The sequence below is a fragment of the Bos indicus genome, chromosome 23, assembly GCF_029378745.1.
Source record: "Bos indicus isolate NIAB-ARS_2022 breed Sahiwal x Tharparkar chromosome 23, NIAB-ARS_B.indTharparkar_mat_pri_1.0, whole genome shotgun sequence".
In the NCBI taxonomy this organism is placed as follows: domain Eukaryota; kingdom Metazoa; phylum Chordata; class Mammalia; order Artiodactyla; family Bovidae; genus Bos; species Bos indicus.
Window position 1 is genome coordinate 23,011,815 of NC_091782.1, and position 72,089 is coordinate 23,083,903.

The following is a 72,089-nucleotide window of genomic DNA, read 5'->3' on the forward strand; positions in this document are numbered from 1 at the left end:
CCACTGAGATTTGGTAGTTTGTTTTTTGAATTTCCAATGAGGCTTCTAAGTATGCCATTGGTTTATTGCCAGTTTCATACTGCCTGAAGTCCAAAAGCACATTTTTTGTTGCAGTGCTCACCATAGTTTTTCTTCTCTTGCATCCTGGAGGGGGTCTTCCCTGCTTACTCAACAACTGAGGATGTACTCTAAACTCTCTGCAATCATACCTTCTCCAGGGAGGTCCAAATCCAGGCGGTGAAATTTATCCCTTTGAGTACTTTCCCTTGAGTTCCAGAGTAGGTGTTATTTAGCACATTTTTCACTTCTTTAGAGAACATCCTCGGTTAGAGTTAAAAATGTTTTATATTAAACATTCCGACCCAGAGGGATGGTATGGGGAGGGAGGAGGGAGGAGGGTTCAGGATGGGGAACACATGTATACCTGTGGCAGATTCATTTTGATATGTGGCAAAACCAATACAATATTGTAAAGTTAAATAAAATAAAATAAAAAAATAAAATATTCAGTAAATGCTTGCAATGTGAAAAATAAATAAATAAACATTCCCTTGTCAAATTAATGTGTGATTTCTATCTCCTATTGGATCCTGACTGATAAAAGAGCAAATGTCAAAATGAGTTCCAAATCCTCTGTATTACTAAGTGGATTTTTTTTTTTTTCCTTAGTGAAATGCTTGATTTTTTTTTATTTTTTTTAAATTTTATTTTATTTTTAAACTTTACAATATTGTATTAGTTTTTGGATTATGTCAATCTGAAACATTCGACACAATATATCATTCTAAGTGGGTTATATTAACTGGAAAGTTTGTCTCTTAATATGTTCTTCCCAAAAGAATTTATCTAGTAATGAAAGTTAAAGAATGAGCATACATAGTTAATGTCCAGAGCAGTTATATTGATAATTGAGCTAAAAGAAGGTTAAAATCAGACTTTCCTCTTTAGATTTAGAATTCAAGACAAATTACACACTAGCAGAATTTTTAAATAGTTATAAATGATAGAGATGATTTTTTTAAGCAAGGAAAAACAGCTTCCATGAGCACTGATCAAATAGCAAATTATAAAAGCTGGTTAATGGTATTTAATATAATTTTATTGGTTGTACAATTTTAACACATATGTTTGGCAGTGCCATTAAGTACATTAGCTATCATACTTTCCATGGAAAAAGATTCTTCTGGAAATGAGTCCCCAAAGATATTTTATATGTGTTATGTTTTATTAGATTAGAAATATGTTTCTCCAACAGAAACATTGCTAACTTCTTGAAGTGTAGGAAAAGAATGTTTTAAGCCACCCAAGAATATAAAAATAATATGCATACTTTGGGGATACAAGATAACAATACTATTGGTGTTAATAAAAATAGAAAAAGAATGTACCTTCAGCTTCTTTCATTGCTGAAGTTCTGGACATTAAGTCAGTTGGAAGTTTCTGGAAAAAAATATTTTTTATCATGCAATTTCTCCTAACTTCTTGGTAATTCTTCTTATTCTTTCCTGGAAAAACAGCAGAAGCTGGATTAAAAACCCAGTCTTTTGTTTGGGAAAAAAAAAATTAAAGAACCAGTGACATTGATTAGCCTGGGTGGTGGCTAGTTTAGTCTTTGACCTTTGGAGTTCTTGTTAGCTGAGGATATTTGCTTCATTTTGGTTGCATGAAACTTGAAGCAATTCCAAATCAATACACTTATCAAATACCACACCAAGTCATTGCAAACTATAATCCAGTGGAAAATTACTAGTGCTGAATAATGTACATTAGTTTTTTTCAGATTTCCTTGAACATTAAATCATTTGGGGAGTTTAAAAAACAGAAATAGCAGCAACCACTAGTGTGTGAATCTACACCACAATTTTTTAAAAAACTGTTTTGTGGCAGAGTTTTTTTTAAACTACTCTGGTTTTTTTTTTTAGATATTTTTAAAAGCTCTTCAGGGAGCCTAATATTCAATCAACATATGGCCCCACTGGTGTTATATTCTGAGTGAAATTTTGTGGGATCTATTGATTATTATTGCTTCTGATAATTAGGTTGAGACTCAGAGATTAAGGTGTATCAATTAATTATTTTAGAAAAATTTCTTTTCAACACAACTTTAAAACTTTAGTATTATATATGTGTTTAATCAAGAAACAAGTAAATGTATTCAGTGAAGAACAAATGATGTTATCTTTTAAATAATCTATCATCTCAGCTTTTTAATTTATTGGGCAGATTATTTTTCTCAAAACAGTGTAGAGCCAAGCCTCTAGTTTGTTAATTTTAGGTCCTAAATCCATGGCAGTTAAAAACAAAAAGTAGAACCATCCCTGTAATGGAAGTGCCAACCCAGCCCCTGAATTGCCATTTCCTTATGGTTTCTGGATTTGGAATCATACAATGGAGGAGGAAATGGCAACCCACTCCAGTATTTTTGCCTGGAGAATCCCAAGGACAGAGGAGCTTGGTGGGCTACAGTCCATGGAGTCGCAAAGAGTCAGACACGACTAAGTGACTAACACACACACACACACACACACACACACACACACACACACAATGGTTTAGAATCCATTGTTCAGTCAGCTCACTTCAGTCACTCAGTCATGTCCGACTCTTTGCGACCCCATGGATTGCAGCATGCCAGGCTTCCCTGTCCATTACCAACTCTCGGAGCCTACTCAAACTCATGCCCATCATGTCGGTGATGCCATCTACCCATCTCATCTTCTGCCGTCCCCTTCTCCTCCCGCCTTCAATCTTTCCCAGAATCAAGGCCTTTTCCAGTGAGTCGGTTCTTCACATCAGATGGTCAAAGTACTGGAGTTTGGAATCCAATTGTTGGATGATGACTAATATTGAATTTTCTAACATACAATGAGTAGATACCTCCTGATAGATATCTGTGTGTATTTACTACAGAATCAAAGAGATGAAAAGACACTTTTGGGTCATGGTCAACTTTCTTACACACTTTTTCATGAATAGCAATTTCAGTTAAATTTTTGGTCCATCTCAATACACACCTGAGCACGTATTTAGATTTCAGCTGCTTTTCAAATCTTTCCTGTCATTAGTAATGCAAATGTTCCTTAGAAATCCTGGGAGTGTTGGTTGTGGGCAATAATAGCTAAAGGAGGAGAGCCATGTGGACTGATGGTCAGATGGCCTCGACATGGTCTATTTATCAGCCAGATGGAGAGCAACAAGGTTTAATTATAAAGGCAATGTCTCCTAAGTTATTAAGAATCTTGTGCTTTTTACACAGTAGACTTAAGAGTTCTGCCCCCAGTTCCACTGCGGGTAGGGAGCTGTTGCCTCACACCACCAAGCAATTCTCCAGACACCAGCAGGGAGCCCTACAACTCAACTCAATTCTGGTACTAGCTACATGGAAAGAGCATCAGATCCCACAGACCAAGGACTCAGCCCCACAGGACTGTTCCACCTCCCCCACTCTTTGCTGCCAATCGTAAGTTTGGGTTCTCACCTGTGCTTCTGATCCACCAACTTTAGATCAGAGGTTCCACTGAGCCCCTTCCATGGGTTCAACATTTTAATTACTAGATTACCAGTTTGTTATAAAATATTCAGAAACAGCCAGATGGAAGAGAGGCAAAGGGCGAGGTATGTGGGAAGGCACACAGAGCTTCCATGCCCTCTTCAAACCTCTGTGTTCACCCCCTCTCCTTTTGGATTTTTATAGAGGTTTTATTACATAGGCATGTTTGATTAAATCATTAATGTTAGTGATTGACTCAACCTTCAGCCCTCTCCCCTCTCCAGAAATCAGGGAGTGGGACCGAGAGTTCCAATCCTCTATTCATGTGTGATTCCCCTGGCAACCAGCTCTCATCATTAGGTGCTTTCCAAGAGTCACTTCATTAGTATAAATCCAGTTAATGTAGAAAATGGGGTTATTATAAGTAACAAGATACCCATTTCACCTTTAAAGCTCTGAGCTGATTTCAGGAACTGAGGACAAGAGACCAAGAATTATGACAAAAAATGCTTCCAACGCTCTTATTCCTCAGGAAATTCCGAAGATTTGGGGATCTGTGAACCAAAAACTGTGGATAAAGATAAAATATATATATTTCTTATTATAAATCACAATGTCACAATTATGTACCATACTGATGCTCAAAGATAATGTTATTTTACAATAACTAAACATTTGGGAAAGGGATACTTACCTTTGAATTATCACAAGAGCCTTTCACAAATTCTGAGTAAAATATAGTGTTATCTAAAGTCAACCAAAGGATCGATACATATGGGAAGAGTGTCATATTCATGTAATATCAAATTATGCTGATATTACATTGACCAGTTAATTAATAAGATAATGAACCTCCTACATTTGACAGACATTCAACATGTAGGGGTCTTGCTTTGAATATTATAGAGGCAGATAGTCTATTTTTTATTTAAGCACAAGGTTTAACATATCAAACTATAGTTATACTATACATTTGGTCAGATCTAAGTGCTTATTTAACTTATATGCAGAGTACATCATGAGAAACGCTGGACTGGAAGAAGCACAAGCTGGAATCAAGATTGCCAGGAGAAATATCAATAACCTCAGATATGCAGATGACACCACCCTTATGGCAGAAAGTGAAGAGGAACTCAAAAGCCTCTTGAGTGAAAGAGGAGAGTGAAAAAGTTGGCTTAAAGCTCAACTTTCAGAAAACGAAGATCATGGCATCTGGTCCCATCACTTCATGGCAGATAGATGGGGAAACAATGGAACCAGTATCAGATTTTATTTTTGGGGGCTCCAAAATCACTGCAGATGGTGATTGTGGCCATGAAATTAAAAGATTCTTACTCCTTGGAGGAAAGTTATGACTAACCTAGATAGCATATTTAGAGAAGGAAATGGCAACCCACTCCAGTATTCTTGCCTGGAGAATCCCAGGGACAGGGGAGACTGGTGGACTGCCATCTATGGGGTTGCACAGAGTCGGACATGACTGAAGTGACTTAGCAGCAGCAGCAGCAGCAGCTGCAGGTAGCATATTGAAAAGCAGAGATATTACTTTGCCAACAAAGAACCATCTAGTCAAGGCTATTGTTTTTCCAGTAGTCATGTATGAATGTGAGAGTTGGCCTGTGAAGAAAGCTGAGTGCTGAAGAATTGATGCTTTTGAACTGTAGTGTTGGAGAAGACTCCTGAGAGTCCCTTGGACTGCAAGGAGATCCAACCAATCCATTCTAAAGGAGATCAGTCCTGGGATTTCTTTGGAAGGAATGATGCTAAAGCTGAAACTCCAGTACTTTGGCCACCTCATGTGAAGAGTTGACTCATTGGAAAAGACTCTGATGCTGGGAGGGATTGGGGGCAGGAAGAGAAGGGGACAAGAGAGGATGAGATGGCTGGATGGCATCACCAACTCGATAGATGTGAATTTGAGTGAACTCTGGGAGTTGGTGATGGACAGGGAGCCCTGGCGTGCTGCAGTACATGGGGTCTCAAAGAGTTGGACATGACTGAGAGACTGAACTGAAGGGGTTTATTGCACTGGCCTATCATAAAATCATCTCTATAGCCCCCTGAAACACAGAACATTTATTTGAACTGGTGTTTGAAACTAATTAGTTTAAGGGTTAGGTAAAAATCTCTTCCTTTTTCTAACACACACATACACATGCACACACATATACACATACAAATCAAAACCAGAACCAAAAGATCTTCTTTAAAAAGGGTATTAATGAAATACAGGAAAGGGATAGGAGAAGAAAAAACATTTCTAGGTACAGGCAGAGGATGAGAGGCAGTAAAGTTCCCTGAGCAGAGGAAGTACCATAAGCATTCACTGTTTGATGGAAACAAATGAAATAAACCAATTTAGAAGGTGCAGTTAAGAGAAAGATTTTGAGATAATGAATTAAAGATTGGAGATGACTTTGTGAAAAATGAAAGATGCAGAATGCCAAGAAGTAGACTCAGAGTTGTGGACAGAAGTTTGAAGAAGATGGGAAGAGTGAGGTTGAAAACACTCTTCTAATTTACTGAATGCCATGAAACAATAGGAAATGAAGGTATTTCAACCTGGAACCCAAAGGTCTATGGTGGAGGACAAGAACACTTGGTAGATAGAGGTGTGAGATAACAAATATCAGAACCAAGGTGCTGAAGACTCTTTTGTTCATTGTGAAAGCTGAGGGTTGGGGTATGGCAGCTTTTCTCCCTTTTGATAAATACACATTTTTTATATTGGGACAGGCCATCCATTTGAGCAGGTCATTGTGCAGTATCAGAAGTTCAGGGAGAAAAGGGGCACCTGCTTAATGGGCCAGAACAAGTGAACAACCCTAGTTGATCATGAGGATGGCAGAATGAAGGAAATAATTAACACATGCCTTTTCTCAGGTGATGACATTCACTGAGAGACTACAGCTGACATAGTGCTTTATGTACATCACCTTGGCTAATACACACAATCTCCAGGATAGGCATTATTAGTACCACTTTACCTACATGAGATAATAGGAAATACATATTGGTCTCTTCCCTAATACCTGGCATAGAGCACCTGAAACCCTTATCATTTCCTAAGTGGTAAGAGTATCTCTTATCCTAGCATTTAGTCTTTGCTCCTTTCCCTGGCACAGAGATTCTAAAATCCTTATAATTTTCTGTTATAAGAGTACTAGGAGCAGCTTCTGTTCTAACAAGGTGACTCTGGGTGGGCGCCGGGATGGCTGCTGAGTGGGAGCTGGTCACCAAAAGATCAAGCCATGATTAGAACCTTGGAATTTTCAGCCCTGCATCCTGTTTTCTAGAGAGATAAGAGGGCTGTAAATAGAGTTAATTGATCATGCCTACACGAGATAGCCCCCATAAAACCCCAATAGTAGGGGATACAGTGAGCTTCTAGCCTGGAGAACACATTCACATACAGGGAGGGTGAAGCACCCCAACTCTGTGAAGACAGAGGCTTCTGCACTAGAGACCTGCTCAGACCTCACCCTTTGTATCTCTTCATCTGGCTGTTATCCTGCATGCTTTTTCATACCCTTTAGTAAACTGATAAACCTAAGTGTTTTTGGAATTCTGTAAGCCACTCAAGAAAACAAATCCAAGAGGGAACAGGTCATCAGAATCTCATTTTGTGGGCAAGTCAACTTGCAGGCAACTACAACTTTTGTAGGAAGTTGTAGGTAACCTGGGGACCTACTAGTAATACTTTTGATTGTCATCTGATGTGGTGGCAGTCTCAATCGACTGAGCCCTTAACCCTTGGGATCTGATGCTACATCCAGGTAGATATTGTCAGAATTGAGTTAAATTGTAGAACAACCAGCTGGTGTCAGAGAATAGACTGATGCGGAGGGAAACTCCCACACATTTGGTGACCAGAAGCATCAAAAATGAAGTATTCTGTGTGAAAGTAAAGGAGACACTCAGGAGGAGAGCTGTAATTTTCTCTAGTGCAACCTATTGGAAAACAAAATTTTTCTCATGTGATAGTAAGTGCCCAATGTATTAACGCTATGAAAGTGTCAAATTTGGGGTCCAAATCAGGTATTTCTGATTCTGGAATTCACACAAATTTTCCAGATAGCTGTCTCCATCCAAGTTGGCCTACTTTACCACTTGGCCAGAGGTTAACTTTGGCTTGAGTCATAAAATCCATTCTGCAAGATTTTTTTTTTTTTTTTCCACATTCATGTGTTTGCAAGCCCAGGGAAAACTAGAGCAGTGAGCCATCAAAGGAATTCTTTTAAAACAGAGATAAGCTGAATTCGGAAAAGAAACTGTTCCCCTCTGCCCACTAAAACTATGACAGTTTTCAAAGCCTCATGAACCCAGCACTTCCTGAATATTAAAGTTGACCTTTGGGTGAGAAATACCTTTAAAAAACAGAAATACCTTTAAAAAATTAGTAATAATCTTCAAGTTTATGGCCAACAGATATATCTACTTATTATTGGATAGTGGAAGAACAAAGAGGGGATCTTGCCACCTAAAAATGTGTGTATACACACACACACACATGCACACACATGTATATATATATATATGAGATAAATTTTCTTTTCTTTTTAAATAACAAAAAACCCTGCTTTATAATTCAATTTAATGACAATCCAATTAATATAACAAAGACTTGTCACTGAAAACATACAAAGTTAAATGTCTACAAAAAATTTAAAAAATATGTTTTTAGAGAAAACTTTACAGTTATACAAATTTCAGCTGTATTTCAGATGAAAGGAACAGATATATACTATCAGATAGAGTAGAAGCCTAAAATTCATGTTTTTTCTGGAGAGGTAGGTAACTGGTGCTTTTAAAAAGCTGGGATGTTGCAACAAGCCACATATTTTGCATGAAAATAGCAAACAAATGAAGTCAAATTTCTTATAAATGCTTTATTCTGACTCTGGCTGTGATAAATGACTTTTCCACAGAGTATGAAATAACTCACCCCATGCTCAGGTAATATAGTGATTAGCTCACACCTTAGTTCTTAAAATAGGATCCTCACATTTGGATCTCGGAGTCCATACATTGACAAGAGCTAACCTTGACAATACACGCAGGAGACAGACTCTGCTACTGAGGAATTTGTGAAGCCACCAAGGACTGTCATTTCCCCAGTGATTTCTTCCTTAGAGCAAGATCTTTACAGATGGTTCTCAAACCACAATTTCCCTATATTTGGTAAACAAAGTCTTTTCAAAACAGTATAAATTTCAGTATCTCTGGTAGCAAGGCATGTTGTCTTTTAGTCGCTCATTCGTGTACAAATCACTGTGAACCCACGGACTGTAACTCACCAGGCTCCTCTGTCTATGGGATTTCCCAAGCAAGAATACTGGAATGGTTTGCCATTCCCTTCTCCAGGAGATCTTGCCAACCCAGAGATCGAACTCACATCTCCGGCATTACAGGCGGATTCTATACCACTGAGCCACCAGGGAAGCCCATAGCAAGGCATATACTATCCAATTTACCAGGCTCTGTACCACTCTATTTTTCTTAGAATTTGTCAAGCAAATAAATACATTAAAATGTATTTATTTGCTTGATTATTAAAGGCCTTTAAATATAAGCCCTTACATTTATCTAATGGAAGAATGTCTCATGGTTTATAGAATCATCTGTCAAGAATGTAAAAAGCTGGAAAATATCTAGTGCTAGTAAGGGTGAGATAAAAGTAGCCAGTGGCATAACTGCTGGGAGGGTAATACATTTGTACAACACTTGCTGGAGTGGAATTAGATGGGTAGTATATCCAAATAAAATTTACATGTATCCAATGTTTTTAATTCCACTTTAAAGATATACTTATATTAGAACACAAAGGTTTATTTGGAAGGACATTCATTACAACTTTGTTCATAATAGAAAAAATGGTAATTGGCATGAATAACCACCTCTGAAACAGTGATAATGTAAGAATAATGAAGCTATATTATAGGAAATTAAGAAAGTATTGAAGACTTGTATGTCTGGAAAATGCCCCAAGATATAGAGTTACATCAAAAAATCACCAGACTAAGTGTATAACATGAGCCCGTTTATTTAAAATATGTATATATATATATATGTATTTAATGTGTATCAAAATACACTTACAGAGAACATTAACTGGAAAAATGAAATGACACATACAAAATTTTAAGTCTTACATATAAACTAGGGAGTAAAGTAAGTAGATGTTTTCTGTATTTCTATCCTTGGACTCATTTTTCTTGAAACTTTTATAATGACAATGTATACTGGTATATAATGATTTACAATTTTTTAAATGGTAATAAACCATGAGATAGTAACATATAATAGCTATTAATTCCTATTTAACATGTCCCCTTTTCTTAGAATATGTCTCAGTCACTCAGTTGTGTCAAACTCTCTGTGGCCCTATGGACTACAACCTGCCAGATCCCCTGTCCATGGAATTTTCCAGGCAAGAATCTTGGAGTGGGTTGCCACTTCCTACTCCGGGGATCTTCCCAACCCAGGATCGAATCAATGTCTCTTGAGTCTCCTGCACTGGAAGGTGGATTCTTTACCATTAGCACCATCAGGGACTCTTCCCAAATCCTCACCCTCATCACTGCCTCCCCAACAAGTTAATGCTTTTCATCCATCTTTCAGATTTTAACACATTTCACTCCTCAGGTAGTTTGTGCTAACCCCTCTGAAGTATTTTCCACCCTAGCCATATTCTGTATTAGACTGAAAGATCAGTAAGCTCTGGATCTATGCCTTTATGCCTTTCCCTTTATTTGATTGAAAAAAACACAAGATCGTGGAGTTTCCATATCCCATTTAGTGGTAAAAGCTGGTCCACGCACTGGATGCACGGATGGGCTCCATTAGCAAAGCAGGGAAGGTCCGTGGTGGACACTGCCTTCACGTCACGAGAACAGGCCCTGATACATCTCAGGCGGTAGGGACCACCAAGTGTTAGCTGAATGAGTAACTGAATCAGTGAATTTGTGAACAAAATGACTCTTACCTACCTTTTATGGAAATGAAAATAAACTCATCTGGGAAAAGAATATATTAGAAAGTGTGAATGTAGAAAAGGAATGGAAAAGCAACAGTTTTACCAACATCACAAACCTACAGAGAATGCACTTTGGACCTTATTTAGAATTACTATGAATTACTGACTTCAAATAATTTATAAATCATTCATGGTTGTATTCAGGTGGATTAAATAATCATACATTCACTAATACTTGTTTTAAAGTTTCTCAGGTGATATAAGCCTGTAGGCAGAAGAAAACAACAATCCAGGAGTCAATGTAGTTTATTCCTTTAAGACCACATATCTGCTTATTAAGGGGAAAACAGAGAGACAAGAGTCTCTTGTCACAACCTGAGAATTATATATCTCCCATTCACATTCCAGTGATTATATTGCTTTTGTTGATATGTTAATTTAACTGAATAATTTTATTTACTGCTCTATTCCCTTTTAAAATGTGTTGTATCAGCAAAACACTTATACTTGTTATTTTTGTATCATATGTCTTATTGCTGTTTAATTCAAAACTCTCTTATTAAATACAGCATATCACCCAAGGCCATTACATTACAAAAACGTTAAAAAACATACAGCTTTTGCAGCCTAGTACAACTTGCATAAGGTACATTTTGATCAACAAATAAATGTTTTTTTCTATCATTTTATAGACAAAGCCTTACCTATTGCTATTTTTTCCTTGACATTATGATAGTAATAATGCAGAACACGATAATTTAGTACACATCCATCTCTCAGATAGCATTATTGTACTTCAGTTCAGTTCAGTTCAGTCGCTCAGTCATGTCCGACTCTTTGCGACCCCATGAATCGCAGCTCGCCAGGCCTCCCTGTCCATCACCAACGCCTGGAGTTCACTCAGACTCACGTCCATCGAGTCAGTGATGTCATCAGCCATCTCATCCTCTGTCATCCCCTTCTCCTCCTGCCCCCAATCCCTCCCAGCATCAGAGTCTTTTCCAATAAGTCAACTCTTCACATGAGGTGGCCAAAGTACTGGAGTTTCAGCTTTAGCATCATTCCTTCCAAAGAACACCCAGGACTGATCTCCTTTAAAATGGACTGGTTGGATCTCCTTGCAGTCCAAGGGACTCTCAAGAGTCTTCTCCAACACCACACTTCAAAAGCATCAATTCTTCAGCGCTCAGCTTTCTTCACAGTCCAACTCTCACATCCATACATGACCACAGGAAAAACCATAGCCTTGACTAGACGAAGCTTTGTTGGCAAAGTAATGTCTCTGCTTTTGAATATGCTATCTAGGCTGGACAAACTTTCCTTCCATGAAGTAAGCATCTTTTAATTTCATGGCTGCAATCACCATCTGCAGTGATTTTGGAGCCCAGAAAAATAAAGGCTGACACTGTTTTCACTGTTTCCCCATTTATTTCCCATGAAGTGATGGGACCGGATGTCATGATCTTCATTTTCTGAATGTTGAGCTTTAAGCCAACTTTTTCACTCTCCGCTTTCACTTTCATCAAGAGGCTTTTTAGTTCCTCTTCACTTTCTGTATAAGGGTGGTGTCATCTGCATACCTGAGGTTATTGATATTTCTTCTGGCAATCTTGATTCCAGCTTGTGTCTTCCAGTCCTGCATTTCTCATGATGTACTCTGCATATAAGTTAAATAAGCAGGGTGACAATATACAGCCTTAATGTACTCCTTTTCCTATTTGGAACCAGTCTGTTGTTCCATGTCCAGTTCTAAATGTTGCTTCCTGACCTGCATACAAATTTCTCAAGAGGCAGGTCAGGTGGTCTGGTATTCCCACCTCTTGAAGAATTTCCCACAGTTTATTGTGATCCACACAGTCAAAGTCTTTGGCATAGTCAATAAAGCAGAAATAGATGTTTTCTGGAACTCTTTTGTTTTTTCCATGATCCAATGAATGTTGGCAATTTGATCTCTGGTTCCTCTGCCTTTTCTAAAACCAGCTTGAACATGTGGAAGTTTATGGTTCACATATAGCTGAAGCCTGGCTTGGAGAATTTTGAGCATTACTTTACTAGCGTGTGAGATGAGTGCAATTGTGCGGTAGTTTGAGCATTCTTTGGCATTGTCTTTCTTTGGGATTGGAATGAAAACTGACCTTTTCCAGTCCTTTGGCCACTGCTGAGTTTTCCAAATTTTTGCTGGCATATTGAATGCAGCACTTTCACAGCACCATCTTTCAGGATTTGGAATAGCTCAACTGCAATTCCATCACCTCCACTAGCTTTGTTCGTAGTGATGCTTTCTAAGGCCCACTTGACTTCACATTCCAGGATGTCTGGCTCTAGGTCAGTGATCACACCATCGTGATTATCTGGGTCATGAAGATCTTTTTTGTACAGTTCTGTGTATTCTTGCCATCTCTTCTTAATATCTTCTGCTTCTGTTAGTTCCCTACCATTTCTGTCCTTTATCGAGCCCATCTTTGCATGAAATGTTCCCTTGGTATCTCTCATTTTCTTGAAGAGATCTCTAGTCTTTCCCATTCTGTTGTTTTCCTCTATTTCTTTGCATTGATCTCTGAGGAAGGCTTTCTTATCTCTTCTTGCTATTCTTTGGAACTCTGCATTCAGATGCTTATATCTTTCCTTTTCTCCTTTGCTTTTTGCTTCTCTTCTTTTCACAGCTATTTGTAAGGCCTCCCCAGACAGCCATTTTGCTTTTTTGCATTTCTTTTCCATGGGGATGGTCTTGATCCCTGTCTCCTGTACAATGTCAAGAACATCAGGCACTCTACCTATCAGATCTAGGCCCTTAAATCTATTTCTCACTTCCACTGAATAATCATAAGGGATTTGATTTAGGTCATACCTGAATGGTCTAGTGGTTTTCCCTACCTTCTTCAATTTAAGTCTGAATTTGGCAATAAGGAGTTCATCGTCTGAGCCACAGTCAGCTCCTGGTCTTGTTTTTGCTGACTGTATAGAGCTTCTCCATCTTTGGCTGCAAAGAATATAATCAATCTGATTTCGGTGTTGACCATCAGGTGTTGTCCATGTGTAGAGTCTTCTCTTGTGTTGTTGGAAGAGAGTGTACTTATAACTATGTAATATAATTACATTAATGTAACTTAACATTAGTTAAGTCACAAAATTAGAAGTTAAATGTAAAGCATATGCCAAAAACCAATGTGACAGTTCTTTTGAGATAACATAACAGTTTTTCAAGTATGAATTATTCTTACCTCATAAATAGTAAAAATATAAATTCTCTAACAGTGAAAGCACAACACACTGGCCAATGCTGTCAACACATCAAAAGGAATATTAATTAGTAGTTTATAAGATTCAAAAGTTGACGTGATCCCTTGTTCTTTGAGAGAGAAAATATACACTTAAAATCTTGGAGAAATAAAGTGTATTAGAACGGTCTGGCAATGTTGATTAATTAGTGTTACATTTAAAGAATTTCTTTCATGACTTTAAATAATGATAGATACATGAATTTGAAGAAATCATTAAACTAACTCTGAAAAATATATTTTTTATTATCTCAAGATAGTGAGTGAGTATGTGTTAGTCACTCAGTCATGTCCAACTCTTTGCAACCCCATGGACTGTAGCCCACCAAGCTCCTCTGTCCATGGAATTCTCCAGGCAAGAATACTAGAGTGGGTTGCCATTTCCTTCTCCAGGGAATCTTCCCAACCCAGGGATCGAACCCATGTCTTCAGCATTGCAGGTGGATGCTTTACCATCTGAGCTATGGTAAAGAGTTCAGCAAATAGAGAATAGAAAGAAAATACTAAACTTGGTGAATTTACAGTCAGCTTCTCTTCTGGATATTAAAATGTTTTGAAGGTCATGTAAATAAATGAAGATTTTTCCAGACAGGAGTCATGTCAAGTAATGTACCTTATAATCAAATACAGTGGTGTGAATAGTATTATTCCCTGCAAAAACATGATATAATAGAATTAAAACTGAGACAAAGTATCATGTAGGCTTCCCACATGGCTTAGTGGTAAAGAATGCACCTGTACTGCAGGAGATCTAGGTTTGATCCCTGGGTTGAGAAGATGTCCCAGAGAAGGAAATGGCAATCCATCCAGTACTTGCTTGGGAAATCCCATGGACAGAGGAGCCTGGCAGGTTATAGTCCATCAGATTGCAAAGAGTCCGACACAACTGAGTGACTAAAGAACCACAACAAAGTACCTTGTGATATTCAGCCCCATCTGCTACACTTGGAAATAAAACTGTGGTGTAGTCTAGAATGACCTTAGATTCACTGGTCATGTATTTCCAAGATATTTGTTTTTTCTGGTAAATAATAAGTCCCTTGAATTGATTTTATGGCTAAAAATAGGATCAAGAACACATATGCATACTGTGAAATTTCCTATCACAGAACATGGTGAGAAGTAAGTTGATGAAAACAACTGCATTATAGGAATTCTAAGACAATGCAGATGTTTTCTATGTCAGCCCTTTAAAACCCAAATAACTTCAGTACAAATATCATTTAGGACACAATTTTACAAAGATTATTCTGTAGGGTTTTTTAAAATAGCATTTTAAATATTTTTAATGTGTTTTATTTGAAGAGAAAGGTTTTTAAGGTCAAATACATTTGGGAGAAACTGGGTTAAAGAAAGATAAATGAAGTTTTAACTGCAAGACTTATCAGAACACTTAACAGTGCTAATACTGATATTATCTCCTTCTTCCAGAAGAATAATGTCAACAATGTCTATCAAAGGTATTTAATAACAAAACTCCCATTCCCCATAGAATCTTTGACAATACTGCTGCTTGAATAAGTATATTTTGATAAACACTGATCCACACAAATAAAGAAGATCACTTTATTCCTTATTATAACTGCTTCTAGATTTGAGATCAGTCCTTAAAGGCAATTGATGGTTTCATTAGGCATTTGGCACCACATAGGATCCTACAAATCACTAAGTTTCTCATTTGTGTCTGAGAAATGGACATGATGAGTGATAAAGTTATTTACTTAAGATTATGAGGGTAAATTTTATATCCCTACATTCTAAAATGAGTACATACTCTTTCATGTTTTCACTATTTTTTCTGAAAAGAAACATACCAAGAGTAACTATGAAGAATTAGTAAATATTTTTTTCATTAGCTTTCATTTGATTTAATACTTTCTACACACAGTCTTCTGTGCTATACTGAATAAAGAATAGTATATAATGTCAGAGAGTCTTTGGGTAAATACAAAAATTCTGTAGGAAAGCATTTTGGGGGGCTAAAAATATGTAATCCCAATAGTAAGCTGCTTTAATATTTAATCTGTACAAATATAATAAGCTTCTTTCCATTAAAATGTGGTTTTATAAATTTTTACTGCACTCTCATTAAAAACTTATTTGACCAATTGATTCATGGAAAAAAACTGATATGTGCAGAAGAAAAATCAGTGATGAGGTCCAACAAGTGCAGAAATTTTCTAATAACTCTGTACACATACCACCTAGACCAGGGCAGCACCTAAATCTAATTTAATAAATGGATCCACAATACAGGAGGCAGCTGCTCCAGAAGACAGCTGTCTTTTCCAGTTGGAAAATTATACACTTTCAGTCTAAAAGAAGAAAATGTCCATCAGAGCAGTAGGATTTCCAGCATGACCTGCTGATTAGGACTTATGCAAAAATCACATCTTGCATGGTTGACTAGATACATATTTTCTCCTTTGCCAAATCAGCATATCTAGCAAAGATGCTTCTCAAGATTTGAATCAGTATGGAATATTAGATCAGCTGCTCCTGAAGTTTTTTACTTACTGTTAATGGGAAAAAACTCAGAACATATAGTGTCCATGCTTCTAATTTTAAAGATTAATTATTAATAAAGATTAATAAATTAGAAGCCAGGGCACCTAAAATTCAGGTTCAGGCATAAAATTTAGGTTACCTTACTGCCACGGTGTTGCATTTCTCCTTATTGCCATTGGCAATAATAAAATTCAAATCAGTTGATACATTTAATATATGCATCTTTCAAAGATCTTACAACTAAGGTGAAGAGTCTTACCAACTAGGGACTGAAATCCCTGGACTTGGGTGAAGAGCAACCAAGGAAGATGTCTGGAGACCTTGAGTGATTAAATATCAAACTCTTCATCAGCTGGTGAATATGTGCCCTTCCAATTATATTAATAATAAAACCTGCCCTTTCTAGGGATTTCCTTTCTAAATATTGCCAAGATCCAAATGAGGCTTACAAGTAATGTACTTACAGGAATGGATGTGTGCTTGGACTCAGCTCCAGCTGGAAGCATGTTTTCTGCTATTGCTGTTGGGGAAACTGAAACCTGTAAGCCCTACTTGGGACATTTTTGTCAAGTATATTTTTGTACCAGAGTTAATGAAAGAAGAAAAAAAATATATTGTGTCACCCAACTGCAGCCCACAAATGCTGCTCTGTGTATATTTCTTTTGCTTGCATGCTAAGTCACTTCAGTCATGTCTGATTCTTTGCAACCCTGTGGACTGTAGCCCGCCAGGCTTCTCTGTCTATGGGATTCTTCAGGCAAGAATACTGGAGTGGGTTGCCATGCCCTCCTCCAGGGGATCTTCCCAACCCAGGGATCAAACCTATGTCTCTTACATGTCCTGCATTGGCAGGCAGGTTCTTTACCACTAGCGCCACCTGGGAAGCCCCTGTGTAGTTTCTAACCAATTTTTCTTTGGAGCCTTCACTGTGAGTGTCTCTCTGAATCAATGCTAGTCTGCACATCTGCTGTCTCTCCGTGCCTGCCTTTGCTCCGTTGGTCTTCAGATCAGATTAGACCAGATCAGTCACTCAGCCATGTCCGACTCTTTGCGACCCCATGAATCGCAGCTCGCCAGGCCTCCCTGTCCATCACCAACTCCCGGAGTTCACTCAAACTCACGTCCATCGAGTCAGTGATGCCATCCAGCCATCTCATCCTCTGTCGTCCCCTTCTCCTCCTGCCCACAATCCCTCCCAGCATCAGAGTCTTTTCCAGTGAGTCAACTCTTCGCATGAGGTGGCCAAAGTACTGGAGTTTCAGCTTTAGCATCATTCCTTCCAAAGAAATCCCAGGGCTGATCTCCTTCAGAATGGACTGGTTGGATCTCCTTGCAGTCCAAGGGACTCTCAAGAGTCTTTTCCAACACCACACTTCAAAGCATCAATTCTTCGGCGCTCAGTCTTCTTCACAGTCCAACTCTCACATCCATACATGACCACTGGAAAAACCATAGCCTTGACTAGACAAACCTTTGTTGGCAAAGTAATGTCTCTGCTTTTGAATATGCTATCTAGGTTGGTCATAACTTTCCTTCCAAGGAGTAGGTATCTTTTAATTTCATGGCTGCAGTCACCATCTGCAGTGATTTTGGAGCCCAGAAAAATAAAGGCTGACACTGTTTCCACTGCTTCCCCATCTATTTCTCATGAAGTGATGGGACTGGATGCCATGATCTTCGTTTTCTGAATGTTGAGCTTTAAGCCAACTTTTTCACTCTCCACTTTCACTTTCATCAAGAGGCTTTTGAGTTCCTCTTCACTTTCTGCCATAAGGGTGGTGTCATCTGCATATCTGAGGTTATTGATATTTCTCCAGCCAATCTTGATTCCAGCTTGTGGTTCTTCCAGTCCAGCGTTTCTCATGATGTACTCTGCATATAAGTTAAATAAACAGGGTGACAATATACAGCCTTGACGTACTCCTTTTCCTATTTGGAACCAATCTGTTGTTCCATGTCCAGTTCTAACTGTTGCTTCCTGACCTGCATACAAATTTCTCAAGAGGCAGGTCAGGTGGTCTGGTATTCCCGTCTCTTTCAGAATTTCTCACAGTTTATTGTGATCCACACAGTCAAAAGCTTTGGCATATTCAATAAAGCAGAAATAGATGTTTTTCTGGAACTCTCTTGCTTTTTCCATGATCCAGCCATCAGCTATACTTCTTGTTCATCCTACCATGGTCTGCGGGTTCTCCCAAACCACTGAGAGCATCCTGTTAATTCCACCACCAACCTGTTTTCCACATCTCTGGTATTTCCCTCCTTGGCCAATTCTGAATAGGTTCATTTCTGTGTCTAGCTCTTCCTGTGTGGTGTTTCAGATAGGGTCCTCTCATTATTATCATGTTCTTTTTCCAGGAGTGTACAAGCACAAGGAGTGTGAACAGTGATCTCACCAATCTCTGACACACCTATTCATTCCAGCACCCCAGCTCTGAAACAAAGCTTGTCTGACCCTGATGGAAACATTCTTCATTCGTGGTGAGTTTTCTCTGAAGAAACCTAATTTCAATTGTGTCTACATGTCCACTGTGTCCACATACCTGTTCTCTGAATCTACATCTCTATTCCTGCCCTGCAAAAAAGTTCATCTACACCATTTTTCTAGATGTTAATTTTTTTTTAGGATAGAGTCAATAATAGTTTCAGAATAAAATTAAAATTTTAAATTACAAAGCAGTTTTTGACTAAATAGTTTTTCTTAAGGAGCTGGTAATGTCTGTAAAAAACATGAAGGAATTTTGTCAAAGGCTTTCTCTGCATCTACTGAGATAATCATATGGTTTTTATTTTTCAATTTGTTAATGTGGTGTATTACATTGATTGATTTGCGGATATTGAAGAATCCTTGCATCCCTGGGATAAAGCCCACTTGGTCATGGTGTATGATCTTTTTAATGTGTTGTTGGATTCTGATTGCTAAAATTTTGTTAAGGATTTTGCATCTATGTTCATCAGTGATATTGGCCTGTAGTTTTCTTTTTTGTGGGATCTTTGTCAGGTTTTGGTATTCGGGTGATGGTGGCCTCATAGAATGAGTTTGGAAGTTTACCTTCCTCTGCAATTTTCTGGAAGAGTTTGAGTAGGATAGGTGTTAGCTCTTCTCTAAATTTTTGGTAGAATTCAGCTGTGAAGCCATCTGGACCTGGGCTTTTGTTTGCTGGAAGATTTTTGATTACAGTTTCAATTTCCATGCTTGTGATCAGTCTGTTAAGATTTTCTATTTCTTCCTGGTCCAGTTTTGGAAAGTTGTACTTTTCTAAGAATTTGTCCATTTCTTCCACATTGTCCATTTTATTGGCATATAATTGTTGATAGTAGTCTCTTACGATCCTTTGTATTTCTGTGTTGTCTGTTGTGATCTCTCCATTTTCATTTCTAATTTTATTGATTTGATTTTTCTCCCTTTGTTTCTTGATGAGTCTGGCTAATGGTTTGTCAATTTTATTTATCCTTTCAAAGAACCAACTTTTGGCTTTGTTGATTTTTGCTATGGTCTCTTTTGTTTCTTTTGCATTTATTTCTGCCCTAATTTTTAAGATTTCTTTCCTTCTACTAACCCTGGGGTTCTTCATTTCTTCCTTTTCTAGTTGCTTTCGGTGTAGAGTTAGGTTGTTTATTTGACTTTTTTCTTGTTTCTTGAGGTATGCCTGTATTGCTATGAACTTTTCCCTTAGGACTGCTTTTACAGTGTCCCAAAGGTTTTGGGTTGTTGTGTTTTCATTTTCATTCATTTCTATGCAAATTTTGATTTCTTTTTTGATTTCTTCTGTGATTTGTTGGTTATTCAGCAGCGTGTTGTTCAGCCTCCATATGTTGGAATTTTTAATAGTTTTTCTCCTGTAATTGAGATCTAATCTTACTGCATTGTGGTCAGAAAAGATGCTTGGAATGATTTCAATTTTTTTGAATTTACCAAGGCTAGATTTATGGCCCAGGATGTGATCTATCCTGGAGAAGGTTCCGTGTGTGCTTGAGAAAAAGGTGAAATTCATTGTTTTGGGATGAAATGTCCTATAGATATCAATTAGGTCTAACTGGTCTATTGTATCATTTAAAGTTTGTGTTTCCTTGTTAATTTTCTGTTTAGTTGATCTATCCATAGGTGTGAGTGGGATATTAAAGTCTCCCACTATTATTGTGTTATTGTTAATTTCTCCTTTCATACTTGTTAGTATTTGTCTTACATATTGCGGTGCTCCTGTGTTGGGCACATATATATTTATAATTGTTATATCTTCTTCTTGGATTGATCCTTTGATCATTATGTAGTGATCGTCTTTGTCTCTTTTCACAGCCTTTGTTTTAAAGTCTATTTTATCTGATATGAGTATTGCTACTCCTGCTTTCTTTTGGTCCCTATTTGCATGGAAAATCTTTTTCCAGCCCTTCACTTTCAGTCTGTATGTGTCCCCTCTTTTGAGGTGGGTCTCTTGTAGACAGCATATGTAGGGGTCTTGTTTTTGCATCCATTCAGCCAGTCTTTGTCTTTTGGTTGGAGCATTCAACCCATTTACGTTTAAGGTAATTATTGATAAGTATGATCCCGTTGCCATTTACCTTATTGTTTTGGGTTCAAATTTATACATCGTTTTTGTGTTTCCTGTCTAGAGAATATCCTTTAGTATTTGTTGGAGAGCTGGTTTGGTGGTGCTGAATTCTCTCAGCTTTTCTTGTCTGTAAAGCTTTTGATTTCTCCTTCATATTTGAATGAGATCCTTGCTGGGTACAATAATCTGGGCTGTAGGTTATTTTCTTTCATCACTTTAAGTATGTCTTGCCATTCCCTCCTGGCTTGAAGAGTTTCTATTGAAAGATCAGCTGTTATCCTTATGGGAATTCCCTTGTGTGCTATTTGTTGTTTTTCCCTTGCTGCTTTTAATATTTGTTCTTTGTGTTTGATCTTTGTTAATTTGATTAATATGTGTCTTGGGGTATTTCGCCTTGGGTTTATCCTGTTTGGGACTCTCTGGCTTTCTTGGACTTGAGTGATTATTTCCTTCCCCATTTTAGGGAAGTTTTCAACTATTATCTCCTCAAGTATTTTCTCATGTTCTTTCTTTTTGTCTTCTTCTTCTGGGACCCCTATGATTCGAATGTTGTAGTGTTTAATATTGTCCTGGAGGTCTCTGAGATTGTCCTCATTTCTTTTAATTTGTTTTTCTTTTTTCCTCTCTGATTCATTTATTTCTACCATTCTATCTTCTAATTCACTAATCCTATCTTCTGCCTCTGTTATTCTACTATTTGTTGCCTCCAGAGTGTTTTTAATTTCATTTATTGCATTATTCATTATATATTGACTCTGTTTTATTTCTTCTAGGTCCTTGTTAAACCTTTCTTGCATCTTGTCAATCCTTGTCTCCGGGCTATTTATCTGTGATTCCACTTTGATTTCAAGATTTTGGATCAATTTCACTATCATTATTCAGAATTCTTTATCAGGTAGATTCCCTATCTCTTCCTCTTTTGTTTGGTTTGGTGGGCATTTATCCTGTTCCTTTATCTGCTGGGTATTCCTCTGTCTCTTCATCTTGTTTAAATTGCTGAGTTTGGGGTGTCCTTTCTGTATTCTGGCAGTTTGTGGAGTTCTCTTTATTGTGGCATTTCCTCACTGTGTGTGGGTTTGAACAGGTGGCTTGTCAAGGTTTCTTGGTTAGGGAAGCTTGTGTCGGTGTTCTGGTGGGTGGAGCTGTATTTCTTCTCTCTGGAGTGCAATGAAGTGTCCAGTAGTGAGTTATGAGATGTCTATGGTTTTGGGGTGACTTTGGGCAGCCTGTATCTTGGAGCTCAGGGTTGTGTTCCTGTGTTGCTGGAGAATTTGCTTGGTATGTCTTGCCCTGGAACTTGTTGGCTCTTGTGTGGTGCTTGGTTTCAGTGTATGTATGGAGGCGTTTGATGAGCTCCTGTCAATTAATGTTCCCTGGAGTCAGGAGCTCCCTGGAGTCAGGGTTTGGACTTAAGCCTCCTGCTTCCAGTTATCGATCTTATTTTTACAGTGGTTTCAAAACTTCTCCTTCTATACAGCACCATTGATAAAACATCTACGTTAAAGATGAAAAGTTTCTCCACCGTGAGGGTCACCCAGAGAGGTTCACAGAGGACACTAATAAATGGAGAAATATACCATGTTCATGGATTGGAAGAATCAACATAGTGAAAATGAGTATACTACCCAAAGCAATTTATAGATTCAATGCAATCCCTATCAAGCTACCAATGGTATTCTTCACAGAGCTAGAACAAATAATTTCACAATTTGTATAGAATACAAAAAACCTCAAACAGCCAAAGCTATCTTGAGAAAGAAGAATGGAACTGGAGGAATCAACCTACATGACTTCAGGCTCTACTACAAAGCCACAGTCATCAAGACAGTATGGTACTGGCACAAAGACAGAAATATAGATCAATGGAACAAAATAGAAAGCCCAGAGATAAATCCACGCACATATGGACACCTTACCCTTGACAAAGGAGGCAAGAATATACAATGAATTAAAGATAATCTCTTTAATAAGTGGTGCTGGGAAAACTGGTCAACCACTTGTAAAAGAATGAAACTAGAGCAGTTTCTAACACCATACACAAAAATAAGCTCAAAATGGATTAAAGATCTAAATGTAAGACCAGAAACTATAAAATTCCTAGAGGAGAACATAGGCAAAACACTCTCTGACATATATCACAGCAGGATCCTCTATGACCCACCTCCCAGAATATTGGAAATAAAAGCAGAAATAAACAAATGGGACCTAATTAAACTTAAAAGCTTCTGCACAACAAAGGAAACTATAAGCAAGGTGAAAAGACAGCCTTCAGAATGGGAGAAAATAATAGCAAATGAAGCAACTGACAAACAACTAATCTCAAAAATATACAAGCAACTCCTCCAGCTCAACTCCAGAAAAATAAATGACCCAATCAAAAAATGGGCCAAAGATCTAAATAGACATTTCTCCAAAGAAGACATACAGAAGGCTAACAAACACATGAAAAGATGCTCAACATCACTCATTATCAGAGAAATGCAAATCAAAACCACTATGAGGTACCATTTCACGCCAGTCAGAATGGCTGTGATCCAAAAGTCTACAAGCAATAAATGCTGGAGAGGGTGTGGAGAAAAGGGAACCCTCTTACTCTGTTGGTGGGATTGCAAACTAGTACAGCCACTATGGAGAACAGTGTGGAGATTCCTTAAAAAACTGGAAATAGAACTGCCTTATGATCCAGCAACCCCACTGCTGGGCATACACACTGAGGAAACCAGAAGGGAAAGAGACACGTGTACCCCAATGTTCATTGCAGCACTGTTTATAATAGCCAGGACATGGAAGCAACCTAGATGTCCATCAACAGATGAATGGATAAGCAAGCTGGGGTACATATACACAATGGAGCATTACTCAGCCATTAAAAAGAATACATTTGAATCAGTTCTAATGAGCTGGATGAAATTGGAGCCTATTATACAGAATGAAGTAAGCCAGAAAGAAAAACACCAATACAGTATACTAACGCATATATATATGGAATTTAGAAAGATGGTAACAATAACCGTGTATACGAGATAGCAAAAGAGACACTGATGTATAGAACAGTCTTTTGGACTCTGTGGGAGAGGGAGAGGGTAGGATGATTTGGGAGAATGGCATTGAAATACGTATAATATCATATATGGAACAAGTCACCAGTCCAGGTTCGATGCATGATACTGGATGCTTGGGGCTGGTGCACTGGGATGACCCAGAGGGATGGTATGGGGAGGGAGGAGGGAGGAGGGTTCAGGATGGGGAACACATGTGTACCTGTGGCGGATTCATTTCGGTATTTGGCAAAACCAATACAATATTGTAAAGTTTAAAAATAAAATAAAATTAAAAAAAAAAAAACATGAAGGAAGGAGATGTGTCTTAAGTGCTTTACCAGCACTTCAGTAGTGATCAGGCTTTTCGCCCTTGATTCATTACTTCCCTTCCCTCTACTCTTTCTTGTCTTTCTTGGCATAGTCAAACAGTCCACCTCTTGACAGAAAACCCATGTGTAGTTTTTCAGGCCTGATCATAAGCAATGACAAAGGCTTTCTCCACACCAGACTTGGAGCAAAGCCAGTACACTACTGTCTTTAAAGGGTGCCACAGTAAGAGGTTCAGGTGCCTCTGGGCCTTCGCTTTCTCTGCAAATAGCTCAGCTCCAAGTCTTTGTTTCTGGGTGTCTAAGGTCTGGGGCAGAGCTCTTAGGAGAGGATGGGAAAACCTTGAAGATACCTCTCTCCACTCCGATTCATGCTTATTCAAATCTCTGAAGTTGAGTCTGAGACCGCAGCATGCCAAGGAGTTTCTCAGATTACATGTGTATTTAGAGGGAGAGAACCACTGCACTCATGAGATTTAGGAGAATCTTTAAAACTCAGAAAGATCACAAAAATACAAATGATTCTAAGTCTCTGTCCTGGGTTATAAGCCCACAGAACTAGCTATGAGAAAAATGAACTCAGCTTCCGACAGCCATAGTGTCTGTTTCCAAGCTGTCTTTTTTCAGGCTTTGCCAGTTTTTTGCATATACTCTCTTTGTTTTTAATTTGAGGCTTATTGAATGTTTTTCACCCATTTTATTGAGAAACAATTGACATACATCACTGCATAAGTTTAAGGCTTATAGCATGATCGTTTGATTTATAGATATGTGAAATGATTATAGTAGGTTCTGCTAACATCCATCTCTTATATAGCTACAATAGAAAGAAAATAAAGAAGAAAAGAATAAAGAGGGGAAATGTCTCCTTGTGATGAGAATTCGTGATTTACTCTCTTAACAACTTTCCTGTGTGCCATAAGTGAGAGCATACAGGATTCATGTTTCTAAGTTACCATTTTGACTGGAACTGTTCAAAATCTGAAAGAAGCTCTGTCATGACATCTGGAAGTTGCTTTCAAAGGTTTCCAGCTGTGTTTGCAAATTGGAACTTCAGTTTGGTCTGATAATGTAGATGACTTCTATGCTCCTAAGCAGTTTTGTGGTTTGCAGAATTATTTTAGCCACAGATCAGCTTTTCTGCCAGCAACTTAGCCAAATTTAATACAATCACATAAGAGAGGGCTTTTTATCAAACAGTCAACAGCAACAACAATTTCATACTTTGCTGACAGCTAAAAAGCAGGCCTGTAAAATATTGAAAAGCAATGCTTTAGGAACAATTTCCTACCTGGTGAAATATATTTGATGCTATTTCTATTAGGTCCTAGATCATTAAACATTTTCAGAGACTAACAGAGTAGTTTTCTTTTGATGACATGACTTTATAATAACAGGCACTACATTTTCTAAGGGCTGTTCTTTTAGCATCATCATAGGTTATTCACCCATGTGTTTTGGTATTTAGAAAATATTCCAGGTTGTTGTTTCTGAATTTAATTTATAGTACAGTCAAACTCCAGCAGCAGGGAAAACAAGTAGAAAAAAATTGAGCAGTATTAATAAGAAGACAGCGAGGAGCTATTAAACATGAAGCTATGGAGTTTTACTTTGTTTTTGTGTCATATCACAGTTGGGAAGCATGGTACTACTTCATAATTTTTAGATGTTGCTGAAGTTCTTCACTGCCTTTAGCATTAATGCTGTGATTTTAGGTCTTGTTTATTCAAGTCTTAGCCCTGTGGAGTTCTCCTAATGTGCATGGTTATGTTAATTTGTTCATGCTTTTTCATCTTACATGACTCTTCTTTTTGGCCTGTTGAAGGAGAATGTAAGTTGTTCCATTATTTCACAGAGAAACATCTTAAAGAATAATATAATTACTACTCAGGCAACTATAATTTATTAAAGGCATAAAACAGCAGTAGGCTCTATTAAGAATGCAATAGAAATATGTATCAGTTAGGAAGTTTTCAACTGAATATTTAAGTAAGTGTTAAAAACTGAGAAAACTTACATTTTTCTATGTTACTAACAAAAGAAGTCTTGATGCAGGGCAATAGTAGAGTTGATGGGTGCGTGCTCTGTCGCTCAGGGGTGTCTGACTCTGAGACCCCATGGACTGTGGCCTGCCAGGCTCCTCTGCTCATGGAATTTTCCAGGCAAGAATACTGGAGTGGGGTGCCGTTTCCTACTCCAGTGGATCTTCCAGACCCAGGGGTTGAACCTGCATCTCCTGTGTCTCCTGCACTGGCAGGCAGATTCTTTACCACTGCACCACTTGGGAAGCCCAGGAAGATTGGTACTAGCTAATAAATATACTCAGAGAACAAGTCCCATTCTTTGTTTATCGTCTTCACTCTCGTTTTCAAGATGAGTACCACATCTTCATCAACATCTTAAGACAGAAAAAAAAAGGGGGGGGGTTGTATTATCTTTACTTATTTCTTTTTTATTGAGAAAGAAAAGCTTTTCAGACATTCCCTCCTTTTACACATTTCCTCATCAGTTCCAATTGGCCAACACTGTACCACATGTCGGAGAAGGCGATGGCACCCCACTCCAGTACCCTTGCCTGGGAAATCCCATGGATGGAGGAGCCTGGTAGGCTGCAGTCCACGAGGTCGCTAGGAGTCGGACACGACTGAGCGACTTCACTTTCACTTTTCACTTTCATGCATTGGAGAAGGAAATGGCAACCCACTCCAGTGTTCTTGCCTGGAGAATCCCAGGGGCAGGGAAGCCTGGTGGGCTGCCGTCTATGGGGTTGCACAGAGTCGGACACGACTGAAACAACTTAACAGCAGCAGCAGCAGTACCACATGTACATGCCCTAGCTGGGAAAGAATGGACCAGGGATTTTCAGCCTCTAGAGGGAGATAGGCTCTGACAATGGGATGAACTGTGCAGTTAGCTGGGGAGGGGGAAGAGTGGATACCAAAGTATTAAGCAGTGATTTTGTTTTGTTGTTTAGTTGCTAAGCTGTGTCCAACTCTTTTACAACCCCAAGGACTATAACTCGCCAGGCTTCTCTGTCCATGGGATTTCCCAGGTAAGAATACAGGAGTGCATTGCCATTTCCACTCCAGGGTAACTTCCTGACTCTAGGATGGAACCCACATCTCCTCCATTGGCAGGTGGGTTCTTTCCCACTGAGCCACCAGGGAAGCCCAATTAAGTAGTAATATCTGTCTCAAAGGACTAACTGTGTATATGTAAACTGAATCACTATGCTGTACAGCAGAAACTAACACAACATTGCAAAACAAGTATACTCCAATAAAAATTAATTTTAAAAAAGAATCTATAGTAGTATTAGTAAATAACAATTCAAAGGATATGAATTTAGACATTTATGTTCAATGTATTGATGTAAATATGTATAATACTGGAACAATTGACCGCTAAGAAAGATGATTCTGGTGAAAAGATACAGGGTGAACTCAGAAGGGACAGGAAGGACTGAGGCATAGGGGCTTACTCACATGAGGCTGAGTCAGAAGCCAACTTTTCTAGATTTCTGCCTTAAGAGACGTGATAAGGAGATGTATGAGCCCATGGTAACTGAAAGTGAAGAAATATTTTTGGATGGAAAAAGAAAGGCAAGATTATATGATGATTAGATATAAGAGATTGAAGAAATGTTTTTTTTTTTAAAGTTATCTCCTACTCTGTAATAGAACAATAATGACATCTCAGAAAAGGGTCTGTTGAAAAACTTAAAAGGAAGGTCAAATAATGCCGAGCTTGACATAAGCTAATCTGAGGAGTTGAGTGAAGCTTCAGCTCTAAACATTCAATGAAAATCATGTAGAAGCAAAATCAAGAGTAAGATTCCTTATGACTTATCTATAAAGATGGCATTTTGGGAGGGCAGCAAGGTTAAACAGCACAAGTATACATTAACATGGCAGAGGACACACTCATGTTCAAAAACCCTTAGGTGTGGAACTGTGCCTTCCTCAGTATTCACATTTAAGTGTCCTTATCTGTTGCTGATCGATTTAATTTCTTCAAATGTAGAAAAATAAGTAAATATGAAATTATGTGGAGCCTTATCGTCTGGGCACCTAGTACTCTCCCTGGGATCCTGCACTCAGCTCGCGCCACGCTGACCTTCTGTTTCCTGAGACACCAAGCTTGTCACACTTGCTTTTGCCCTTGTTCTCCTGCCTGAATCCTCTACTTGAATACCAGCTCTACCACTTTCTAGCTGTGTGAATTTCAAAAAGCTATTTAACATTTCTGTGCCTTATGTTCCACATTTGAAGTAAGGATAATGTATACATGTGTGGCTTCCCTGATGGTTCAGCAGGTAAAGAATCCACCTGCCAGTGCAGGATATGTAGGAAACACAGGTTCGATCCCTGGCTTGGAAAGGAAATGGTAACCCACTCTAATACTCTTGCCTGGAGAATCCCACGGATAGAGGAACCTGGGGTTATATAGTCCATGGGGTCACAAAGAGTTGGACATGACTTATGGACTGAGCACAACAACAAATACATGCAGTATGTGTGTGTGTGTGTGTAGTACCTATATATGGTAGTATGTAGTTTTACATATTATACACACACACACACACACACACACACACACACGGGCTTCCCTGGTAGCTCAGCTGGTAAAAAATATCTGCCTGCAATGCAGGAGACCCCAGTTCAACTCCTGGGTTGGGAAGATCCCCTGGAGAATGGATAGGCTACCCACTATAGTGTTCTTGGGCTTCCCTGGTGCTTCAGACAGTAAAGAATCCACCTGCAATGCAAGAGACCTATGTTAGATCCTTGTGTTGAGAAGATCCCCTGGAGGAGGGCATGGCAACCCACTCCAGTATTCTAGCCTGCAGAAGTCCCATGGACAGAGGAGTCTGGCAGGTTACAGTCCATAGGGTCGCAAAGTGTCAGACACGACTGAGCAACTAAACACAGCACAGCATATATATATATATATGTATCGATGCGTATATATGTATATATATAGCATGATATGAGTAAATACCCCAAAGTTCTCAAAGACCCATCTACACATACATAAGCTCAAAGAATTCTCTGACATTAGCTTAAGGATATCTTAAGTAGTGCAGTTGTTCAGACCTGGATCAAGATAAGTAAGAAAAGTTTAGAAACATTCAACTCTGTGAGAGCCACAAATTAGTCTTTTTTTAATCAATATTGTATGATCTGTTTGATGTCAAACCATGCCAGCTGCTACCCACACCACCCCAAATAGTTCTTCCCAATTATTGTCTCTTCTGAGAGTCACCAGGCTGGAATTGATTCCTTCCACGGCAGACACCAAAATCCAGAGCCCAAGGCAATGCTCTGCCTCCCTTGTCAGCAGTCTTCCTTGTTACTAGTGACTTATGTCTATTTCTCTGCTTCATTTGTCCTGCTTATTTGGTGTCTGCACACAGCTGGTTCCTGTTCGCCCAGGTCTTACAAAACCGTCCTACATTTTGGTGTCTAAGACAGCCTGGGCACTAATTGTTCTGCACAGCTGATGCTGAACTTTAAACACCATCCCTCTGTGTGACCTGATTCTGACATCAGTTCTTGGATGAACCTCCTCCTATGGATTGCTTCAGGGATATCAGATATCCATCTCTGCTTTGATGACAGGCTTCTAGTCTGATATATCTAAATCACAGCCATATTTATGTGTTTACTTCTTGGAAGTCATTGTGTTTTTTGATTTGTTATTCTTGTCCTCATTATGAATCTGCGTATGTTTAACAACTGACTCCCTCCCCCTTTTTGAATTCCAGGTGAAATCTAGTATACAAAAGATAAATGCACTGCTCTGCTTGAATCTGAAGAAGAATGGGAGTTTTGTGCTCTTATGTATATATTCTCCACAATAAATTATTGTGATATTCCTAATTATTAAAGGAAAATTGAACAAAACCTGGCTATCTCACAAGTATTTTAAATATGGTAATTTGCTCAAATCATGTGCTTATCACAGCAAAATTATTCATATTTTTTTCCAAATGATTTCAGGTACTGTATCTCATTTAATTTCTACAAATGCCTTAGTCATCTATTCATTCAGCAAATATTTGCTGAGGCCCCACTACATCAGGCATTACTCTGGAAGCTGGATGTATAGAATTAATGCCTTTATTAGTCAGACATGAAAGTCTGTGTTGCCCGCTTTGACAGATAATGTAGCTGCGATTCACAAGAGTTGCATAACTCATCCAACTTCACATAGCTAGTGTCGCAAAGTGTAGTGTAGCAGAGCTGGAAGTACAAATGTTCCCTCTGAAGTCTTGTTCTATTCTCTTTTTGCAATATTTGTAACACAAGGCCCTTTGAATTCATAAGTAATTCAAATTTACATTATTGATAACTGTTTTTCAAGTGTATTTACCTTTCAGATACCATTATGTGGCTGTAAACAGTAATTCTGTAATTTAGGATAAATAGAATCAATGGTGTCAGAGACCTGGGTTTGATCCCAGGGTTGGGAAGATCCCCTGGAGAAGGAAATGGCTACCCACTTCAGTGTCCTTGCCTGGAAAATGCCATGGGCAAAGGAGCCTGGTGGGCTGCAGTCCATGGGGTAGCGAAGAGTCAGGTACGACTGAGCAACTAACACTTTCACTTCACTTTCAGAATCAATGGCTGACATATAGCATATAGCACAATCCTAATAGTCATATTTGCTCATAAGTATTACAAATGTTGTAACAAAACTTGAGTAACCAATGACAATAAAAATCAAATTTGAAGAAGGATGTATCATTTTTCTTCTCATGCTTATACATGAAATGAAACAGCTAATTGTGGTGTTAAGTTGTGCTTTATTTGGCACTGCTGCTGCTGCTGCTGCTGCTGCTAAGTCGCTTCAGTCGTGTCCGACTCTGTGCGACCCCAGAGACGGCAGCCCACCAGCCTCCTCCGTCCCTGGGATTCTCCAGGCAAGAACACTGGAGTGGGTTGCCATTTCCTTCTCCAGTGCATGAAAGTGAAAAGTGAAAGTGAAGTCGCTCAGTCGTGTCCGACTCCTAGCGACCCCATGGACTGCAGCCCACCAGGCTCCTCCATCCATGGGATTTTCCAGGCGAGAGTACTGGAGTGGGGTGCCACTGCCTTCTCCGTTATTTGGCACTACTGATTAAAATTGTGTATTGATAAATAAGCTTGAATCTAACCTGTATTTCTGATACCAGTACCTGTAAATGAAACTTAACTATTACTTTCATGTAGACAATTGTTCTCCCTGAGAACAGTTTTACTTCTCAGAGAATATTTGACAAAGTGCAGAGACATTTTGGTTGTGCTGCTGGCATCTGGTGAGTGGAGGCCTGGGATGTGCTAACCAGAACAGTTCACAATGAGGAATTATTCTGCCTAAAATGGCAATAGTGCAGAGACTAAGAGATTCTTATCAAGTAGCATGTATGACGAATTGTGTGAAAAGCCTAAATTAAAAAACAACTAGCTTTTTAAAATGAAGAATTAGAATAACATCTTGCAAAATAACTTATTCTTTGCTACAGATAGATATCACTTAGTCTTTACCTAGAAATAGTTTATACACAATAGACATACATTCATTTTTGTTCATTACAGCATCATTCATAGTGGTGAAAATGAAATATAACAAATGCTCATCAATAATACAATGGTTGATCAAATTATAATAGAAGCACATCAAGGAATGTCTTTCAGCCCTTTAAAAATGAGTTAGATCTATACTAATTAGAAAGAGTGAGATTTCTGTTAATTTTAGCACCTCTTTCTCACTTCCTTTGCTTTGACAAATCAATTTAGCAGTATGTTATATATGTGAATAAAAAGGAGAACATTAATGAACATTAATGAGTTTATTTTTAACATAAAATCTTTAAAACCTAATAAATGTTTATAAATAAAATTTGCATAATGTTGGTCTTACCGTATGAAACATAAAACTGAGATAAATTTATACATACTAACTTGTAAAAATTTTCCAGATATTGTTTTAATTAAAAAGAAAAATCACCTGACCATACAATGATTTAATTTCTATTGGGTAGTTTTCGCTCAGGGTTGTAAACTAGGCAGAGAGATCAGCATCTTCATTTCTTAAGTAACTTGGATTTATAAATTTGTAAATCTTATATAAATGTATAAATTTATAAAATACTTATAAATTTAGATTTCCATTAGTCATATTTTAGGATTGGAGTCCTGATAAAAAGGATACTCATGTAATTTAACACATTGTCAGAGTCCAGGGCAGATCAAAAATAGACATAAATTATATGTTTTACATTATTGTCACTCTCTCTCTCAACTTTTGTTTGGTATTTCTGAAAAAAAATATATATATATACAGAGGGAGGAACTCAGAATAAATATCCTGTAGATATGTTCTTATGAAAATATTGTAACATAGATAGGAGACAGAGTTACTGGCAAATAGAATTGAAATATGGAAATTTTACATCCAAATGTAACTATTAAATAATTGAAGATTTTATTTAAGCTAAATAAAGTTGGAGTGAAGAGTTTACATCTAAAAACAAAAAAAGTGAACTTATCCTTACTTAAAAGCAACTTTCTCCAAAGAACTATGCTTAGCTTGAAAAACACTTTATAACAGATGACTTCTACTTTTTGATTTCAAATTCTTCTCAGAAAAGCACTCTAAAATGAGCTTTTTGTAGGACAAATCATAAATAGAAGCAATGACAAGAGGTGTCTTTCTCTCAGTGTTCATTGCCATTGTCTGACCTTCAAGCATATGGAGAGAATCTGGATTTGTGGTCTGTACCTTTTGACATAAACTATGCTGAACACATGGCCTTTCCAAAAATACTTCAGGGAACAGTTCTCTGAGTATCATTCATCATCTCTTGCCACAATGACATCTCATTGCAAAGGAAAGCGAAATTGTTGCTATGAGATGGAGAGTTGATGGAGAATAGGAAAAAAGTTAATACGGTAGCTAATAAAGGGCATTTGAAGATACTCTTCAATGATATTGATGTATTTCGCTTACAATGCACCACACATTACATGAGCTAGAGCTTTGTGAACACAAGCAGGGGGGCACATATGCTTCTTTCCTTGGAACTTTGTTTATTTATGTATGTGATAATGCTTCTGCTTACAGAGGAAGTCTGATCAAACATATTTATGAAAATTAGATTTAAATATACATGTCTTGGAAACAGATTAAGTAAACATTATGCCTAATGTACTAATAGGGGCTTCCCTGGTGGCTCAGATGGTAAAGAATCTGCCTGCAATGCAGAAGACCTGGGTTCAATCTGAGTTGGGAAGATCCTCTGCAGAAGGAAATGGCTATGCGCTCCAGTATTCTTGCCTGGAGAATTCCATGAACAGAGGAGCCTGACAGTCTACGGTCCATGGGGTCGCAAATAGTTGGACACAACCGAGTGACTAACACATACACATTCATACCTATAATGTACTAATATCTTTTAGGTCTTCAGTTGACAAGGTAAAAAAATACTTCTTTTCAATTTAAGCTAAATATATAACTTTATTTTAAATGTATTCAGAGAAACTGGATTTATTTTTTCCTAAAAAAAGTAAAAATACTTTTGAGTAATTTTTATGTGATACATTCTTCATCCTATTTCCTTCTCATGTGTGCTCAGTCATTCAGTTGTGTCCCACTCTTTGTGACCCCATAGACTGTAGCCCGCCAGACTCCTTTGTCCATGGGATTTCCCAGGCAAAAATACCAGAGTAGGTTGCCATTTCTACTAAGGTATCAACACCGTGTTAGATCCTCAAATGCAGATACATGTTGATGGAGAGTTGTTTATAGTGTTTGATATACTCCATGGTTCAAGGAGTTACTAGAACAACTGAGTAGGCAGCAAGGTGTGCATTTAGACTAGAATATCATATCTTGCTAGTTGATTATTTCCATAAAAACTTATTCTCAGAATAACATTCTACCTCTCAAGGTCAAGCTTTGAATTTGAATCATTAATATAAATTATAGTTCAAGATGATCCAAGAAATTTACATTTGGAAGATTTGTTTGGGGAAAAAATTGTGTCTATAAACTTTTATACAGTGCAGGGAAGGTGCACACAGAGCTGAGTAAAATTCCTTTTTAAGGGACAATGCAGTGAGTACATGTGTGCCCAGTCCCATCTGACTCTTTGCAACCCCATGGACTGTAGCCTGCCATGCTCCTCTGTCCATGGGATTTTTCAGGCAAGAATATTAGAGTGGGTTGCCATTTCCTCCTCCAGGGGATCTTCCAGTCCCAGGGATTGAACCCAAGCCTCCTGGATTGCAGGCAGATTATTTACTGGCTGAGCCATCAGGGAAAACTGACAATCCAGAACCTACCTAAGTTAATGAGAATACTGATCTCATTCACTGCCTCTATTTTCTCCAAAATCCAAGTTTTGAAATACTAGAGGTCAACTAGGGATCTTTCAAATCTTTTAAAATAATCAATTAATTTTTCTCTTTTATTCATATATCTATATTATTTTGTATTTTATTCCATTGTCTTTTCCTCTTGTTCAGTCAACTAATTGTTTTTCTCTCACTTTCTTCCTATGACACCTTCAGTTTCAGCATAACTCACATAAACCAGATCATGGTTCATGATGTATTTTTCTCTCATCATGTCTTCTAGTTCTATGAGAGAATGTTAGACACTACCCTAAGCCTTACACAATAGATAGAAAATGTCATGAAGCAAAGTCTTTTCGTAGTATAATATTTCCAAAGGTGGTATTTTATAATAACCTAAACCCCATAATTAGAAATATGGGCAAAAGACTCTTGACATTTTGATTTATAGCATCTACAGTTAGAGTGTTCCAAATCCAGGTTCATTAGTTGCTCTGATATTTTTATAAATAAAGTATATACATCTCATGTTGTACATATAGAAAAGTCATAAACCATATCTTTGCTTACCTATATCCTCTTCTAGGGGCTTCTAATCACTAGTCTGCCTAGAAATCAGCTGGGAAGCTTATTAAGAATTTAGACACTTTGGTTACATTCCTGGGGACTTGATTAGACTAGAATGGAAAGATCTGAATTTCAGAAAGTAGGACGGGAAATTGTGAAGCAGGTGGTCAATGGAATGGGTTCATGGAAAAATACTTCCCTCTACTCTGATGTCTTAGTCAGACCTAAGGTAAAAGAAAATTTAAAATATTTCTCAAAGAATTTTACTTTGGACCATAATGTCATAAGGAAAAGCATAATTATCTCCCCAACCCCCACGAACAACTATGAAAATGGGGAAAATACCAAAAAGATATACTTGTTCAGATATTTAACAACAGGTGAAGTAGGACTGTGCACATTGAGATAACAGAAACAAAACATCCTTATTTTCTTCCTGGAAGCAAGTTTTTGATGGTGAACCAAGGGAGGAGGATCTCATCCAGAAACTTAAGTTTTCTGGATGTTTTCTTCTTCAGTTTTCCATCAGAAGATGGAAATTGGACTTTGGGGTGACTAGACACTGTGGAACAGAATTCTAGAAACAAAGGGATATTCAGAAAAAAAATATCCCCAGAAATCAGTGTAGGGTCCCTTTAAGAATCTGCTAAGTAAAAGGCTGCATATTTGTAGCTTTAAACTCTACAAAGTTAGGTGAAGAATATCTGTAGGGTAGAAGGCAAACAATTCCCAGATCACAGACAACGATGATGGTTCTGCTCCACCCAGCCAAAGTGAGACTACTTAGTGATCGCCTGAGACAACAGGGGACTTCTCAGAGGAATTCATGACATCCCAGATGAATATATGCCCTGGTAGTGGGGGTGGAACTATCCCAGAGTGCAGGATACTCTTGACCCATCCAAGCAAACAGTTTTGACCATCCAAGCAAACGGGAAAAACAGATCTCAACAGTATCAAATTTATCCACTAGTGACATGTCCCAGTATCTGTGCTGGTGGTTGTATAGCTTGCAAATCTTATTCCTGGTCCTCCTGGAGATTATATTGTACAATTATAATATGTATAATTATAATTGTATAATATTATATTGTATAATTATATTGTATAATTATAATTATAATATTATACTGTGTGTGCTAAATCACTTCAATCGCGTCTGACTCTTTGCGACCCTATGGACTGTAGCCTACCAGGCTCCTCCGTCCTTGGGATTCTCCAGGCAACAATACCAGAGTGGGTTGCCATGCCCTACTCCAGAAAATCTTCATGACCCAGAGATTGAACCCATGTCTCCTAGGTCTCCTGTATTGGCAGGAAGGTTCTTTACCACTAGTTCCACCTGGGAAGCTGTATATTATACATAGCTTTCTCTAATACAATTATTCCTCTTTTAAGTATCGAATAGCTAGAATGAATTTTATGTCTGACATTAAGAAACTGATCATATGTACACACAGCTCGTTTCCTACCATGAATTTTATGCCTCAGCTGTATCAACTATTAATACCTCAGTACTTTGAATAAGTATATTCCTTATACTTCTGTACATCAGTGTATATCCTTCCCTTGTTAAAGAAGAGTTGGTCATTCTTTAAGATCCTGCTCAAATGATGTCTCTCTTCTTTGGTGTTTTTATTTCTGCTTCAGAACTTAGGTTGGCTACCCTCAGCGTCTTTTCATAGTAATGTTTCTGGATGACTCTCACTGCGTGTATAAACGCTCTGTGAGAACTTCTCTTCCTCATAGACAATGAGATCCTCAAAGAGCAAAATGATGTCTTATGCCTTTTGTATTATCTCAGGGACTAGCACAGGGGCTGAAACCAAGTAGCAGTAATAGTATTAGTAATAGAAGTAACAGTAATGACAGCACTTGAACGTAAATATGGTGTGGTCCATGTCTGAGCACTTGACGTGTATAAATTATATCATCCAAGATTGAGAGACGTTATACAAATTGAATACTATTATTATTATCTCTGTTTCATAGACACAGAAAGATTTTTAGAAATAATTTCAGAATAAATAGAGAAATTGAACTTAATACTTGGAACAAAACAAAAAGTGACCCCTAGAGGCAAATACGCCCCCACCTAGCCCATATCCTTCCAATATCATGGTTTTAGATGCTCTCTTTTTTCTCTCTGATTAATAACTTGCACTAATTTATCTTCATTCTTCTCCTGTTATACTGAAAAGAATGACTGACCATGTTTTCTCATATCTTTGTGAAATAGCACGTAATATTTCCTATTTCACAGAGCCTTTTACTGAGGGCAATTAAAACACCTAATGTAAAAGTTGGCCCTGAGAATCAAATGCTACTATTCCTCTTCTATACTCAGGCAAGAACAAAGCTGAATCTTCTCTTCATGAAAAGCATAAAATAACAGTGTCTCTTTAAAGACTGGCAATGCTTATTTGTTATTTCTTAAATAAATAGCTTACTAAAACATCAGGTAATGACAAATAAAAAGTTCTGCCATATGATGAAAACATGAAAAAGTGAAACTAGTTCAGTCATGTCCAAGTCTTTGCGACCCCATGGACTATACAATCCATGAAACTCTCCAGGCCAGAATACTGGAGTAGGTAGCTGTTCCCTTCTCCAGGGGATCTTCCCAGCCCAGGAATTGAACCCAGGTCTCCCGCATTGCAGGCAGATTCTTTTACCAACTGAGCATGATTACCATCCAAATTAGCATCCATGTTCTCAGAGAACATACATGTTCTCAGAGACAAAAAGGAACACTAACAAAATCTATGTCTTGTTTCTTTGTGTTTAAGCATGAAGGATAATTTGAATTGTGTGTTTGGGATAAAACTAATCATTTCTGCTCTTTCATGCTTTGGTACTACAAGCAAAATTATATTGTTTTATATAATCATAAAATTATATTGTTTTGGTGCTAGAAACTAAATTATATTTTTTTAATAAAGTCAATATAACTAAGTCTATGATGTTTAGGGAAAAACGAGCCATGGAGAATTAATAAAATTAGGTGTATCATCATGGATTAGGTGTGATTTACTGAACTGATCTCAAATTAACTTCAAGTTAAGGCCATGTTCTAAAACAAATGTTATTGACCTTATCCCTCTAGCAGAACATGCGGTAGAGTTCTTAAACCATTTCAGCTTTAGTTTCATTGTTAGTGGATCATACATACAAAAGTGACTTCAGGAACCTCTAAACATATTATTAACCAGAATAGGGCTCCCTGAGATTGCACACAATGCCTATGGGAGTATATTCTAAGAATCTTAACAAAAGTACTTTTAAGAATCTTGGATATCCCTTTAAGGTAATACCTACAGCTTATAATGGAGAAAATAAAAAGTATAATTGAGGAAGGTATAGCTCAAAATGGAATAATAGAAGTTTTTTGATTAGAAGTACTATGTTTTTCTTTCTATGGTAATGTTTAGCTTTGAAAACCAAGATCATCTTTCACATTGTCAGAAATTATATTATCTTATATTTAATAAGAAAGTAGAATAAACCTCGGATAAGGCAATGGCACCCCACTCCAGTACTCTTGCCTGGAAAATTCCATGGGCGGAGGAGCCTGGTAGGCTGCAGTCCATGGGGTCGCGAAGAGTCATACACGACTGAGCGACTTCACTTTCACTTTTCAGTTTCATGCATTGGAGAAGGAAATGGCAACCCACTCCAGTGTTCTTGCCTGGAGAATCTCAGGGACGGGGGAGCCTGGTGGGCTGCCGTCTATGGGGTCGCACATAGTCGGACACGACTGACGTGACTTAGCAGCAGAATAAACCTTATGTTTGTTTCTTTAGATTTGTTTGGTTTTATCTGTCTGGATCAGTCTCAGATTATTCCTTTGAACTATAATTTTGTAAATGTCTCAAGGGCAAGTTAAACTCATTATTTATGGTTCTTGCTACACAGTGGAAACATTTACCTTCGTGCATACAGTCTTCCCACTACAGATTAAGCTAGTGTATCATTTACTATTTCAATTGTTCCATGCATTCAGTTCTCCATTTGGGGTAGAATATGCAATCTGTATTTCAAGCTTCTGTTCTCTGTTCTTCATTGTTTTCATCTACTGTCTAATTTTTTTAGTCTAATTTTTCAATTGCTCTGCTTTCAGGGAAAGTCCCTCTAGTATAGACTCTGTATAACTGATTGCCCCACCCCTTTATAGTAGCAGTTATGCTCTTCATTTTTAATTCTTTAGACTCTTAAGTGACTCAGATTCTTTATCTTCCTCATTCAAGTTTATTTTTGTATTTCTGCTTACATGTTTTATTATGTTGTGTTTTAAGTACCTAATTTCTTTAGATTTATAGAACTAACATGAAGTTAAACCAGTTGAAACTTCAATTTCTTGGGCTTCTAGATATTTAAAAAATGTGTTTTGTTTTAATTTTTTATGTTGCAGAATCTTTTAAAGGATCCAATACTCTTTTATTTCCTATTTTTTTTTTTTTTAGTCTTTTGAGATTATGATGTTCTTGGTATTATGAAGGTGCAATCTTGGTGTTATGATGTTCAGGCTTTAGATTTTCTTGGGTTCCCTTAATATTTACTTAAATAAACCAGAACTATTCTGCTAGAAATTAAACCTGTCTGTTGATGATTATAAGTTTACTAGTCCAGTGATTCAACATCCTGAAAGATTTACAAGGGGCCTGGTGCCATGATGACTAGAGATATATTTGAGTCTATATATTTGTTTAGGTTTTGTAAAAGTATCATCCTGAGGCCAATATTTCATATTCACCTTACCTTTTGGCCTAGTCTCCATCCCAGTGTGTGATGCGACCTGCTCAATGCTGAAGCTATGGGTTTATGATAGAACTCTGCTGCTCTGCTAGAGTGAACAAACTCAAGATCCAACCCCTACTTCTGCATTTGGAGTACTCATAATTTTTCTTTAGGACCCCAATACAGCTCCTTTCAAATGCTATTGATTTATAGTGGTAGAGCTATTTGTGTGTTTCCTATCAATTTGGGTGTGTCTCCCCAGCAGATTATGAGTTTCTAGAGAGCATAAATCAAATGCTTTTCTTCCTGGAATACTTACCTGCTAGCATACTGACTGACATAGAGAGAGGAACAAAAAATCTTGGCAAATTTCTATTAAATACTGAATGCTGAATGAAATACATCTTCATGATAGGCTTTAGAATATAATTTGATGAAACATTTCTTAGTAGCATTAAAACTAAGAGCAAGTAATACAAGCAAGCCAGTTGATGATGATGATTTTTTCCACATCTTGTTTCATTTCTTCTTTTTTGTTTAGTTTGTTTTATGTCTCTTAGGTAATATAGTCCACTGTATTATTGCTGAAATTAATAGAACTGAAACTAATTGAATATATTAAATTGCACGAAGTAAATTTTTTAGAAGGTAGCTTATAGATCCCTAACCTTTAATAGTCATAAATAGCCAGGACTTGATATAAATTATTTATTTATTGATCCTTTATTTTTTATTTTTATTTTATTTTTTAATTTTTTTACTTTACGATATTGTATTGGTTTTGCCATACATCAATTGATCCTTAATATGTAGTTGCTAACATTCAGTTAAAAATGTGTTACTGCTTTTAAAATATTATTGTATTGCCATATAACTTGAGGGCCAGAATTGGAACAAAACAGTTCAGTTAATTTTTGGCATAAAAAAGAGGAAGAAAAGAAAATATTCATGACAGATTTGAATAGAGGATAAGTTATGAATAAACTGATGACTGCCTGTAGTTTTCTCAAAATCAACTTAGCTGAAATTATACATTTATATTTTCTTAACTTTATGGGCTAAATAGTATCATTTTCAGAGTATAGATGGAGAGATTCACCATTTAAAATTTTTAATTATATGCATAATTATATTATATTTAATTTTATGCATAAAATTTTTAATTATAATTTTATGCTCCAAAATAGCTATTTTAATACCAGTGTAAAAGGCAGTGTTTTCAAACTATCTTCCTTATATTCCTTTTTAATGATAGTTTGTTTCTATGAGTTTAATTAAATTGACTATACAAAATTGCTATTTTGTAAACAAAATAATCAAATATTGGCAATTCTATACCATTTAAACTAAATATATTTTATAGTCTAAACTTTTATAGGTAGCTATATATAACTGCTACCCCTAAAAATTGAGAAAATTTTAAATTGTATTTTGTTCATGTATGGGAAGTCCTATTTAAAAAAAGAGAGAGAGAGAGAAACAACCCTAAATTGTATTTTGTTCACATTTGGGAAGTCCCATTAAAAAAAAAGTTGAGAAACAATACTAAATTGTATTTTGTCCATGTCCTTTGGAGGTACAACCTGATGAACTTGATTAATATTTGAAGGATTAAAGATGACTTGGCCTTGACTTAGAGATTTAGATAACACTCTATACCACTTGCAAACTACTTTCAAGAGTAAGTTACTAATGGTTCAGGGAATAATCTTGTATTTACCACTTTAAAAAATTTTTTTTCTCAATAAAAGGTAATATTTGGGGTTTTTTTAATCTAAAAAAAACCTGGCTGCTGCTGCTGCTGTTGCTAAGTCGTGTCTTTGTGACCGCATGGACTGTACTAGCCTGCCAGGTTCCTCTGTCCATGGAATTCTCCAGGCAAAAATATTGTAGTGGGTTGCCATTTCTTTCTGCAGAGGATCTTCCCAACCCAGGGACTGAACCCATGTCTCCTGCATTGCAGGCAGATTCTTTACCATTGGACCACCTGGAAAGTATCTAAGATCTGGAAATGCATATAATTTTTATCTTATTTTTCTGTATATTGCAACAAAGCATCATATTCTTTAAGTACACAATGCTGTGAAATAAGGTTACAGCTCTAATCTGGGACTGATTTTTTTTTTTTAATCTCTCACCATTACCACCACATATGCCCAAATCTATCTTCTTCGCTGAGTTGGGAGACAGTGGTGGTTTCCCTGGGGTGTGTTTTGAGCACTTAATACCTGGTAGAAGACAAAATTTAATTACATCTGAGTCATAGAAATAGTCATAGAAAATGTTAAGAACCTAGAAGTATAAGTCACCAAATAGGAGTTCATACTTGACATTAGACCACTTGAGTGAACTGTGAAGGTCTAGGGATATTTAATGAAAAGAATAAGAGAGAAATAGCAGAAAGAAGAGGCTTTCCCCCAAATTAATAAGTGTTTGTAACAAAGTTGAGCAAGGTAGCAAGTTAAGAACACACATATTTTTGCAGGAGCAGAGAACAACTCTTTAATAATGGAGGGTCATATACAATGTATAATTGAGGAATGCTAAATTTCCAACTGATACTCTGATGTGGGGGAAGAATTCAACACAGATGTTGATATTGTGAGATGTGCTAGAGAATTAGAGGCACAGATAACCTGAATGATTACCCAAATATCACACAGTCAACAAAATCTGTTAGATGGAAATGTATCTCTGGAATATTCCAGTCTGGAGCTTTTTCTAAAAAGAAAAAAATAACTTTTCCCCTAAAGCATTTTATTAGAAGTTCAGATGTTGATAGAGTTTAAGACTCCATACATGACCTATGACACCAGATTGCCGACCTCCTGGGATGAGGTTTTTGATTTTGATCAAAGCATACAGAAAGCTGAATTTCATAGCCTATTTGTAACATGCCTGGAAATACTTGGGAGTCACTACAGTTCACCGTACCTGTAGCTTTGAGACCCCATCTATTATTGCCACAACTTCTATTCAAGTCTACTGTTCTCTGATCTTGTCTGTAGACAGTCAAGTCCTGGACTGGAGTCTGATCAAAGCAGTATTTGAAGAAAGAGCTGTTTGACCTGAGTGACAATGACAGCCAGATGACAGACCATCCGGGTATGCTTTTCAGATTTACTAATCCTCAGTGATGTAGGTTCACATACATTTTATAACAACTAGGGGAAACAGAACTATGTTGTAAAAACTAGAATCTAAAAAAAATTGCATACAGACAATTGAACTGGTACACAACTGTCTAACTTCAATTAAGTGTCATGCTTTCAGATGATTCTGCTTGTCTCTAAAACTTTGGCTTCTCCTCTGAATGAAACCAGGATGTGTGGAGATATAAATTGAGTGAATGTGTCATTCTTGATAAAGATGAAAACACTTAGACAAGGAGGGAGGAACCCCTGTTCTAGACTCAGTTTTATATGCAGGAACAAAGATGAACCCCAAGATTTTTACCTATGATGTACACTCCTTGTATAATCCTCTCCCTTTGAGAAGGGTGGGCCTGGCCTAATCAGGCAAACCCTTTTAAAAGAGCATGTGGAGGTCAGAGGTAGCAAAAATCAGCAAACCACCATGTTATGGAGATAGCCACATGTTTAGGAATGGAAGTTGATCTCTAGGAGAAAATAATGGCCCCTGGTTGACAATCAGCAAGATAATACTGACCAAGTTCTATAGATAGAAGGAATTCAATTCTACCAATAATCTTTAGGCTTAGAAGAAGCCTCAAGTCTCAAATGAGATTGTATCCTGTCCAACTTGATTTCAGCCTGAGCAGAAAACTCAATCATGTGGTGCCCAGACTTCTGATATATAGAATAAATGATTAGAGTTATAAGCACCAAATATTTGATCATTTGTTACACAGCTATAGAGAACTAATAACCTAGTATCACTATTAATTAACTGATTGACCTTGAGCAAGATCTTTTCCTCTCTCTGTATCTCAGTTTTCTCACTTATATCTTAAGGTTTAAGACTATATCTGCTCTATATTTTAAAAATTTTATGAAATGAAGCTACTTATTCATTATAAGCCTGAGCCCGGGGAGAAAATAGACAACTCTGGAATCTACCAGGAGTAAATTCACTACTCTGTCCTTATTGACATTTTATTGTATCCAAATGAGCTACAAAGGACGAAATAGACAGTGGCTCTAGTCCTTCGTTTGAATAGTTACTTGTACCATGAAAGGCTAATAACAAGACAGGAATGAACATATACTTCAGTATACTTGACTCCTGTGAGTAGCCTGTTTGCTTAATACTTATTGTTACTAAGAGAATTTTGCATTGAAATTCCATGAGACCATTCCATCAAAAAGGAGCAGGGAAAGTGTTTACATTTTGATCCATTAAAATTTCATTTTACCATCAGGTGTGCTTTTGGGATGTATTTCTTTATTAGACAAATATTCCATTTTTTTTAACTTTGGGTAAATAGTTCTTTTAAAAAGTAGACATGTTAATTCAGTGTATTTTAAGTATAAAATATAATTAATGTTAGGCAAAAATTAGGATTTTTAGTCACCTTTCTGACGTAAAAGCTTCACTAAATATGTACATTGTGTTATTTCATATACAATAAAACATCAACCACAAAAGGAAAATTTGTATCCAAAAAACTGTATTTGAAAAATCTCATAAAAAGTCTAAATTCATTCCTGTGATAGCAGAGAATTGAATTGGCCCACTGACAGAACAGATGAGGTGGCTGAAGAAGTCTTTCTGGGATCAAGAAAGACTAGCAATAGAGTAAATATGAAATTTGGTAATTGCTGTTTTCCCCTGAAATATGTGTGACCAAGACCTGTTGTGACACATCAAGAAAAAATGTTTACTCTGCCAGTGTGAAAATAACTACATGTTACCCATAAGTAACTACATGTTACCATAGCCCATACCGTTGGGCTTATAGCAGTTACTTGATAACATTTCCTCCAAAAAATAATGATAGACAAACAGGTATAATGAAAGCAGCAAGAAGGAGAGATAAGTGATTCATTACCCAAACCACTGTGAACAGTTATTTGACTTTGGATAAAGTAATATTTATTTTTGCCTTCATTCTCTAAAATATGGTCTGAATCCTAGCTGCATTAATGAGAAAATATCTTGATTGATACACAGAAAGCAAAAGTGATAATTGTTATTAATTAATAAGGGAATCAGTTCAGTTCAGTTGCTCAGTCGTGTCCGACTCTTTGCAACCCCATGAATTGCAGCACGCCAGCCCTCCCTGTCCATCACCAACTCCCGGCGTTCACCCAAACCCACGTCCATCGAGTCGGTGATGTCATCCAGCCATCTCATCCTCTGTCATCCCTTTTCCTCCTACCCCCAATCCCTCCCAGCATCAGAGTCTTCTCCAATGAGTCAACTCTTCGCATCAGGTGGCCAAAGTACTGGAGTTTCAGCTTTAGCATCAGTCCTTCCAAAGAACACCCAGGGCTGATCTCCTTTAGAATGGACTGGTTGGATCTCCTTGCAGTCCAAGGGACTCTCAAGAGTCTTCTCCAACACCACAGTTCAAAAGCATCAATTCTTCGTGCTCAGCTTTCTTCACAGTCCAACTCTCACATCCATACATGACTACTGGAAAAACCATAGCCTTGACTAGACGGACCTTTGTTGGCAAAGTAAAGTCTCTGCTTTCCAATATGCTATCTAGGTTGGTCATAACTTTCCTTCCAAGGAGTAAGCATCTTTTAATTGCATGGCTGCAATCACCATCTGCAAGTCTGACACTGTTTCCCCATCTATTTCCCATGAAGTGATGGGACCAGATGCCATGATCTTCGTTTTCTGAATGTTGAGCTTTAAACCAACTTTTTCACTCTCCTCTTTCACTTTCATCAAGAGGCTTTTTAGTTCCTCTTCACTTTCTGCCATAAGGGTGGTTTCATCTGCATATCTGAAGTTATTGATATTTCTTCTGGCAATCTTGATTCCAGCTTGTGCTTCTTCCAGAGTTTCTCATGATGTACTCTGCATATAAGTTAAATAAGCAGGGTGACAATATACAGCCTTGAGGTACTCCTTTTCCTATTTGGAATAAGGGAATAATAGATAACAAATGACAATTGACTTTCTTATTCCTATGTCCATTCAATTAATGTCCATTTAATGAATCCATTTCATGTGATACATTCTTGGAGGGCACATAATTAAGATATATTTCATCCCATGTACATCCATATAGTATAAATAGGGACAGGGTTATTGGGGTGACCTATGTAGCTTTATGCATTAAGCAAATTTATTTTGATTCAAAACAATAGAAATCCCCTCTGGCTAGTTTTTATGCATTAAATTGAGGAAAAGGAAAGAAAACCATGTACAAAACAGCATAAGAACCAGAAGGAAGAGAGATTTGATAACTTGGAATACCTTGGAATTCAAGGAAATTGTTTCAGGGTCAAAATAACCAACTTCTTTAAAGATAAACAGGAGACTGGGAAAGGTCAATAGTTTGGAAGAAGAAAAAAACAAAACTCTAAAAACTGAGGCCATACTGTTCTCCTTCATCAGTTACAGTCAACTGAAAACTGAGTCCAGAGTAGAAGTTCAACCTGGAAATGGATGGTTAAAAATGGCATGTGAGACAAGTTTTTATACCGTCCCCTGCCAGATGTGGAAACCATGAAAACATTTGACATCAGAGACACCAGAAAGTAAGAAATTATGTATAATAAAGAAAAGAAACAACAAGAGTCATGACATATTTTTGTGAATGGTATAAAAACAGGATTTTTGGATAACTTACTTTGGCTGTTGTTAGAATGAAATGAAATGAGGCAAAGCAAAGGCAGCACAGTGCCTAACACAGAGAACTCATTCAACAATGGGTAACTGAAGGTGTTGGAAAAGACTCTTGAGAGTCCCTTGGACTGCAAGGAGATCCAACCAGTCCATCCTAAAGGAGATCAGTCCTGAGCGTTCATTGGGAGGACTGATGTTGAATCTGAAACTCCAATACTTTGGCCACCTGATGTGAAGAACTGACTCATTTGAAAAGACCCTGATGCTGGGAAAGATTGAGGGCAGGAGGAGAATGGTTGGACAGAGGATGAGATGGTTGGATGGCATCACCGATTCAATGGACATGAGTTTGGGTAGACTGGGAATTGGTAATGGACAGGCAAGCCTGGCGTGCTGCAGTCCATGGGGTCACAAAGAGTCGGACACGACTGAGCGACTGAACTGAACTGAGGGTACAACTCTTAGTTTATGTTCTTCATCTGATCCTTTAGTATTAAGGATCCTCATTAAATCCTCATGTCTCACATAATTTTTTATCATGTTTTCTCCATTCCATGAGTGGCAACCAGAGTGAACCAAAAAAGTTTACTCACACACTTATACAAACACACAGTAATCCCTCATCATTAATATAAATCGACCCACAGATTTTCATTAAAACATTCTCAAGCCTGAAAAATAAAATTGAACTTATAACCCACTGCAAGATAAGGGTGGGCTCAGCAAGTGAGATGGCAACAGCAAAAACCTAATGTGGTGAGTCCATATGAATCTTTATTTTAACTGGATAATCCATTTCATACCCTACCTCCCAAATCAGTTCTTTTAATGTTTTCCAGAAATCCCAAGAATCCTGGCAAAAGGTGAAAACATAAATAATCTGGGTTACTAAAGTCTAAAACTGATGAACAAAACAACAAAAAAAGTCTCAGTTTAAAAAATATTTAAAATTGACAGAACTTTGATTTATTTTTTCGGTCTCCTGAAATCTGACTGCTCATCTGTGAGGATATTTTCCCCACACTGCACAGAATTCTGAAACTTATACTTTTATGTACGTCATCTACAAGTTATAAAAAAAAAATCTGTGATTAACATTGTAGGCAGAACTAACCTATAATCAAAATCAGAACTGGTAATCATTTCAACACTAATGTACATCCAGCTGATTATTTTGACATGGATTTCCTGAAGAATGACTACATGTCCAAAGCTGAATTCATCTCTTCTTTAAAAACACAAGCTTTTCTTATTTATTTATAATTCTTTTAGTCAGCCAGTTCTAAATTGGGAGCATCTTCATTATTTCTTTTTTGTTCCCTACATCCAAACAGTTGCCAAACTGGATTATTCCACATTCACAATGTCTCTCCATTTATTCTACTTTTTCTTATTTCTATTGATACAGTCCCTGATGTCTTTTGCTAACATTGTTCAGTGAATTATGTAATGTTGGAATGACGGCTATAAAAGTGAACTCCTTGAATGTAGATGATAGGATGGAAATGTTCCTTATATACCCTTTTATGAGAATTATTATGTGAGTACTTATAAGTATCAGATTTAATAGAACTAAACACTTAAGATCAAAGCATTTATTACTTGTAAATTACACATAAGTTATTTAAAATTTCTAACACATCTATCTGAATTTGGTTTTCTTTAGATTTTACTCTCCTACATGGGAATGAATGCAAACCAGAATCTTCAAATAACAACGATAAAAATGTTGACATTACTTTGAATATTGAAATGGTGAATTACTTTGCTTATGGATTGCTTCAACTGGGGTGTGAAATAGTGAAAAAAGATTTAAAACCTAATTTGTATTTGCAAACACAATTTCCTTAACATCTGAGACATGCATTTCGATTTAATCGTAAATAGATCATCAGATGCAAAGAGCTACAGTTTTTCATTCCTCTAACTAACTATCTTTTTTTTTTTTTTTTGTCTTTTGGAGATAACAGATTCTGTTGACTGATAGTGTTACCTCATAGAGGATGCAATAAAGTTAAGTAAACATTTACAATTCTAACTTTTTTCCTATCCAGGATTTACTATATTAAAAGCTACATGCTCTGTAGCAAGCAGCTACTGATGGGTATAGATAACGCATTGCTTAGTTTACTACTGCGATAAATCTGCTCCTAGTAAAGCAGGGATTTTCCTGGTCTATTATTTAGTTATCTTGTGAATATGATACACACAGAATTTGATATTCAAATATGATTATTGTTTCCTGTATATGTACACTTATTGGGTCTCTCGGAAGAGAAAATTTTGACTGTGGTGCTGGGATTGTCAGGTCTGAACCTCTTCAGTTCTTGTCATTGGCACCTTTGTATTTAACGCTGGTGTTTAGCTGCTACACGTCTGTAGGCTTCACGACTGTTACGCTGTGGGGAAGAGAAGTCAGTAATATACATATTTAATTGACTAGATATAAACACATCTTTCTTTGGGAGCTATTGTAATGATTATTCCTCAACAATAGGCATGTATATTTAATTATAATTTTGGTGGGGGGCAGCTGTACTTTTTTCAATCCATCTTATTCTCTTGGAAAAGAGGCCCTGAGCTCTGACTTTAATCATGCCCCTCCTGTTTGCTTTAATTTAATGTGACTGTAATTGTGCTTTGTTGTGAATATACTTTCTTCTGGTTGAAATGGAGGAGGTATATGATTTTTCTGGGCTCCAAAATCACTGCAGATGGTGATTGAAGCCATGAAATTAAAAGATGCTTACTCCTTGGAAGGAAAGTTATGATGAACCTAGAAGGCATATTCAAAAGCAGAGACATTACTCTGCCAACAAAAGTCCGTCTAGTCAAGGCTATGGTTTTTCCAGCGGTCATGTATGGATGTGAGAGTTTGACTGTGAAGAAAGCTGAGCACGAAGAGTTGATGCTTTTGAACTGTGGTGTTGGAGAAGACTCTTGAGAGTCCCTTGGACTGCAAGGAGATCCAACCAGTCCATTCTGAAAGAGATCAGCCCTGGGATTTCTTTGGAAGGAATGATGCTAAAGCTGAAACTCCAGTACTTTGGCCACCTCATGCGAAGAGTTGACTCATTGGAAAAGACTCTGATGCTGGGAGGGATTGGGGGCAGAAGGAGAAGGGGACAACAGAGGATGAGATGGCTGGATGGCATCACTGAATCGATGGACGTGAGTCTGAGTCAACTCCAGGAGTTGGTGATGGACAGGAAGGCCTGGCGTGCTGCAATTCATGAGGTCGCAAAGAGTTGGACACGACTGAGTGACTGAACTGAACTGAAGAATATTTTCTCTCTGTATAAAATATGAGAAGTATCACTCTGGAGTTGACATTGCTTTTGTACTTATGTTTTGTGATATAGTTATTTTTTTCTTCAAGTTATTTATATTTTCAAGTCAAATGTGCTGTTCATTTCACTTGATACATGTTCTAAAGCTAGAACACGTTGACATAGGGACCTAAGATATATGTTTGGTGTCAAATAATCAGTTTCCAGTTATAAATTTAGATATAGAAAATTTATATGCACTTTTTTTTCAGTCTTTTTAAAACAGTGTCACCATAGTTACAGGTTTACTCTAAAATCAACCTCATTCTCTTTCAAGCCAGATTTACTGGTAGTAAGCTAAAATAGATTCAAATAACTCCAATTTGTAAGGTACCTTTGAACCGATATGACTTCTGTGGTTTCCCTAAAATGTAAACCATTTAAGCTCAGATCTCAAGTTTTTATCTAAAGCAGACACTCTAGCTTTTTGCACACAGAGGTTGAATTTCTATGGTCCAACTCTCACATCCATACACGACTACTGGAAAAACCATAGTTTTGACTAAACAGACCTTTGTCAGCAAAGTGATGTTTCTACTTTTTAATATGCTATCTAGTTATGCCATAGCTTTCTTCCCAAGAAGTGCACTGTGCTATGCTAAGTCACTTCAGTTGTGTCCAACTCTTTCAGATCCTATGGACCGTAGCCTAACAGGTTCCTCTGTCCATGGGATTCTCCAGACGAGAATCCTGGACTGGATGGCCATACCTTCTTCCAGGGTATCTTCCCAACGCAGGGATCAAACCCGTGTCTCTTTTGTCTCCTTCACTGGCAGGCGGGTTTGTTACTCTAGCACCACCTGGAAGCAAGTGTCTTCTAACTTCATGGCCACAGTCACCATCCTCGGTGATTTTGGAGCCCAAGAAAAGAAAATCTGTCACTGCTTCTACTTTTTCCCCCTCTATTTACCATGAAGTGATGGGAGCAGATGCCATGATCTTATTTTTTGTTTAATGTTGAGTTTTAAGCCAGCTTTGTCACTCTTCTCTACAATAGATTTACTATGAATTCACTTGGTAGTTGCTCCAGGTTTTTTATATACAATATTACAAGTTGCTACAAATAGATTATTTTATTCTAATGATAACTTTCTTTAAGAATAAAATGTTATTGCATTTTTGTGAGAAACTGGGTTGCCTATTAATATCAAAACCTGCTTTTATTTATGGTTTGAAAATAGATTCAGATGGGTAATTTAATTTTTTAAGCATTAATCCAGAAACTAATTAAAGCATTGTTTAGAGAAATATTACTCTTACAAGAAGAATTTTATTTTTGGAAACACGTTTTGGGGAAAAGCATTTAAACTATAATTATCAATATATTATCCAATTCTTTATGTTGTTATTTGCAAAATAGCCTAAACCATGCCTGAAACCTTAGAGAAAATTCAGATTCACAGGAATAGAGAAAGTGTCTCTGTAGGAAAATTCCCAAATAGTAGGTGAATTCAGAGAACTGAAAAAGGGAGACCAGTAATATAAAATGTATAATTGGAAATACTGGATGGAAATCCACATTAATTTAGCTGGAAACAAAACAGTCCCATGCTATAAAAAATAATCAACATGCAGAGTGTTAAACTGGAGAAGGAAATGGCAACCCACTCCAGTATTTTTCCCTAGAGAATCCTGTGGACAGAGGAGCCTGGTGGGCTGCTGTCCATGGGGTCGCACAGAGTCAGACATGACTGAAGCCATTTAGCATGTATGCATGCACTGGAGAAGGAAATGGCAACCCACCCCAGTATTCTTGCTTGGAGAATCCCAGGGACAGAGGAGCCTGGTGGGCTGCTGTCTATGGGGTCAAACATAGTCGGACACGACTGAAGCAACTTAGCAGCAGCAGTAGCAGAGTGTTAAATGGCTATGAAATAAAAATAAATCATTTAACTTTAGGTTGCTGTCCAACCAAAAGTCAATGATACTAGTCACAATATTCTCCAATGAAAATAGCTTTCAAAGAAAAGCTCCACATAAATCACTTTTTCCTTATAACACTATGATGAGATAAGTAGGGTACTAAAGTTATTCTCACAGAGCAAATTTTAAAGAAGATTCTGATGCTTTATTATCCAAAGCTGGTACAAACAATGAGGTTTAGAACCTGGATTTCATATTTTCTTGTTTAGATATGATTGGGCCTTGCCTTACTGCATTGGTGGTTCTGTAAAGACAAAAATCAGTAATCACCAAATTAAAAATCTCTAAGCAGGAGCATCTCTTTTTTGGGGTGTTAATTCTAAAAGGTCCTGTAGGTCTTCATAGAACCGTTCAACTTCAGCTTCTTCAGCATTACTGGTTGGGGCATAGACTTGGATTACTGTGATATTGAATGGTTTGCCTTGGAAATGAACAGAGATCATTCTGTCATTTTTGAGATTGCATCCAAGTACTGCATTTTGGACTCTTCTGTTGACCATGATGGCTACTCCACTTCTTCTAAGGAATTTCTGCCCACAGTAGTAGATATAATGGTCATCTGAGTTAAATTCACCCAACTGGACATGGAACAACAGACTGTTGCCAAATAGGAAAAGGAGTATGTCAAGGCGGTATATTGTCACCCTGCTTATTTAACTTCTATGCAGAGTACATCATGAGAAACGCTGGGCTGGAAGAAGCACAAGCTGGAATCAAGATTGCCGGGAGAAATATCAATAACCTCAGATATGCAGATGACACCACCCTTATGGCAGAAAGTGAAGAACTAAAGAGCCCCTTGATGAAAGTTAAGGAGGAGAGTGAAAACGTTGGCTTAAAGCTCAGCATTCAGAAAGCTAAGACCATGGCATCTGGTTCCATCACTTCATGGGAAATAGATGGGGAAACAGTGGAAACAGTGTCAGATTTTATTTTGGGGGGCTCCAAAATCACTGTAGATGGTGAATGCAGCCATGAAATTAAAAGACGCTTACTCCTTGGAAGGAAAGTTATGACCAAACTAGATAGCATATTCAAAAGCAGAGACATTACTTTGCCAACAAAGCTCCGTCTAGTTAAGGCTATGGTTTTTCCAGTGGTCATGTATGGATGTGAGAGTTGGACTGTGAAGAAAGCTGAGTGCAAAAGAATTGATGCTTTTGAACTGTGGTGTTGGAGAAGACTCTTGAGAGTCCCTTGGACTGCAAGGAGATCCAACCAGTCCATTGTAAAGGAGATTAGTCCTGGGTGTTCTTTGGAAGGAATGATGCTAAAGCTGAAACTCCAATACTTTGGCTGCCTCAGGCGAAGAGTTGACTCATTGGAGAAGACTCTGATGCTGGGAGGGATTGAGGGCAGGAGAAGAAGGGGACGACAGAGGATGAGATGGATGGATGGCATCATCGACTCGATGAATATGAGTTTGAGTGAACTCCAGGAGTTGGTGGACAGGGAGGCCTGGCGTGCTATGATTCATGGGGTCGCAAAGAGTTGGACACGACTGAGCGACTGAACTGAACTGAACTGAAGCAGAAGCATGGACTGCTGGCCGGGCTGTGCTCAGTCTTGGCCCGGCTGTGGCTGGGTCGCCCTCGGGGTGGAAATGGTTGAGCGCGCTGGGGCCAAAGGCGACGGTCAGGACTGTGGGCACGGTGGGGAAAAAGACCAGTGCCCACTCACGTACAAGGCAAGCACCTGCCGCAGTATCCTCCACCAGGTCCAGTGACAAAAGAAACATCACACCCCCTCCTCTCGTCACAACAGCCTCAGGATCGCTCAGCTCGGGGTCCCAGCACTGCCCACCCCAGTGGTCCCCACCATCCCTCCGGCTTTCGCCTACCCTTCTGGCGCAATTGCTTTGACAGGTTCTTCCTAGGCACATGTCTTTCCACTTTTTCACACACAGCAGCAAGTGCTACAAGACAGCGAATTCTTGAGCTGCCAGCTTCCTGCCACCCCACAACCCTGCTCATGCCCACTCTTCTTTTCCAAATCTCTACATCCATGCAACTCACCTGCCACCCACCCATTCTGCCCAGTCACCCAGCCTCTTCGATGGAGATGGCGGGTGCGGAGCCATTCCTCCTGTGTGGATTCCTCTCTGCCCTAATCAACTGTGGTTGTTTTAGTCTCTTAAGTCCTGTTAGAGTAACTCTTTTGCAACCCCATGGCCTGTAGCCTGCCAGGCTCCTCCGTCTATGGGATTTCCCAGGCGAGAATACTGGAGTGGGTTGCCATCCCCTTCTCCAGGAGATCTTCCCCACCAGGGATCCAACCCATCTCATCATTAGCAGGCAGATTCTTTACCATAGGCCACCTGAGAAGCTCCGCAGTTCCTAACTGGAGGTCTGTAAAAATGGAACTCCATAAAAATGTTAATAAGTACTGGACCAGAGGAGGTCACTATGTAGTGGGGGGAAAAAAAAAGTAGAAATAAGCTGTTTAAAGAGGAGTAGTTTTTTGGTAACAAGTTTTTCCCCATCTCCTCCCTTGGCAAGGAAATGGAGGAATGAGTAAGATGACGGTGAAGGCCAAATAAATAAGGGACTTTTTAGAGATGAAGAGACTGGTGGAAGGTGGACTTAACAAGGTAACTTTGAACTTGTTACAGTATCTTCCACTTACGAATTTTGTTTTGATGACCTGAAGCAGAGAGGGCTGTGCTGCATTTCTGAGCGTTCAAATGCACTCACTGCTGCTGCTGCTGCTGCTAAGTCGCTTCAGTCTTGTCCAACTCAGTGCAACCCCATAGACAGCAGCCCACCAGGTTCCCCCGTCCCTGGGATTCTCCAGGCAAGAACACTGGAGTGGGTTGCCATTTCCTTCTCCAATGCAGAAAGTGAAAAGTGAAAGTGAAGTCGCGACCCCACGGACTGCAGCCTACCAGGCTCCTCTGTCCATTGGATTCTCCAGGCAAGAGTACTGGAGTGAGTTGCCATTGCCTTCTTCTATAGGTACTCAATCCTTTGTGCTCTTCAGGACTATAACGTTTATAGTTTTTTTTTTTTTTTTTTTTCTGTATGTGTTGCATATAAATATAGTACTATAGCATTTATTATCTTTGAAAATTTATCTCTGTTAATAAAATCTAAATTTTCAAAGATTAAATGTAACTTTTGAATACTTTATGGTTCTCAATAGTTCTTACCATCAATATCTATTAGTTCATCTACCGTGATCCCTTCAAGTTCAACAATATGCCCCTTTTCCACTCACTTCCCCACCACACCTTCTGCATGTCTCATCCTCTGATACTGATATCTGTTCCTGTCTGCCTTCTGAATTGGATGGAAGGAAGGATTCCTGGGCAGAGTCCATATTGTCTAAATTTGTGTCATTGGCTCTTACTACAATACCTAGGACTATATCTGTGAAGCAAAATAAACTAAATTTTAGGCCAGATTTTCTTTTAAAACAGGAGAATGTATCTATTAAGAACACCTCAGCCATTGGCTTAGGTACCGAAATTGTTCTTTGTGGCTGGTGCGATCTGTCTCTCTTTCTGTTTGTCCTGTGTCCATTCTTACCGTTTTCCAAATATCTTTGGGAGTCTGACCCTTGCCTGGGCCCTCTTTGCCCCATTCTCCTTACCTTTTCTGCCATTTGCAGGCCGTCTGACACTTCTCATTCTGTCCTGCACTTCTATAACAGTTACTATGAATGGGTTTACAATTTTTTTTCTCTTCTTAGTTCTTTTTAGGACTCTAGGTCCATAGATTGGATGGGCATGTGTCAAAAGTTAAAGAGATGGTTGTAAAAATGAAAGGCCTTGTAAAAACATGCTTCTTCAAAATAGTTAACAGACACTATTTATTGTCCACATATTCTGTAGGAGGCTTTGGAATGGGCAGAAGTAGTCCATATTCTCAGGCAGTTTACAACAGTGTTAAAATGTTGGGTTTCAACTAATGGCCCTTAGGGACAAACTGAAGGAGTCTCAGTCTATGAGTGACCCAACAAGATTTATATTCTAGAAAGAAAGGGTTTGCTGCAATTAAAGAATTATCTGGAAGATGCAAAACAGAAGATGGGACTGTCAGTGTAGAGGATTACTGAATTAGTTTCAGGAAAAGATTATGGCTCAGGGAATAATAAAGGAGAAATAGAGAAGATTGAAAGAATGTGAGAGTTACACAATTGGCCCTCCATATCCATAGCCATGGATTCAATCAACTGCAGGTTGAAAATATTAAAAAAAAAATTTTTTTCAGAACATTCCAAATAGCAAAACTTGAATTTGCTGCATAGAGGCAACTATTTACAGAGTATTAATATTGTACTTAGGCATCCCTGGTGGCTCAGATGGTAAAAAATCTACCTGCAAGGCAGGAAACCTGGGTTCTCCTTGGTTGCGAAGATCTCTTGGAAAAGGGAACAGCTATCCACTCCAGTATTGTTTGTATAGTATTTACATCGTATTAGGTATTATAAGTATCTAGAGATGATTTAAAGTATGCAGGAGGACTGCATAGTTTACATGCAAATACCATGCCTTTTACATAAAGGACTTGAACATCCACAAATTTTGGTATCTGTGGGGGTCCTCAACCAATGCCCTGCAGATACACGGGATAACTGTACAAGAAAAAACAGATAGGGCTTGGTGATTATCAAATGTGAGTGTGTGCATTGAAAGCAAAGCATGGTAATTATTAAATGGATGAAGAAAATGTGTTTTATATATATATATATATATATGGAAATATCTTAACTGTAAAAAAATAAAGAAAGAATGCCATTTGCAGCTACATGGATGGATCTAGAGATTATGATACTAAGTGAAGTAAGTCAGAAAGAGAAAGACCATATAACTTATATGTGAAATATAAAATATGACACAGATGAACTTATCCAAGAAACAGAAATAGACTCACAGACACAGAGAGCAGACTTGTGGCTGCCAAGGGAGAGGGGAGCAGGCGAGGATTGGATTGGGAGTTTGGGGTTAACAGATGCAAACTCTTATATATAAAAGGGATAAACCACGAGGTCCTAAGGTATAGCATAGGGAACTATATTCAATATCTTGTAATAAACCATAATGTAAAAGAATATGAAAAACTATATGTGTGTGTGTGTATATATATATATATATCTCAAATCACTTTGACATACACCTGAAACTCACAGAACATTTGTAAATCAACTATACTTCAATAAAAATAGAGTGAACAGAGATTGAAAGTGTAGTGTAAGTTAGAGGAAGAAAAATATGATTGAAAATTAAGAATTAATTAATTAAAACTTAGTTGACTAGAAATTTAACAGCACGAATTTTGTTACATCCTTAAATAGGGTCAGTGGTTGTGAACAAACTGTGAGGTAGGAAGGAAAAGGTGTCTCTTAGTAACTATTTCTGAGCACAGAGAAACGGAGAATAGATATCAGATGATATTAAGTGCCAGGCTAGAAGCTGAGGTCCTAAACAGCATCCATCACAAGACAGCTGCCGAGTACACAGGACCTCCCTGATTGGGAGGGTCTAATTCTACCCTTAACGGTGCATCATTTTGCTCCAGTCACTATTTCACAAAATTATTAACAAACTGAAGGAAGAAAATACAAAATTTCAGAAATTAAAAAGTGACATTTTAGATCAAAGAAAGCTCTAAAATAGGTACAAGCTAAGTTTATAGAGAGAGGTAAATGGAAAGCTCTCAACTGTGAAATTGCCATCCTTTTTCGAAAACATAGTAGCCTTTAGAGCTGTAAATTGCCACCTAGTACTGCATGAAAGGTTAATTGTTTTCACAAAAACCAGTCAGTCTGTTCTTCGGGAACCTTGGTTTTCTACCCAAATAATGCCTGAAGATCTGAAAGGCCAGAGGAGATACTTTAAATAGTAGAAACAGAACATATCATCCATATAAAGTATGCTTGAACATTGGAAGTTAAATTACAGATTGTGCAACAGAATTAGGCCAGTAAGGTTGTTTTGGGCTTCCCCAGTAGCTCAGTGGTAAAGAATCCACCTGCAATGCAAGAGATTCAGGAGTTGCGAGTTGGATCCCTGGGTCAGGAAGATCCCCTGGAGGAGGGAATTGGCAACCCACTCCAATATTCTTACCTGGAGAATCCCACGGATAGAGGAGCCTGGTGGGCTACAGTTCATACAGTCACAAAGAGTTGGACATGATGGAAGCGACTGAGCACGCACACATGCAAGGTGTTTTAAAATAGTAGAATATGTTTTATAGGCTCATAAGAGTTGGTAGAAACAGATTTTTTCATAAAAAGATTAGTGAATCTAATTTTTCTCCCCCATTAGAGAATATTTGCAGCTATTTCTCAGTCAGTTCAGTTCAGTCGCTCAGTCGTGTCCAACTCTTTGCAACCCCATGAACTGCAGCACGCCAGGCCTCCCTGTCTATCACCATCTCCCGGAGTTTACCCAAACCCATGTCCATTGAGTCAGTGATGCCATCTGACCATCTCATCCTCTGTCGTCCCCTTCTCCTCCTGCCCTCAATCTTTCCCAGCATCAGGGTCTTCTCAAATGAGTCAGTTCTTCACATCAGGTGGCCAAAGTATTGGAGTTTCAGCTTCAGCATCAGTCCTTCCAATGAACACCCAGGACTGATCTCCTTTAGGATGGACTGGTTGGATCTCCTTGCAGTCCAAGGGACTCTCAAGAGTCTTCTCCAACACCACAGTTCAAAACAATCAATTCTTCTGCATTCAGCTTTCTTTATAGTCCAACTCTCACATCCATACATGACTACTGGAAAAACCATAACCTTGACTAGACGGACCTTTGTTGGCAAACTAATGTCTCTGCTTTTCAATATGCTGTCTAGATTGGTCATAACTTTCCTTCCAAGGAGTAGGCATCTTTTAATTTCATGGCTGCAATCACCAGCTGCAGTGATTTTGGAGCCCCCAAAATAAAGTATGTCACTGTTTCCACTGTTTTACCCATCTATTTGCCATGAAGTGATGGGACCAGATGCCATGATCTTAGTTTTCTGAATGTTGAACTTTAAGCCAACTTTTTCACTCACCTCTTTCACTTTCATCAAGAGGCTCTTTAGCTCTTCTTTACTTTCTGCCATAAGGGTGGTGTCATCTACATATCTGAGGTTATTGATATTTCTCCCAGCAGTCTTGATTCCAGCCTGTGCTTCTTCCATCCCAGTGTTTCTCATGATGTACTCTGCATTTAAATTAAATAAGCAGGGTGACTAATATGGGGGCATAAAAATTCCTCTCTTTCATTTAAGAGGATATTTCCTTGCTGATAATAATGAGATAAACATAGCTAACATAAACAGAATTCTGACTTATGATACTCACTTGAGGAGGCTCTCTGAACCTTAGATTCTCAGGAGAGTTCTATCAATCAGTACAACGCCAGTCCTCAACAGAGCAAGGGGTTTCAGCTCTGAAAATAGGAGTTTGATGGACATCTGATCAAGGTTCTCTCAAAAAAAGATGTAAAAGAAATATAACTAAAGTGCTGAAATTCCTCCAAACTATGCTATTCAATCATAGCTTTTCCCAGAAGTGTCCCCAAACAGCCTTTTTTTTCTTCCTTTCAAAATTACGAATATAGAACACCAATATCTAGTGCCTTTTATATGTGGCAACAGAAGTGTGCCATTTATATGTGGGACAAGTTAGAGTTGGAAGAGAATAGGACTGGAAATGTGGAAAATGAAACTCACCCCATTGTCACCATTTGCACAGAATCCTGGTACAAAGACGTCTCCTTCATTGTGATGGGCAATTATGCAACTGGATAGAGAGCTTGCAGAACTAAGTGAAACAGAAGCAGCATCAATTTTGAGTCACCACTAAGGACTAGGAGTCAGGACTGATACAAGGTGTCATCATAAAAGAGATTTGTAACTGTGTGTAAATCCCCTTGCCTCTGTAGAATTCATTCTCCTTAATGTAAAATGAAGACAAAACGTATTTCAGGGTATTGTCCACTTAGGAAGTGACAGCAATATATTCTTGATGATATTTAAGGTGAGAATGCAAATTGGTGAAGTCACTATGGAAGACAATATGGAGGTTTCCCCAAAAGCTAAAAGTAAAATAACCATGTGATCCAATAATTCCATTCTTTCCGCCATATGAGGATACAAGAAGTCAGCCATCTGCAGCCCCCAAGAAGATATTCACCAGAATCCAACCATGCTGCCATACTGATCTTGAACTTCCCACTTCCAGAACCATGAAAAATAAATTTCTGTTGTTCATAAACCACTTAGTTTATGGTACTTTGTTATGACAGTTCAAGCTGACCAAGGCAGTTGGGATCAGCTTCCAATATTTTATCCTCTGCACTTTTTTATGTTGTGAAATCTCTCTGAGGCTTCCTTTAGTTGTAAGATTTTTTTGACATTTCCTATAGGAAATCTTTAGCCTTTCATCACAACCACTTTCCTCATTTGTCTCCATGCGTTCACCTTTACTAAATTCCTCTGTCCGTATATCTCATGTCTATAGAAGGGAAACATCATCAACACTCCCACTTAAGTTATATCTTCCATAATTCCATTAAAGTATGATCTGAGTTGCACTTCTAACATCATCACTTTTATTTCTTAGTGGCACTTTTTCTTTGCTGGCCAACTTTCTTTTTCAATTATGCATTTTTTGTATTTAAAATGTCATGTGAGTTTATCACTGGGAGGCAAGGAGGCAGCATAATTACCTGTTTTGCTATCAGTACATGAACTGAATTAAGAGACAAGCAGTCAATGACAGACATTGGGAAAAGCAGGCACATTTGTTATTCACAAAACGGTTTGTGGATTAAAGAGTTAGCAGTCATGTTCGTACTTCTGTAACTTTTTCCAGTTAATCCATGCTAGTAACTGAAATGGAAATTGTGTTGTTTGGGGACTGGTGTTATCTAACTAATTTCGGTGATAACTAAAATGTTTACATGTTGGAGCTATGAGAAGCGAGGACTGTCTGTACTAGACTCTGTGTGTGTGAAACACAGAGTCCCTGCCTTCACGAAGGAAAAAGCAGATATTAAGTAAAACAAAAGCAAAAACAATGAACTACAAACGGTAGTAAGTCCTCTGAAGAAAAAAGAAAAAAATTAAGGGAGTGTAAAAGAGCCTATTAACAGTGGGAAATGATGTATTTAAAGAAAGGGTCATGAAGGGGTATTTGATAATTTCTTGGGAAGATAAATTGTAATGAATATGTCAAAGAGGGTGTGAGAGAGACTTCCCTGGTGGTCCAGTGGTTAAGACTCTGAGCTGTCAATGCAAAGGGCATGGGTTCAATCCCTGACTGAGGAACTAAGATCCTACATGGCATGCACGGCAGCCAAAAGATTTTTTTAATTAATTCAACTATACTTCAATGAAATTCATTATTAAAAAAAAGAGAGAGAGAGAGAGAGAAAGAGTGGGAAAAGCATTTCAAGAAAATGGAACCCAAGGCATGCACAAAAGTTATCATGAGTAAGGGATCAATGCATTCCAGTAAGTGAAGGAAACCCTTCCGACTGAGCAGTGTGTATATAGGAATGTGTGTTGGGAAGATGTAAAATACAATAAGTAAAGGAAGCAGGCGGTGGTCAGAGAATACTGGATATATAAGGTGTGCTATGCGAGAAGTCAACGGCAACCCACTCCAGTACTCTTGCCTGGAGAATCCCATGGACAGAGGAGCCTGGTAGGCTGCAGCCCATGGGGTCGCTAGGAGTCGGACACGACTGAGCGACTTCACTTTCACTTTTCACTTTCATGCGTTGGAGAAGGACATGGGAACCCCCTTCAGTATTCTTGCCTGGAGAATCCCAGGGACAGGAGAGCCTGGTGGGCTGTAGTCCATGGGGTCGCACAGAGTTGGATACTACTGAAGCGACTTAGCAGCAGCAGCAGAGGTGTGCTATGAAGAAAAATGGAAGGCAACGTGGGAGTTTTGAGCTTATAAATGATACATTTGCATTTGAAAAGAAAAATATTATTTCTGTTCTTGCCTTGACAAATTAGATCATCTTCTGACTATACACCACTATAAAAGATGGACAAAATATACAAAATACTTTTTATCTGCATGTTTGAATAGTAATCAACACAAGACTATGATCCTTGATGGAAAGAAAGCTCAGAAAATAACTCCAACTGAGTTATCTCCCTGAGGGTATTTTAAAGGTTCTATTCAGGGAAATAAGATCCAGAGTTTCACTCTTGCTGCATAAAAATGTCAAACATTCACAGTTTAGGATGAAAGACAGCTTTGATTTTTGTGGGTGGGCAACGGGCAGTAAGCTGAAGCTGTACTTGGCTGGTTCCTATGCTGACTTTGTACAAGGAGGTACTTGAAGCTTAGTACAGTATCAGCTGTTTTCATAAGCCACAAAGTACTGAAGAGATGCTAGAATTTAAGAGTGGCAAAAGTGAAGAAACCTTCTTCTTTCAGTCAAATGGCCTGATACCTAATTGTGCACCTAAAAACCGCGTTCTTCAATGATTCTGGGAAAAGTGTCATAAAGACATAAATACCTGGTAATGAATGACTCACAATTAACAGGGACTTTAAATGTCACCAACACCAATGAAGAACCGGGACAAAGACTCAGTAATATGCTTACAGGAAGCAAAAGCTCACATACTTGAATTATCAGGGTATTTCTCACAGTCACTTTTATTATTGGGAGATCAAAAATCTAGAGTAGAAGCTAATATTTATTGAAACTTCTCTGACATTCCACATGCTCAGACAATGTTCTGAATGCTTGACTTATATTGATTTATTGAGTATTCACAAGAGCTCTTTACACATTTTTTTTTTAGGAGAATAGGATACACAGAAAAGCTGAAAAAACAAGCCAAATATTACACATCTAGGCAGTGAAGGAAATGGGATTTAAATGCAAAGAGTCTGGCACCAGCATTCAGCTGCTCTTCCATGCAGTTCCTTATTACACAAAACCCTCTCAACTGCCACCAAAGCAGCCCTCTGGAGCAGAATAACACAAGCATGTTCTCCCTTACGGCTCTGCAGATATCTGAATTTGGCTCTCAGTTATCCTCTCGATTTTCTTTTGTCCAGATTGGATAGCACTGGTTCAATCAATGCTTATTCATACATCCTGGATTCCCAATCATCATTCTGATTACACATTTGAAATGTTAATTGTTCTATTAAGACAATGTGCCTTGAATTTAAATCATTGCTCTGTATTTGGCTACCCTTTGCAGAATAGTTAAGAGCAATTAGCTTTACTGATCTAGTGATTGCACTTTTTTTAAAGAGGTCTGGAAGTCATACATGGGTTTTGATAAATTTGGTTTCAATGTTTGTTCCAGTAGAATCTGAGATTGGTCAGATGAAATCTCCTGGCTACATTAATGTGGAAACGGAAGGCAGACCACCTCTATTATCTGGGCAACTGCTTTTATTTACATCTGAATGCATGGCATAATTTTTAATACCTGTGAAATTCCATCATGTTAGTATTCATGCGGTATTTAAAACACTATTTCTTAAAAGGATGCTAGTCTTCCTTCCCAGTTTATGTCAATCTTATATTTGAATGTTATCCCTTCTACATTTCCATTCATGTAACTGGTAATATTGTTAAAGACAGGCAAAATCAAACAAATGACATTTTAGTAGACTTATAGCAAGTCAGTATTCTTTTCTTCATATCTTCAGTGTAGTGTGCATTTAAATATGAAGAATCTTCAATTTTGCATCAGAAAAAAAAAAAGATTTAATGTAAACTTCTGTGGAAAAAGGATCTCTGTGGCTTCAGTTTGTAAAGAAAGCAGAATCTACATAAAACATCTGAAATCTCACAGTAATTATATGGCTATGCTATTAGCAAAACACTATCTCTTATGGAAATTTTCTTTGTAGAATTTTGAAATACATTAGTCTGTATTATTGCCTAACAACTCTGAGTATATTGATGTTTCGGTTTCCTGTTTTATAAAGTGAAACTCAATAATATTGCAATAAACAAGCTCCTTGGCTCCAGGGCATTTTCTTGCAATTGCATTAAAGCTTTTCTTATAAAGATTACATATATGGTTTCAAATCAATCAAGAGAGTTAAGAGAGTGCATGCTTCTAGGTTTCTCTTGGATTCCCGTTTCCATCACAAAGCTTTACCTTATTCCTTCTCTCTCCTCTTAAACTCCCTTATTTATAACCACCTAATTGGTTATATAAGTCTTCTCTAAGCCCTTTTATTTAATACATTGTCTCAATGTCTTATCCAGTTTGAATAAATGTTCTTGCTTCTGTACAGCATTTTCACATCAGTATGCAACCTCACTAACCAACCATGACAGAGGAAAAATGAAAAGACATAAAGGTGGGAAGAATTAAATGAGAGAGGTGGATTTTCCTGCACTGGCAGGATTGAGTGACTGACTAGGTACCAAAAATTTTGCTTTTTTTTTTTTAACTTTTCTTCCAGGAAATAATCTAACAGTTATGACAAACAACTGATTTTACCCAAAGACGTATCTAGAACACACAGGCACTGAGGTCAGCTGACTATCTTTCACAGAGTATGCGTTGACTTTTTCCCTAGCGTATGAAATTAAGATGCATGGAGTTTGGGGGAAAAGTAAGTGCCACACTTAATATCCCCATAATTAATCCATGATTAGTCTTGAGTTTGGGATATCAATAGATACACAAGGAGACCCAAAATGAGAAATGAAAAGTTGGTAACTTAGAGATTTGAAATTACTTTTTCTTTTGTACTTTATTGGGTGTGTAATTTTCTAGTATGTAGCTAACATACAGCTATAATTTTTATTGTAACATTCATTTCTTTTTTGTTTGAGGTTATTATTGATAAGGGTATTAAGTTTGATCGGGAGATAAAAGTAGCAGATTTTGACAGTATCAGTCTTATAAAGAACAGTAGAAAGTAAGACCAAAATAAGTTTGTAAAGCTTAGAAAAAGTCTGTATAAGATGTGCATATTTCTCTTAAAGAATACTCAGCTGTCTAGAACACAAAATGCAGATTCTCCCCTAAAGTACTTAAATATATATATGTATGTATTATATATTAAAGGAAATAAATAATATATATAATATTTATGACTCGTGCACAACACAGGATTATATGAAGTGTTTTCAATCCCATCTATCCAATAGACCATTTAAAAATTAATTGAAATTGTTCCCTTTAATATCTTGAAAAAAATTCATTAACTACACACATATAGTTTTAAAATCAATAAAGGCTTAACTGTTATATAAAAGAAAAATAAAAGGCATCATTAAATGAAATAAGCAGAGGAAGACAATTTTATAAGCAGAAAGAGTCCAGAAAACTAGCAGAATATCTGTAAGTCTGAGACTTCTTTGAGAACCACAGGATTAAAGTTTCTAATAGTATGTGAACTGGCTTTGATTTTATTTGTAAGCAGATGAAGCATACTTCCAACCCATCTTAAGCAGAATTCTTACAGGAGAAAGAGTTACAGGGCAGAGTCCCTCTCTATCGGTTATAAAGGTCCAGAAGTCCACCCTTTCGCTTTATCTCTGTACACTGCTCCCCGTACACTTTAAAGCAATACCACTTAGGAGAAGTACGCCAGCTGGTGATGGTCTGCAAAATGTTTGTCACCAGTTTGCAGTGATGTGCAAGATTTGTGTGTAATCATTTGGAAATTACATAGCAATTGAACAGTCATTTTATGCCTGTTGAATCTATTGATAACAAAGTGGAAATTGAATTTTGTGTCTCTTTATTTCATTTTTTCTCCTAATTCGTTTTTATTGTGTTTTACAAAAGTATTCATCCGTGAAAGATTGAAAAAAAAAAGTTCATCCTTCAACTCAGATAATTCAGAAGCATTTCCCTGGGCAGAACATGTGGCTGTGTTTCAGAAAGAATTCCTGGATAACCAAGGAAGATACAAAACGACCGGCTTAGTGATTCATGTAATTTAAATTCTTTTTCTGTTGATGGGGAAATGGTACAGTGCAATATGTCTCTATGGTTGTAGCCTCATTATGGTTAAGTAAGTCTTGGAAAAATGGTGGAGGAAAACCACACCCATCTCTCTCCTCTTTGATTTTTCTTGAAGACTGAGACTTCTATTTCTTACCATTTGTCTATAACTGTCCCTCTCCCATCCTCACTTTATGTCTTACTCAAACCAGCACAAGACTGCCATATTCAACAATCAGCCTTCAATATTCACCATTTATTTAATTGCCCATTCAGGGCTGGTATCTCATTGTAAATAGATGATCAAGGGAAATCAGTAGATGTAAAGTTACAAACAACAATGTGTTTACATTCCTATAGTTATTTTCCTTTATAAAAAGAGAAATCTCAGCATTCTACAGTATTGTATCTTCTTTGGGGCAACTTAGTGGAAGCTGGGGGCTTCCCAGATGACTTGGTGGTAAAGAATTTGCCTGCCAAGGCAGGAGACGCAGATTCCATCCCTTGGTTGGGAAGATCCCCTGAAGGAGGAAATGGCAACCCACTCTAGTATTCTTGCCTGGAAAATCCATAGACAGAGGAGCCTGGCGAGCTATGGTCCATGGGGTTGCAAAAGAGTCAGATACAACTTAGCGACTCAACAGCAACAACAAAGATGGGGCTAGAGGCTACTAGGGACACTGCATTGTGAAAACACCCCTAGATTCCCACGTGGACCTTTGTCTTCTTTCCCTAGACTTATGTCTTCAGCACATAAAAAACTTGGTTCTGCTTCTCTTTCTGCAAGAAGCATAGCACTAAAAGTATCAGGAGGTGTATTCCAAGAGATATTCTCATTTGCTATTCAAAGGTGAGTGAAGGCAATAGGAAAGGTGTACTATGGTATCTTACAAGGGAAACTTAAAGACGGTGCTTACAGATGCATTGCTATTTGTAGTCTGTGACACCAGTTCCTGCATTATACTGGAATTTCCCTGGGATGCCAGTATCATTTTAGAATCTATGGACTCTGAAGAAAACTATGAAAGAAAAAACAAGAGAGAGAAAAGAAAATCAAATGTCAATTCCCAACATTTTGCAGTTTCAGGAGATTTCTGAAACTTTGAGACTCACACACTCTACTATACTCATTAAATCCAGGCTAAGAATTCATTTTCTACTGTAACAGGAAAGGGGAAGTTGTCCTTGAGGAGAGAGTGCAATGGAAAAATAAATTGTCATCCATTCAGAATAGTTTTAAAACCAATGAAATGTAGATGTGTTATCACTAATAGCATACACAAAACCCCACAGCCCTCCACAGGTTCTGCTAATGAAGAAACTGGCTATGATAAAAACAATTTTATAAATTGGTGCCATTTAGTAGTAGTGATGCTGAGATGAATACTTTTATCGGTCAATCTGCACAGGAAAAGATGGCTTAGGAGCATAGATTTTATGCCTTTCAATTATCTTGATTTTTTTAAATAAAAGAGAGGAACACTATGAAAAAAACCTTGTGCACTGGTTAGCATAACAATGAATCCAGATATAGCATTCCACTTTGATAATCTTCATTGAGAATGACACTAAAAGAGCTCTGGGGAAAATGACAAAAATGCATCATGAAAGCTAAAGATTGAAAAGGAAGAACAAAGGATAGTATAACACAGAATCTCCTTTTTCCCCCTTTCTGTTTAAAAGGTGTATTGCGTTACAGCTCCAATGAGTCCAGTAATCCCACTATGACCCATTATTATTCTATAAAATGGTCCCATCACTTCTGTCAGATCCAGTAAATGATGGCAGAATTAAATCACTAAAAGTGATTTAATTTAATCTTTAGTCCTAGGAGTCTTACCCTGAAAAAGTTGCAAATAGCTGCTGAAAGATTAAGTCCCACCTAAAGAGTTACCTGTGTAGTCAGGTATTTCAGAAATATAATTTCTTTAACACCAGTTATAGTGTATGTATATGTGTGTGTGTGTGTGTGTGTGTGTAATATTGGATATTGATACACCAAACTCTAACAGGCTTAGCAGTGGCCAAAGATGATTCTGTAAATGAAGTGAACTTATTGAAGCATTGTCTAGGTCACACGCATCTCTTTATACTCATTTCTGCAGGAAATACTAATATGTTATTTCCTGGTATACACTGGCTTGATCAGGCACTTTCCTACCATAGTCTTGTCCTAGCTAGTGAACCTGTCTGGGAAATTCTTCCCTAGAATTTCACACAGCTAACTCCTTTACCTCCTGCCTGTCTTAGTTTTGGCATCAAGCTTTTGTTAATACCTAACCTGGTTGCAAAGAGTCGGACATGACTGAGCGACTGATCTGATCTGATCTGAACCTGACTGCTGCTGCTGCTGCTGCTAAGTCACAACTGAAAGTTGTGTCCAACTCTGTGTGACCCCATAGACAGCAGCTCACCAGGCTCCGCCATCCCTGGGATTCTCCAGGCAAGAACACTGGAGTGCCTTCTCCAATGCATGAAAGTGAAAAGTGAAAGTGAAATCGCTCAGTCATGTCCGACCCTCAGTGACCTCATGGATTTCAGCCTTCCAGGCTCTTCCGTCCATGGGATTTTCCAGGCAGGAGTACTGGAGTTGGGTGCCATTGTCTTTTCCAACCTAACCTGACTACCCGGTTGTAATATTTCAGCTTGCACCTCTGGATACTCACCATGTGTATCAAATCACCTTTATGCTGTTCTCTTTCATTATTCTTTAGTACTTTCCAATTTACTATAACATACACTTACTACTGTATGTATTGCTTGTCTCTCTACATATACAAACTGATATGTAATCTGTTCAAAGATTGAGATCTTTTGCTGTATGTATCATAAATATTTAAAACAGTTTCCGCACACAGAAACATTAAAGTATTTTTTACTATAACTTCTGTATATAGTTAATAAAATTTTAAAGAAGGAATTACTGTTTCCCTTTAATATGTTAGGAAGAAAATCATGAGTCCTGAGAAGGGTAGCAGCAGTAGTGTTAATGAGACCATACATATTTAATACAGTTAATGAGAGGGAAAAATGGTGTCAGACTTTTTTAATAGGTCAGGTAAGTGGTTCCATATTTGCCTTAGTCATTTTAATGATACTTCATGAAACATTTAAGAACAAACACTTCAATTCCATGTTCTGGAACTAGGGTGTCTGTAATCGCCAAGGACTACGCCACAATTTGGAAGAGATAATCGGGTATAAAGTAAAGCTAGCTCATCTCCTGAACCAAATTCATTTGAAAATTTGTATAAAATATATTTTATACCAAAGCATTACTTTGCCAACAAAGGTCCGTCTAGTCAAGGCTATGGTTTTTCCTGTGGTCACGTATGGATGTGAGAGTTGGACTGTGAAGAAAGCTGAGTGCAGAAGAATTGATGCTTTTGAACTGTGGTGTTGGAGAAGACTCTTGAGAGTCCCTTGGACTGCAAAGAGATCCAACCAGTCCATACTAAAGGAGATCAGCCCTGGGTGTTCTTTGGAAAGAATGACGCTAAAGCTGAAACTCCAGTACTTTGGCCACCTCATGCGAAGAGTTGACTCATTGGAAAAGACTCTGATGCTGGGAGGGATTGGGGGCAGGAGGAGAAGGGGACGACAGAGGATGAGATGGCTGGATGGCATCACTGACTCGATGGACATGAGTTTGAGTGAACTCCGGGAGATGGTGATGGACAGGGAGGCCTGACGTGCTGTGATTCATGGGGTCGCAAACAGTCGGACACGACTGAGCGACTGAACTGAACTGATACAAAAGCAAACACGAACTTAGTAAAAGTGGAATAGAAAAAAATTACTTTTCTGAAATAAATTTGAAAAATCCAAAAAGAGACATTTTACTCCTCCATTTTGGTCTAAACAACCAGTACCTACTGATATGTCAGTAAATCTTTTCTGCTATTAAAGCATTAGAGATGAGAATACCATCTCATGTAAGAAAATTCCTTAACTTTGATATTTCGTACTTATTAAAGCATATGCACCTGACTATTGGTATTTTTTATTGTAACCTAAGTGCCTGACATTAAGCTTTTGATTCTGAGGCATCTTCTTCAAAGACACCCATCTGGAACGAACACTTTGCCAGCTACACAACCAGATGAAGAGCCAGGCCACCTCATTACTGAAGATCCCTTTTGTTTAGAAAGCTCTGACCGACCTAGATAATTTACCAGGTGACTGACTACTTTTTGTCCTCCCATACTTTAGTTCCTGCTCTTATGTTTTAATTTCACCAATAAAGAGTGAATCCAAAGAACCCTAGGTACTATACCCTGGACCCCAATAAAGGGAGAACCCCAGGTCTGCCTGCTCTCTCTCTGTCTACATGCAAGTTGCTCTGTGGCCTCAGATTTGGCATGAATTCTCTAGAACTTGTGAGTAATAGCACCTGTCTTTTCAAGGTTCCCTAATGATTGTTGCTGAGTTGCATCTTGCAATCATGACCACAAAGGCCAGTTCAGTGACAAGTTTGTCTCCGAAAGTGGAGATGTCTATGGGGGCTCCTACGATTAGTACGGACATAGGTGGGTGCCCTGGATCTTTAGCTGATAGCATGACTCTGTATGCTGGGATTGACCCAAAACACCTATCTTATTTTTTCTTAAAGGTGAACTACATTTTGTACTCTATTTAACTATTGTTTGTTTCAATACAGATTTTTCTGGCATCTGTTAGCATTTGACAGATATCTTGAAGGAATGCTTGCCGTTGTTAACATACTCATTTTTTTATAACAATGAAGACTGGACAAAATAAGTAAACCATGATATTTTATACTTTATTAACCAGAATGAATGGTTTAGTGTTGAGGTGAAATGCCTTATATTTTCTTTAATTATAACCACTGTGAACAAATGAAGATATTTTATTACATACACTATAATAATTGGGTATATCAAAATTTACATAAATGCAGATCTTAAGAACCACCTTTTTCACTAAACAAGCATCTATTTAATCTTAAGAACCATCTGTTTCACTAAACAAGCATCAATATTCAACCTTAGAAGAGTGAAAATAGCTTTCTGTTTATGAGTAGATTTAACTGTAAATGTAATACTCAAGCCATGAAATTACCAAAATCTAATTAGTGAATCACTAGTATTGGTCATCAAATCATTTTGCCTTTAATTCACTTTAACTATATTATATATATCCAGTCCATAAAACTGCCCCTTTGCCTCTTAGATCCTGTTTGAAGGATTCCTAAGGATCAAAGGTTTATTTCTGTTGGTTTCACATGTGCTGTGAGAGTGTCATAATATATTTGCACTTTATAGCTTGATGAACCAAACTGTTCTGACAATTCTTTGCATCTTTAGTCACAGAGGGATTAGACATAGGCTGTTATCCAAATCTCATTTAGAAAAAACATATCTTGTCTAAAATAACTCATCCAAACTGTTGCACACCTTGTTGCATCCTGATAAGTAAGAAACAGAAGTATGTATGGTCTCTGTTTGCCAATAACTTATTTTCCAAAATAGGAAAACATAGACTGATTAAGCAGTGGCATTTCAGGGGACTTGAAAAATAATTTTATATGGACTCCTTATTGGTATTTTGGACCTGCTTTATATTCTTTCGGGAAAAATAAATTTTTATAAAAAGCAGGGAGAAGGAATATTCACTTCTTATTTATAAACAGCTTATACAACTTAACATCAAAAAATCAGTTAAAAAAATGTGGAGAAGAACTGAATAGACATTTTTCCCAAAGCAGATACGCAGATGGCCAGAAGGCACACAAAAAGATGCTCAGCATCACTAATCATCAGGGAAATGCAAATCAAAATGAGATACCACCTCATACCCATTAGAATGACTATGATCAAAAAGAACATAAATGTTGGTGAGGACATGGAGAAAGGACAATCCTCCTACAACTGTCGATGGGAATGTAAGTTGGTGAAGCACCTGTGGAAAACAGTACAAAAGATTCTCAGAAAACTAAAAATAGAATTACCATATGACCCAGCAATTCCACTCCTAGGTATATATCAAAAAATATATATATACATCCCTGCTAATTTGAAAAGATACATTCATCCCAATGGTCATAGAAGTTTTATTTACAATAGCCAAGATACAGAATCAAACTAAATGTCAATCAACAGATGAGTGGATAAAGAAAATGTGTGTATATATATATATATATACACATCTATATATACAGGCTCCTCTGCCCATGGGATTCTCTAGGCAAAAGTGCTGGAGTGGGTTGCCATTTCCTTCTCTAGGGGATCTTCGTGATCCAGGAATCGAATCCGGGTCTCCTGCATTGCAGGCAGATTCTTTACTGACTGAGCTATTAGGGAATCCCATATATAAAATAGAAGAATACCAAGCCATAAAAAAA